The sequence below is a fragment of the Sardina pilchardus genome, chromosome 16 (genome assembly GCF_963854185.1).
Source record: "Sardina pilchardus chromosome 16, fSarPil1.1, whole genome shotgun sequence".
Lineage (NCBI taxonomy): Eukaryota > Metazoa > Chordata > Actinopteri > Clupeiformes > Clupeidae > Sardina > Sardina pilchardus.
The window spans coordinates 5,852,641-5,924,729 of record NC_085009.1 but is presented as its reverse complement, the minus strand read 5'-3'; the positions used below and the strand labels follow the sequence as shown (position 1 = coordinate 5,924,729).

The following is a 72,089-nucleotide window of genomic DNA, read 5'->3' as shown; positions in this document are numbered from 1 at the left end:
GCCCATTCTCAAAATATAAAGAACATTTTGAGGTTCACTTTTTCTTGGCCTAATGTAAAGTTGATTGCGTTTCCCAATTTGACTTTGACCTATAGTCACTTGAAAGTATCACAAAGTTGAGTATCCCAATGGTGTGATTGAGCCTCCTATTGTCTGTCTGTATTGTCTCTTTATAATGAATAGGATTACTGCAGAATGATGGTAGTGAAACATAATATTTATCACCATGGCAGTACTGGCCATCATGATATACTGTATCTTCAGATTATCATTACGTCTGTCAGAAGCATTACAAGTGATCTAAGATTTTAAAGTCTGTTATGGATAGTCATCTGCTTGATGGTGTGTGGTGTCAATGTAAATAACACAATAATATAACAGCTATAGTATAGCCGTAAATATAGTTTAACTATTGCATTTAAGATTCAATTTCAGTCAAGATTAATATGTGATAATGTGTTAAGAATACTATGGACAGTGACATTCTGGGAAATGTAATGTGTGGTCAGCCATTTCTTATTGTGAATATACTTCTTGCCATGATTACTTAATTGAAATGAGTGGCATATACAGTCATGGCTGAAAGTGTTGGCACCCCATGCAATGAATAATGTATCATGAATAAATAAATGTTCTTCCTTAAAAGGGGTCATACGTATTGGCACCCCTATGTTAACCCTATGTTCTCAACTCCCATAGAGGCAGGCAGATTTTTATTTTTAAAGGCCACTTATTTCATGGATCCAGGATACTATGCATCCTGATAAAGTTCCATTGGTCTTTAGAACTAAAATTGCCCCACATCATCACACACCCTTCACCATACCTAGAGATTGGCATGGTGTTTTGTTCAGTTTTGTTCAGTTAGCCTATTAGCCTGTTTGATGCTCATTGAGCTCAATGCAAATCAAACCAGCTAATAGGCCAACTGAATAAAACACCATGCCAATCTCTAGTTATGGTGAAGGGTGTGTGATGATGTGGGGCTATTTTAGTTCCAAAGGTCAAGAGAACTTTATCAGGATGCATAGTATCCTGGATCCATGAAATAAGTGGCCTTTAAAAATCTGCCTGCCCCTGTTAACCCTTTGTGTTAAATTTCCATAGGGTTACATAGGGGTGCCAATACATTTATTTATTTATGATACATTATTCATTCACATAGAACGTTGGTGTCCTTAAAGGTTGGATATGTTCTACTTTTATTACTTAAGGCATTAAGATCAATTTCCAAAAGATGATTTTATATTCCTCTTTTTAGTCAACTTTAACATGGGTGCCAACACTTTCAGCCATGACTGTATTTTACTCAAGTTGAAATTAGGTGTATACAGTAGTTTACTTGACTCCTTAAAGTTATCCCAACACAAACTACACACATAGAAATAACTCAGCTGAATGACTTATATACACTTAAGTTAACTTCCCGGGTTTTACAGTGCAGCCAAGCAGTGGTGCTCAGGTAGGCAGCCAACAGAAGGTACCCAGGGACCATGTCCATGTGCTGTCTGAGTCCTGGTCAGGGACATCGACACTGCCTGGTACTGCACTGACTTCCACTTTCCTCACATCCACATATCGTCAACTCCAAGCACCTGACCTGTACTCGCCAAGCTCCAAGCACCTGACCTCTGTGGTTAAAAGCTGGGGGGAAAGCATGCCATCCTTCATGTGCCTTCTTCTGTTGGCTGCCTATACCCGAGCACCACTGCTTGGATGGGGAAAAATGCCTTTGCCATACGACTATTACAAAGTTATTACTACTAACTAGTTACTAACCTCTAATCCTAAAGAACTGAGAGAGCAGTTATGTTTGGGTAGAATTGATAACTATAGTGATATGTCCATTAAACACAATTTGTCACAACCTGGTACATTAATGAAGTCAAATAGCACCATAGACCACCATCTACAGTTCTACATTTTCGCCATAACATTAAAGTATTACAACATGTGCAGCAGTGCACTGTCTCTCCCTACAAGCTTTAAACGTGGCTTGACTCATTCCCATAGATAGGGGTACTGATTGATAGAGGTTTTGGAATGCTATGTTATGTTTCCAATCTGATATTCACTTTGAAAACTGGTTCTCTTTAGGCGGAGATTGTTTTTTTCATGTTCTAGGTCTGTTGTCTCTTATACTGTACAATAAATGTTAATTCTGACACTTCAGCAGACATCCCACGAGTGTTAGCTTTCATTCCATACCATTTTTATCTATATGGTCCTTGTGGTTGTGGAGATATTCAACATTTATCGTTGGCATGTCATGTTGAGCAGGAAACCAAAAAATTGGCCTGAAATTGCTTGCACAAGTCAAAAAAAAAAAAATTTTGCTTGACAACCACCATAATATCTTACCTATGGGTGTCTTCTAACTAAAAAAATAGGTTGACCGCTTGTACCAAAACATGTCCGCAAAAGTCTTAACGGAAGCCCTTTTCAGAATTGGCCCCCTGACTATAACTTAAAAAAATCTACACAAGTAAAGAAATCAGAACTTTAAACCCCCAAGTAACGATTACCGGTGTAACGGTAAACAATGATTAAAAATGTTGACGATAACAATTACCGCTTTCATTTCAAATATCATAATTATCACGGTTGATTACCACGGTGTGGAAACTGTGTGTTTAATCTTTCCCAGCTTTACCCAAGGCTGCTTTTGACATAGGCCTGGTAGGCCACAATGAAACAAAACTAGCATTTACCAGGCATTTCCTGAAAAGGCATGTAGACTCTTCCCTGAAGAAAAGCGGCAGTCCTTCCAGGGCTATCCTTCTCCTATGTGCTGTGATATCTGCCACCTGCACATACTGTAGATGGAGATACAGAAAGAATGACAATATTTGACACAATTCCCAATTGTTGTTTAATTTAGCTATAGACTGCATCAGTTACAGGAAATTTCCCACGGGAAATTTGTTGGTTTAGGTTGAGATGGTCACTGTACTATCAGCAGGAAAAAGAACAAGAACACTTGGTACAACATATACTAAATAGCAGACCAACTGCTAAAGTATTACAAAGCCATTGTAATTTTTACTCTTAATTCATACATGATGCAGTTTACAGCCTATGCTTGTGGACAGCCGTGGCCTACTGGTTAGGGCTTCGAGCTTGTGACCGGAGGGTTGCGGTTCCATCCCCGACCAGTCCACGGCTGAAGTGCCCTTGAGCAAGGCACCTAACCCACCTCGCTGTGCTATGTGTGTTCACTAATTCGGTTAAATTGGGTCAAATACAGAGAACGAATTTCCCTCACGGGATCAAAAAAGGATATATACTTATATACTTCATGAGACTCAATTACAGCATACAGTTGTGGGTTCTGTTCTGTTTATGCCGATGAAACGGCAGTAAGTCTAGAGGGGAAAAATTGGGCATACACTGACTGCCAAATACCTGACTTGTGTTGAATGATGATGGCTCGGTGATGCAATATGGCATCTTTGCTTCCTCTGGAAAACATGCAGCATGTGTAGGGGAAGATGGATTCATTAAAATACTTAGGGAGTCCTAAGAGAGGATTGGAGGCCATTGCCCATTAGGAATGAGCTAAGATGCATTTGCAACAGGTTAAAACACATATGTGCTCTTCCAAATATGAAAGACACTTGTTATGAAGGTGTTGAATAAGTGTGAGACTGCACTAGTTCTTTTTTGGTGTCAACTTGTGTCAAATTGAGAGAAAACACTTGTTGAGCTATTTAAATTGTGCTGGTTTGATTTGCTTACTGAAAACATTGAAAGTATATGAATTTTGTAACATTTGCAGATAACCTGATCAAATGTTCCTGTTCTATTGCCTATGCACTTGACCATGACCAGATATTTCCTTTAAGCTTATAAACAATGTGCAAAAAATACATAGATAGACAAATAGATATACACAGACATGCAGAGAAATACATTAATACTTGCCTCATCATTGAGAAACAGAGCAGGCCATATTTGACTAATTTCTCTGATATGGGAATCAACCTCCACAACATCTTGATGGCAAAGAGAAAGGTGGACTGCATCACTCTAGGACTGAGACAAGAGGACAACTTATATTTCTGTAATCGAGTAAAAGTATAAACAACTGAAAGTATATCAATGTTGCATTCGGCTATTGCCACAAATGTAGCCCATCATCGGTCGGTCCTCTGTTCAAATAGCAAGTTCGACTGCAGAGCTGAACACTGTCCCAGATAGAAGTATTCCAAATGCTTCAAAAGGTAATCATCAACAAAGTTATCCCTCAAACAACATGTAACCTGCGTGCGGTCCAGTCCTGCACACTCCGTGCTTGATCCCGTCAACCACATAGTGGCAGTTGTCACTGACTAGCACGACCATATATGGCTCTATTGATGTCTAATAACGTTCAACACAGTTACCTTACGTTACCAGATGGTAGCTAGCATGTATAATATATTAGTACCATATGGAAACAACCTACCATTGACTTTGTTTAATTATAACCAATATACTATGGTTATTGCCTGTGCTTACATAAAGAAGCCATGAACATTAAAAAAGGTATTTATTTATCTACGTTGTAAAAGCAACCATATATCTTGTACAGTTTACATAACTTCTCATTAACTCATTCCAAACATCACTATACAAATTCAAATGTGTCTGAAAGAAGAACATTGTACGTAGGCCTATCATTATTTCATGGTCATTTTTTGACCTGGTTTAAACTCAACTTAGACTCTTTATGCAGGTGAGTAAAACATAAAACACTACCATTTAAAGCAGCCACAATGTGCTAATATGCTTAAGAAAATACTTGCATAATAGGTGACCAACAGTAAATATACCTTCCCATGAATATTTGACAATGTTCGCAATCGAGAACAAAATGTTTATTGCTTTCAACTAAGCTTACGTTGTGCTTAAGAACAACATAAGAACATTCATGTTTGGTTTCACACCATAGTGAATGGAGAGGAGAATATATTGTCTTTGGTGTGGTGTAATGAATCATGCAGCAATATTTTGGAGAAACATCCATCTTTTATGGATGAAATGACGTGTGAAGAAGAATATCCTTTATAGGACAATAAAGACTCTATATCTCCAAAAACACTCAGCAATCTTACAATGGTTTGTTATAACATCAGAAAATTAGACACACAGCCTTACAACTGGGTGGAATAATGTGTGCCATTAAAAAGGCAAGAGTCTAAAAAGACACCAAAGTTCACTCTGGCAGAAAGCCAGCATATTGTTAATGTTCGGGACAGGCTTGTGCAAAATACTAGCCTAGAAATCTAGACGCCCCTAGCAGCAGCAAATCTAATTGGCTGCCCGGGTCAGTCTAGGAACTCTAGCTTGGGAGCTGGGCATTGGCAGAATCACCAGACTAATCACATCGTGTACAGTCGATGGGCGGGCTTAACATAATAGACCTCTGAAGTTCGCCTACAAAAAAGCTGGCATCTTTAAAATTCGGTATCTGCCGATTTTTCCTATGTGAAAATAACATGGGAATTTTGAATTATCGCACCTGTTAAACTCTCGCGGGGACGATAAAGTCTTAAATGCAGACGTTTTCCTGAACACACTTTTGTCCTCTGCCTTCTTGTGCATACTGTGATCTCCGGTAGGCCTACGTGAAGTCAGCACACTTTCATTTTTGCTACCCCAGAGCTAACTTAATGGCAAGTTGCATCGCAAGTTAGCTCTGGGGTAGCAAAAATCAAAGTCTGCCGCCTTCGTGTACCGGAGATCACAGATTCCTATCGAAGGCAGAGGACAAAAGTGTGTTCAGGAAAACACCTGCATTTCCGATTTTGTCATCCCCGCGAGTTTAACAGGTGTGATAATTCCAAATCCCCATGTTAATTAACCATAGGACAAATCGTCAGATACCGTAACTCCTTATATGGGCAAAGATGGTAGCTTTTTTTGTGGGCAAACTTCAGAGGTCTATAGACCTCTGAAGTTCGCCTACAAAAAGGATCCAAAGCTGCCATCTTTGCCCATATAAGGAGATCCGGGAGTTAATTGAAGCTAACTGCCTATGGCAAGTTGCATTGTAAGTTAGCTCTGGGGTAGCAAAGATCAAACTGTGCCGTCTTCACCTACCGAAGATCACAGTATCCACTAGATGTCAGTGGACAAAACTGTGTAGCGAAAAACGTCTGCATTTCCAATGTCATCATCCCCGCGAGAGTTTAACAGGTGCGATAATTGAAAAAACCCATGTTATTTTCCTATAGAAAAAATCTCAAGATACCGGATCTCCTTATTTGGGCAAAGATGGTGGCTTTTTTGTAGGCGAACTTCAGAGGTCTATGGTGACTGACATGCGACCAGAAGTTGCAACGGTTACACATCATGCTACTTTAAAACAAGAAGATGATTCGTTTAGCGTTATCCTATTGCGTGGAGAAGGAATTTGAAAGACAACTGTTTATCCCACCCCTCCGATTGGGTCCTGCCTAGGGTTATCTTGATGTGGGTCTGGCTGGTCAGGCTTAGCCTGATTGCCATCGACTTTCAAGGCTCTGCGAGACTTTAGTCTGACTAAGAGCATGTGCTAAACAGTTTCTCCAAGCGCTTGGTTGACCCGCCTCCTTTAAGTGCCTCGATTTGTTACTGGTCAATGTCAGAAAGGGGTTTGCCGAGTTTAAATCAATAACAACTCTGCCTTGAACACGCCTCTACCCAGAGCCGTTGGAGCTGCTCAAAGTTGATTGGTTCTCGACCAGAGGGGGCAGTTACGCAGTTTTGCGGAATTCAGAAATCCTCCCCGATGAGCAGTTGGCCAGACCAAAGCCATCGATATCTCAAAGTTGCGACAGCCGTTGACTTCCATCTTAAAGCCAGATTAGAGCGGTCACGTGGTTAGTGGGTAGACTCAGTAGTTCCCTCGGTCCCTGGTTTACTACGGGATTGACAGCAGCGATCGCATTAATATTTACGGTAAATACTCGATGAAAATTACTGTAAACTGCATTTCCACATACATATATATTACTCAATGAAAATGCATTATTATGCACACGACTATAAGTCATGTAGAAAAGTCTTAATATAACACCTGAGATATTCATCCATTCTCAATGGAATAGTTCCCGGATGTGCCGCCATTGTTTGTACACGGGAGTCAATGGTAGTGTCGCAACTTTGAGATATCGATGGCTTTGGGCCAGACCAGCGACAGCAACGCCGAAGGTGTTAGGCTACGTCACTGGGAGGGCGTGCAAGGCTAGGTCAGGCTAGCACAATTCAGAATTGAATTGAGAATGACTTATAAATTCCAATTCAATTCTTGAGTTTGAATATGAATTGAGGTCAAAAACAGGATGTAGAATTACAATTCAAATTTAATACAGGAAGTAGAATTTAATTCAATGAAAGTCATGTACATAATTTAAGGAGTTTCCTGTTGGGCTTTTTCCAGTAGGACTAATAGCCTGTTTGATTTGCATTGAGCTCAATGAGCATCAAACAGGCTAATAGGCCTACTGGAAAAAGGACCATGCCAATCTCTAGCTATGGTGAAGGGTATGTGATGATGTGGTTTAATGTTTACTCATTTTTTTAATTATTTTTTGGTTATCAGTAGACAATGGCCCTTATTTATCAACAGAGCGTAGAAACCAGTGTATATATCTGAGCGCAGAAATCATCTTACGACGGGGCTCACGCGTGATTCATCAAACTTTCGTATCACTCCAATTCCAGCGTAAGAATAAACGTGTGTTGATAAATGTGGCGGCTGGAAACAAGGTGATATTTAAATATCACACCCCTGTATTATGCTCGTTTTAATGGCCTCGCCCCTAGAATTTGCGACATGAAGGTGCATTATATGTCCAAAAGAGATCATCATGATCTCGAGCCACAGTGACGTCCAGCTAAACCTTGTTAATTTTAACAGCTAGAAGCTGTCATGAAGGAAGGCGGAAAACTAGAGCGATTTAAGTGCAACAGACTTTATTTTCGCAGAGAGAACACATCATACATACATTCATTACAAAACCTTACGACACTGAAATTTGCCCTTTGAAAATAATTTAAAATATATAATTCATGAATGTTGCGTTTGCCAAAGAGAATATAATCATCTCCTATATGGCTATCCTAAGCCATAAAATGTGTCAATATAATATGCTACATTACAGCAAATAGGCTGCACATGTACAGGAAAGGTGTTATGTCCGAGATAGTCCATCAATTCAGCACGGTGCTATGCTGCCTGAAACTTGCGTACGCGAGTTCAGGCTAGATGTGAGATTTGAGCGTTTAGCACCGATCACGTTTACATTGATAAATGCTGTAGCCTACTTTGCGTGGAAACAAGCGTACGCTGGTTTTACGCCTGTTTTTGGTCGTACGCACGTTTCATAAATGAGGGCCATTGTTAGGCTAATTCACTATCTCAAGGCTCGTCATGGATATAACACGTTTTTTTTACAGTCTATGGTGTGTGTGTGTGTGTGTGTGTCGGTACGCAAGCTGAGTCAGTAGCCTATAAGTTAGCAACTTTGAGGTTGCAATGCAACTTCCCATTGCCAACCAACTAAGTTGCTAACAGGTTAGCAAATATGGTTTTGGGAAAAGGATTCAGACACTTTCAAGAACAACCAGACAGACGACATCTGGGTTGCCAACTCTCACGCTCCCGCCGTGACACTCACGATTTCAGCATCAATCTCACGCTCTCACGCAGACACAAGAAATGTCACGCCAAAATCCATTCTTCTTTTTCTTCAACCCGTTCATAATCAGTTGGTGACTAGACCACAGCAGATCATAGCCTATTGTAGACAGAAGACGAACTTAAGGCATGTATAGGCTATAGGCTCTTTAGATCAATAGCAGGTATAGGTATAATATCTGTCTACAACGTTCTCAGCGCAGAGAAATTATTTGCGGCGGGCGAAGTGCAAAATGCGCACCATTCTTTTCTGTCGGATTGCTCACGAAGTTCACACTGATATGAATGACACTTGACAGAGCGCAATCTTTCTGATGGCAGTTAATGCAATTAATGCAATTAATGAAGCCATTCAGTAGCCTATTCCAGTTTTTAAATTGCAATAGGCCTACATTTCTACTTGTTCTCCAACTTCAGGCAGTAGGCACTGACAGTAACAAAGTTATGTCCGCTTTGTTAACTTGACAGCGAGCGAAGATATTCTATTCTGTCAAAAGTAGGGCCACTGCTGATGAGCTATTCAACATTCTCAACAATTACCCTACTGTAGTCTACCTGGCAGAACATGACATCAAATGGGAAAGCTGTGAGGGACTCGGATGGCGCACATACGATAGCAGGTAAAAGAAATGGCCTGCAGACCGTGATAGAGGGGGTAGCGCCCGATGCGCAACGGACGGACTGTTTCATTCAGGGAAGCGCTCGCGTCAGGGCCTGACCTGACCTGACTGAAATTTTGAACGAGGTTGTGCTTCATTTAGCCTATAACACAATGGTAGCCTATAGTTGGCCCTATTTCTGTAATTTTGGAAATCATCTTTTTTGAAGCAAGGATTAACACCTTGTCAATGACAAAAACTGACGATATTGGTCATTGATTTAGATTTTTATTTTCTCTATTTCTGAACTGATATTTAGGCCTATCTGTAGCCTAACTGTTACCGAGGTATATTTAGCAAGTGACGTTATGTCAATAAATTTGACAATTTTGAGCTTGACCTAGGCTACTACTTTTTTAGAGTGATGATGATGGACAGGTGGGGGTCGAGAAAGCCCCCTTGATCAAAGTGGGGAATGAAAGAAAAAGTTTGAGAACCACTGCAGGCTATGTAGCGCCCCAAAATAATTAACTAGGCTACTGCTCTTCCACTTGTTTAGTTTTATTTTATTTTTTTTACTAGAAAACAAGCATTAGCATCCCAAATCAAATCAAGAGATATTAAAATTATTGACTGATTGTCAATATCAAAACAATTGTGACACATTAAAATTCTTATAATGTTTTTCACTGGCTATGGCTCCTAACTGATGCATGAGATATATAGACCTAAATTTATGTATGGATAGATAGATAGATAGCCTAGCCTACAGTACAGCCTTCTGTAAATAGCTATATTGTATTGGATGTGAGTTGTATCGGTCTACAACACCACTAAATGACATTGAGAAACCCATGCTGATATATTATATTCACCTGTGTAACAACCATGTTAGTATATGTTGTGGTCTAGGCGGCCCGTGTGTCTGGCAAGGGGCCTGCACTTAAAGATTGTGCTGATACCTTTTGCAACCCCCCCCTAACTTCACAAAATCTCACTCCAGCCAACCACCCAAAGTTGGCAACCCTGCATCTCTGCCTCCTCACCAAAGGCAGTTGAAAGTTGCTGCATCACTTGGTGAGGGAGGGCTGCTGATATTGAGACTTGAGGTGACCGTATCGGTCACCCCGATATCCCCGTCCCCAACAACACACGTGACTGTTTGTAGACCTTTTTTGTTTCCAGAAAAGGTACATGTTATGCTACCTTGGGGCTAAAGTTCGATCAAAGTACATGCCAAAATGTGAAGGCCACCTTAGAAAACAAAAATAGCCCCCAACCATTAGGCTATCCCTTTTTCTGACATTGGCTTTCAACTAATACAGATAGCCTAAGTAGACTATTCAACCAAAAACATTGATTGATGAATAACCAATTGATTGATTATGAGTAACATCTTGGTTAAAACCAGAATGTCTAATAAGGGACGGGCTCTGGTTAAAACAACCAATGCTGGCTTTACCAATGATATTAGTATTTGAACAATCTGTTTTTAGAGTGTAGAGTAATATCAGGGACAGAATATCAAAATATTCACTGAACGATGCATACTGTATTTTGTTTTTGGTTTGCAATGCCTTTGTACATTGGTTGGTCAAAAAAAAAAAAAAAAAATCCTATGAGTGAGGGCTGCCCACAAAAAACCTGCATGGGCCCAATGGTACAAAAGTTCCTCTGGGCCAGAATGGGCTAGCCCACACTGGGCCAGCAGGGGCTTTCTGGGGGCAATCAGCTAATTGTGGGCTGCCCAAAGAGAGCCCACAGAGAGCCCAAAGGTTTGGTCCTGACCTGGGCAAGCCCACGCTGGCCCTGCATGGGTTTGTATGGGTTTGGCCCTAGCCCACACTACCCGAAGAAATACCGCATGGGCCCCATATGGGCCCCGCAAGGGCGTGTTTGCTGGGAAGTTTTGTTTCATGTTTATTTCATAACATAAGACTTGAAATAGATAACGTGTTTTAGTGCTGCTTGGTTACGACTAGATTGTTAGCTTGGTAGCCTACGACTAGATTGTATGCTAGCTTGAAGTTGTGTGCGAGTTGATGAGACTTTGGTGAAGCTGTCGGGATCGGCATGTCAAACTGTCATTTGATTCCCTGCCCTCCAAGGTCTGGTTTAGGCCTACTGCCAGTCTACTGCCCTGCTAGTTTAGTCTCTTTGAGTTTTGTGGAAATTATTGGTGAAATCCGTGGCATGGCCATAATGTGAGCTGGCAATTAATGCCAATGCCAATGGCATTCTGAAATAGCCAACAAGCAGTGGCAATATTAGGGCAATACGTTTTGTGACTTCTATGTTTAATATCATGGGTGGTGTGCTGTGACATTTTCTGTTGAGACATTTGTCAGTGTGTACCGTGAAGGTTTGGCAAACACTGACTGTAGGATAGCCTAGCCCTGTAGTTCCACATGGGTGTGAGACCGTGTTGCACAACCATAGAGAAAAACGAAAGATGGATGAGGCTAACGAAGCGCGCTCGTTTAAATTGGCTTGGGAAGAGTTAGACTTGGGCTATTCTTTGAAGGTTGAGCAGATAGAAGCACTCAAGTCATTCGTTTTAAAGAAGAATGTATTTGCCCTTTTGCCGACCGGCTACGATTGGTCACAAATGCTGGCCTATTACGTGCAGAGGCAGTTTGAAAGACAACTGTTCTTCCCACCCACAGTCTTCAGCTCTGTGAATGGTCCGACCCCAGACTATACATTTCTGTATAGTTTGGCTTGCCAGGCTACTCCAACATTGGAAGTCAGAGTAAACATTGGTCATACTGTTATCCAGTTGTGTGCAGTGAGATTTTCGAATGCATGCTTGGTGCCGCCCCTCGAGTTGGCCCATTACATTATTCCTGGCCAGACCCTTAATCTCTCTAGATTATCAGGGTCTGGATTTTACAGGCTATGTAGGCGCATGCAACTGCAGGAAACTTGACAACACTTGCCAGAACACTGAAGAGGACTGCAAATAAGCTGTCCCTGTAACTTCTACATAGTTCAATGAATATCACCATGACCCATGGATCTTCCTGCTTTTTGATCTTATTTGATTAACAACTCAATAGATCTGATGATGTCCACATGCCTAAACTGCTAACCTGGTCTAGTACCACCAGCTGACTAAATAGGAAATGTCCCAGACATTGACACTTTGGTTAATTGGTCTGAAACTTTCTTAAATATTAGATACTATGATAAGGCTTGTACTGACATGCCTAAGTCACATGTCTGGTATAGCCCCCGCCCCTCCAAGCAGGTAGGCTGGAAGCAGATTTGTAGGATGACTACCAACTGTTATTGCATTGCACTGCATATCACAAAATGTATTTCACAAACTAAAAACTTGGAAGCGTATCATTGTACCCTACATGTTTGTGGTGAAATGCCACCAAGTGACTGCCATCAATGTAAAACATCACCCGACAAGAAGTGAGCAAGTGCTTCCAATGTAGAAAACAAAAACAAAGAGCACACACATGAGATATGTGCATTTGACAAACGCACATGTTGCTTTGTTAGATTTCAAAATGTCACAGGTTGTGCACCACAGGTGCTCGGGCCCGCCATCGCCGCTTGCGGCTATATTTAAAGTTTAAAGTAACTTTTTGTATTTGTTTGTACATTTTTATCCTCAAAACAAAATTAACAAAAGTAAATGCAGCCTTATAATACAGTATCAACAATAACAGTAATAATAATCATAATTGAGTAATTATTGAGAGCTAAAAACAACTATATTTGCAATATCTAAGCAGGTTCTTCACATTACTTCACAAATCTGAATATGGCATCCAATTGCCCATGTAGGAAAACCTACAAAAGCACATTCAATTCATATTTGTACCTTGTTTAGCCAAAAAGATATACTGAAAAATAGATTTCAGGCTGGAGGAGGCGGCCATTTTGAATCTCAATTTTGAGGCATTATGGGATATTTTTGAGCTTCATATACAGCAGATTTGGATTCAGCACCCTTTAATACCCTTAGAAAAGTTGTATAACATAAATAATCACAAAATGCCTTCGGGGTTCTGATTTTTTGAAAATTGACCCTGTCTATTGGCATTAGTCAAACATTCTAAATGGGAAGATTAATTATAATGGGTTTGAAATACGTACTTGATAGAGGACTACATAATTTTAATAATCTGACATTGTTTTCAATGTCAATAACCCTACAGTACAGCCAAAATTGATGGAAAAACTGCTGTAAAATGCTGTTACAAAGGAGTTAATAGGGAGTGAACTGGCTCTCCCTAAATGGGCTCTGCTTCAATGGAACAGTTGTTATAGTCAGGCAGCCATGGGGTCGGACCTGGTTTTGTCGGTTAAAGTTGTTTTTGCAGAATCTAGTAGACTAGGGGTACCTCTGTAAGATTTAAGGGGGTGCCCGGTGATATCCCTTGGGCAATTTTGTATATCAAGCCTTTCTTGTCCAATGTGTTGAATATAAGGCGGATATAGTACAGGTGAATGGGGTAAAAAAAATGAACAAGCAGATATCACTATAGCCCTTTTTCCATTAAAAAGTTAATTTGCTTTAAAAACGATGCGCATCAAAAGTTAGTGCGACACATGTGATGGAAAATGACTTCTATCGCTCTAACGTCGGTTTTGTCGTGATAAGTTAATTCGCTCGCCAGAGGTGGATTAAGTACGGGATAATGGACGACACGCCGTGCGGTTATGTAAGGGATAACGGCCGACGAGGTGACCGGTTCGATGGAAATAATGGCTAGGTGGAGGTCTAGAACTCCGGCGACGTGCGAACCGGTCGACCTCGAAGGCCGTTATCCCGCTTATCTCCCGTTTGTATTCATAACCTGTATATTTAGAACATAGTTCTATTCCACCGTTGCGTCCGTTAACATCGCTAAAACTGTCTTGACTGTGGGACTACTTTCCGCCACACATCAACTTTCTACTTTCAGGACAAAACTGCCGTTACTAGTTCTAAAATGGATGGTTGCTATGGCCAAAGGCCAGTCGTTAGTTCTAAATGGCTGGTTGCTACGGCCAAAAGCCAGTCGTTAGTTCTATCTCTCCCGTTGTCAAGCGGGCATATCCCAGGATTCTGATTAACTTTAACTTTGAAAGATCGCTATTTTTATAGCCTACATGGCATCCAACTAGCTACAATCCACCTCCGTCATATGCTACAATGTTACTATGGTTCTGCACGTCTGTATTTCAGCTTGAATATGTGGTAAATTTTCATGTACTGTAGGCCTCATGTGTTGCTGGGCAGGAGCAGAAGGATGATGACACACACACACACACACACACACACACACACACACACATACAGTACATACATACACACAAACACACACACACACACACACACAGCTGTGCGGTCATGTCCCGGTCATGAACCAGGCCCATTGTAGCCCCAGGGCTACTGTAGAGTAATTAAATCATTCAAGGGGCAGGCCAAGTGGCCTCATCCACGTATGATATAATTTTTATATTGATTGGAAGACAAGGGTCTCCTATTTACATAATGGGAAGACACTTGGGCAAGATTGGCCAGAAGTAAACAAAGGAGGTGTTGTGGGTACACTTAAAACCCCTCTCCCGAGGGGGGCCTCCTCAGAACGTGCGCACCTTCTCCCCAAGGCCTGGGTCGTGGACATCCCGCTGCAGAGGGCATCCATCATTCGTGACTCCTGCTCGGCAACACTTAGGCTCTGCTTGTTCAGAGTTGTGCCTTGGAGGACTCTGGGAATAAAGGCCACAAGCGGCTACTTCTCATCTCAGATCATTCTCCGCTGGTTTTGTTCAGAGTGCTAAGTTAGATTTAAAGTTAAGTTAAAGTCCGTGTTTTTTTTCCACGACAGATGCAACTTGACGGTTCATTTAAACTTCGCAACGAGTTTGGCGAATTAATATTCAAGTGTGATACGGGAACTACTTCAAAGGTAGCAGGTTATACGAAGTTAATGGCCACCCCAGCAGCCAATCAGAGAAGAGAATTCCATTGTTGAGGGAGATAATCAAAGTTAATGCACGTTCTAGACGGTGATACGGCCCGACGCGAAGCGGAGGGACGTTCCGTCTAGAAAAGTGCATTAACTTTGAATAACCGCACGGCGTGAAGTCCATTATCCCGCTTATTCCACTGTTGCAACTGCGTTGTGTTCGTTTCCGGTGCTAATTTAAATGTTTTAATCGCTAGAACTGTTTTGTTACTAGAACTACTTTTCCCAGACACATTTCAACTAATTTCTCAAACTGCGGTTACTAGTTCTAAATGGATGGTTGCTATGGCCAAAAGCCAGTCGTTAGTTCTAATCTCCCGTTGTCAAGCTGGCATATCCCAAGATTCTGATCAACGTTAACTTTGAAAGATTGCTATTTTTCTTAGCCTACTGCCACCGAACTAGCTAAATGACGGTGGGTTTCCACACAAGTTCAATTTCGCCTCGCGCCCATTGAAAATGAATAGGGAAGCGAAATTCGCTCCGGTAGGGCGAAATGAAGCGAATTCGCCTCATGGGGCGAATCAAAGTTGGCGATCTCCCAACTTTATGCAAATTTGAACCGCTCAGAGCAAATCAGAAGCCTGCGTTGTACACAGAGGCGGGAGTTACAAAAAAAATCAGAAAACAATGGCGGCAGCCCGGGGGTCGTAACTGGAAATATTAAATGTGAATTAAGGTTTCTCGACCACTTTTAATGGTTTATTTTGATACGGTTTATTGTTTATGTGCGACATAAATGTGTTCAGGACACACAGATCATTGTAGGTTAACGTAAGCTCTCTAACGGTAGAGTTAGCTTGTTAGCTAGTTGACCCATTATAACCTATTGAAAACACATAGCAGCTAAATCGCTAGCCCACTGAAATGAACTACTATCGTGTTTCTGTAACAACATGTCTTGTTGTCAACATAAAAACTTTAAAACGGATTGTTGTGTGTATGCCACTTGAACATAATTGGGCTAGATAAACCACTGGATATAATCTGAAGCACTAGACTGTCTCGCTAACTAACCACTAAGCTAACCTGTTGAGCTACTGTTGACCACCGTTTTCAACGAGTATCCTGCCTGTCACTCAACCGAAACGCTAGGTGTGCGACCACCCCCCTTGGGCGAAATTTTAACAGGCGTATTTCGCGTGGTGACATGCCCTGTGGAAACCCAGCGTGACACCTCTGTCATATGCTAAACGTTACTATGATCTGAACGTCTGTATTTTACAGCTTGTATGTAACGTGACAGTGCATTTAAACTTCACAACAAGTTTGGCGAATTAATATTCAAGCGTAATACGGTCAAAAACAATGGAACTACTTCATAGCCGTGCGTATATCTAAAGTTAGCCTATATCACGCCGCCATTTTGAATATTCGCTAGGTGTCGAGCTACTTCCGGTCAACACTGTCTTATGGAGAGTCCAATGTAATCGGAGCGATGTACAAGTTTACAAGGAATTTGCGGCATTTTCAAAAGATAAGTCTATCACAGGTGGAGGAAATTGTGGAACTCCACACGAAAACTAAGCGATCCAAACTGGACCGGGGATATTGTCCCATGTACAATTTATATATAATTATGAAGGCAAAGGTCAGTCGGCTAGCTAGACGGCTAATACCAGATAGCCAGATAGGCTACTAGATATAAGACACAACAGCTTGTAAATGCACTTCAATAAAGCAGCGTAACGAAACAAGTATCATGTACTTCTACTACACGTTCAATATTGGATTGTGGATATAAATCGTTCCATGAACAATCTGTATAGTTGTGAAGGTAATGTTGATGTCAGCTAGCTACATGGCTAACGTCAGATCAAAACCCATAGCTTGTATTGCACTTCAATAAAGCTGTGTAACAAAATTATTAAGTATTTTATGTGCATATCTTTGTATGGTCTTCAAAGTAGTAGGCCTGACGTTGTGAGATCATTGTGCTACCGATCTCTTAGAAAGATCGAGGAGCCGCAAACAAGGTGTTTTTAACATTGAATCTGTCAGGGGCAAAAGGAACAACGGCACCGAAATAACTATTGTTTACATACGCATCTCCATCAAAACGACTTGTCTAGAGCATGCATCAATAGCCTAATAGCTATAACAAACGCTATACTTACCCCGTGTTTCTTGTTAAACATCACTGAAGCCTAGTTGATTGATACACATTCCGTGCAACAATGTAAGACCTGGGCGACTTTGAGTATCTTGCAGTATTAATATGCACCTTCCTGTGTAGGCTAAACAGTAGTCTACAATAGGGAGCCTAACTTGCGAGTGTCCCTAAAAGGCAAGCTTACATAAAACGCCAAGCAGGTATATCATTTTTTAAGTGCCTTGTGTGCCTGTCTGTCCTTAATATGGTCATCATTTGTATGGTATCCAAAACATCTCCACATTGAAACACACCTAATTGGTAAATTGTTGCAACACTATGCAAGACAAATCTCTTATTTCTTTCACCAGAGTTTTAGTTGTTGTTCCACGAGTTCAGGTTCAGAGACTTTTGCTAATATGTTCCACTCACCCCACTACTACTGACACTAACTTCAGCCAGCAAGACCACGAAGGATATGCTATTTTGTGTGCTGCTGGTAGAGAATTTTGTGATCACATTGTTGCACAAGCCATGTGCTCAGGTAAACATAACTACACCAGTTGGTCATTTAAAAAAAACATTGGGAAGCTGCAAAGTGAGATCTACATTATACGGTATGCGCTACAAAGGTTAGTGTCAAAGTACCAACAAGACACATGTTTTATTGAAAAACGTGTGGACATTATAGAAATACAAAACATAGAAAAGTACACACAAAATGAACACAATGAACAAACTATAACCCAATTATCTATATATATGTGTGTATGTATGTACACTCTGAGCCACCTGTGAAGAGAGCAGGCTCAAAGCAAGTCATGAAGTCCTTGCTGCCAGGGGGAATAAGACCCGGCAGTGGTTGGCAGGGAGGATCCTCAAGGAAGCATGGCAAACCACAGCTATGAGGCAGGGGCTGGAGTACGTGGATCACTACGTGGATCTCTGGCAGGTCAAGGTTTCTTCTGTGGCTTTGTTGTGATCCATCTGGGAGCAAGGTTAGCTTGTGGTCACTAGCCTTCCCTTCCCTGGTGTGACAGTCACTGACACCAAGTCAGACATTTCCGAGGGGAGGACTTGGTGAGACGAATTACCTTCATTGATGTCCTGAAAGACAAATTAGACTTTTTTTTATCATTCCACATTCATGTACGTTTTTATCATTTCCACATTTATGAACATTTCTTCAATAATGTGTATGTGTGTGCATACATGCATGCATCTCTTGTTCAATTTGGTATTTTTCCATGTATTTTCTTGATTTTGGATTCAGTGATTATTTCTAGAAACTTCACATATTAGATTAGATTAGATTCAACTTTATTGTCGTTGCAAAAGTAAGTACAACGAAATGCAGTTTAGTATCAAACCAGTAGTGCAATCATTAAAAAGTGCTTATTTTCTTTATAGCAGTATACATATAGATAAAACACCAAATGCAGCTTGATTCATTATGTACATAAAGTGCATAGAGTAATCAGACAGTCCATATTAACAGAATTCTGTATAATAGTGCATTGATGAGGTGCATTTGATAAAGGGCAGTTATCATCGGTAGTCAGACCATCTCTAGTCCATGTGCAAGGGAGAGGGGGGCAGGGGCTACTGGTGGGTCTTGGTGTTGAGCAGTGTTATGGTGTTTCTGAGCCTGCTGGTGCAACTCCTAGGCTCCAGTAACGTTTCCCAGACGGGCGGTTGGAGAACAGTCCATGACTGGGATGTGTGTGGTCCCTGATGATTTTGTGTGCACGTTGCAGACACCGTGAGTGATGAAGATCAGTGATGGTTGGGAGTGATGTGTCAATGATTTTGTGGGAGTGTATGGGTGTGTGTATGCATAAGAGCAGGGAAGTAGAAATACTCACATGTCAACACAAGCACCTCCAGTTCCTTTATCCTCGTGTGAGCTTGCATCCAATGCACCTGATGCAAACACATAAACAAGTAGAGAAAAACTGTAAGCAACAATGCTAATTAATGAGGACAGTAAATTATGAGTGCTGTGTCACATACCACCACAAGAATATGTGTTTCAGTAAATATGTATTAACTATATGTGTATGGAATAATCTCTCGCTTTAAGCCTACCTTACAGATAGACTTTGACACGATTTGGGAAAAGATTGTTGAAAGATTGTAGTCTTTTAACGTATGCCCCTCATTCAAACTACTCAAAAGACTACAATCTTTCAAGAATCTTTCCCAAATCTTGTTAAAGTCTGTCAGTGTAAGGTAGGCTTTAGTTTTAAAAACACACTAACACAATATGCTGTCTAAACCGAGCTAACATTTCTAGCTATTCATGGGTCTCATCAGGTCTCTTTCCACAGGTGTATCAAATCAACCTAGATTATGAGTGCTGCGTTAGTGCACCTGTCGAAAGTGACCTAATGAAACCCATGAATATCTTTGCTTTGTTACTTAGGGCAATTTATTGGCTCTGTACACTAGATAGAGACAAAGTCCCGATGTCAAAAAGCAATTGTATTAACGTGTAACGTTAGCAGGCACCGAAATCCTGCCCTCCTCCGTGCACACACAGGCTGGTGTTTTCAGAAAAAAAGCTGGAAGCTAAAATCGACCTGAAACCGAGCAAACTGGCACACAGCAGTCGCCCACGGTTTTAAGAAGCTCAAAACACAGTTGCATGCATTGTATTTCTTACGTTTTGGTATGATTGAAGTGCTCATTAGTCGGTGCTTTTCTGACAGCTATGACAACGAAGAGATGGCAAGAAACACGTTCGCCAACCATAAGACAAACACGGAAGTTCGTCTATATCTAGTGCACAGAGCCAATAAAAACCTCCAAACAAACATAATATATTTGCAAATGTACATCTGGCTATTTATCTCCTTGCCAATTCATTTAACGCTACTCAATGGGGATAAAAACTTACCGGGACGGTCGTTCGTTAGTTCGTTGTCCGAAGCAAAGCTAGCTAAGCTAGCAACAGCAACATCTTCCTTTCCACACGGTTGGACTTCTCAAACAACCACAGTCCCTCGTTGTCGTCGTGAAAACAGACGTCCTGGCTTGGGATGTGTCAGAGACCGTTGAACAAACACAAGGCACTGTCTTATTTAACTCTACATGGCTTTTCTTAAAGCGCTAACGTTAGAAGCTAGCTATTCCGAACAGGTCGCTAATACGAAAATGCTATGCTACTGTAGCATTTAATATGAGAAGGGGAGATTTGTTATGAGTTACCATGGTGATGACTGGTGTGATTGAGGTTCCGGTGTGAGAGTGCGTGTGTGGGGTTGTTGTTAGTTGTGGTGAGCCGCCATTAAACGGAGAGCTTGTTGTCTCCTCCAAAAGAAGTATCGTATCAGTGTATGTTCTTAAGTGAGCCTTACCTCGGACGCTACATTGGTGACAGCGGTGTTTAAAAGGACTCGTGTTTTTCTTTCGAACTTTTTCCGGATTAATCGGAACACTGACAGATATTTTGTCATGGACAGCTTCAGCTACAGAACTTACCGCGACCACCGCGACTGGGATGAGGATGCAGTTAAGTTCAGTGCATCGCAACGCGCTGACACTGACGTGCTCAGTAGCAATATGAAGATTGAACTCCCCCCTCCCTTCAAGGGCGACGGCACGAAGTCGTTTGCAACATGGAGCAAGCAGTTTGAAGCAGCCGTGCGGGCGCACACAAGGGGAGGTACGGGAACACGCTATTTTGCTACTCTTACTACACTGCTACCAACTAGATTGGACGGGGCTGCATTTATTCTGTGGGACAGTTTACCATCTGATGTTCAAGGTGACTATGAGAGTGCAAAAGAAAGGCTATTGGATGCCTTTGGACAGAAACAATTTATTCTGTATTTCCAGACATGTCTGAATGCTCGCCCCAGGAATGCAAATGAAAGTTTAGAGGTGTATGCAGCCGAAATCTCAAGACTGGTGCTGGAGGCGTTTCCAGAGTATGATAAAGTTGCAAAAGATGGGGAAAAATTCCGCCGTTTTCTTGCAGGCCTTGACCCGGCCTTACAGACTAAGTGTCACGAGATGGGGGCCAGTAATTTAGAGGAGGCCATGGCAATTGCAGCACGCTGTGAGCGGGCAAGGCAGGCTCTGTGTGTGAATGCACAGGTTCCCCAAATGACCCCTCTGCATACCAATGTTTCAGCTTTGGATTCTGTTGACCGCAATTCTACAATGTCAGCCGGACTCCTGAGTGCGGTCGAACGTCTGTCTTTGAAAGTGGACAATCTACAGACGGAGTTGCGGGACATTAAAGGCAGTAGCCGCAGGGCAGGATACGACAGACCAGACACTTACCGTGCCAGGGGCAATGATCAACGTAGTCTCTCTCCATATCGATCATCACGCGGAGGCTGCAGGTGTGACTGTGGGGAGTATGGCTGCCGTTCAGCGGCTGCTGATTTCAATTCGAGGGGGCGTTCTCCACAGCGTTGGGGCAATTCACAGGCCCAGCCCTGGTCATCTCAGGAGAGGTTGGATGCTCGGACGACAGCAGCTGGACCCTGGACCTCTCGTGACACGGAGGGGAATTCCAGACGGGGGGTTAGGTTTCTGTCCCCGGGGCGCCGCTCTCCCTCCCCTGCACATACAAGACGAGAACAGGAAAACTGCTAGTGACTGGCGTCGTGGCCCAGACGCCAGTTTTGCCTGTGGAGGGCCATCGCCGCAATCCTGTTGACATGTCTGCTACTTTCCCTTGTAATAGCCAGACTTGTGGCGACCCTGTTAAGCACACGTCATATGTTAGAGGACTCATTGAGGGTTACGAGGTCACAGTTCTAATGGACACAGGTTCCAGTGTGTCACTGATCACAGACAGTTTCAGAATGTCTATCCCCTCACTTCGCAGACGTGTTTTGAATAAGCAGTACATACTAGCTAGGGCTGTCAATGGGCAACTATTAGACACACTGGGGACTCTGTCGCTGTCTATACATATGGGTAACGAGTGCTGGGAACAAGTGGTACATGTTGTACGTGACGCCACACAGAATGTGTTGCTGGGCTGGGACTTTTTGTGTCACCATCATGCCATTCTAGATATAGCCCAGGGCTCAATTCAGTTGAGAAACATTATCATTCCCCTGATGCGTACCAGTGACTTTGTCCCTGATTGTTGCAATGTTTCTGTTTCCACTGTTGTTACTGTACCTCCTCTCAGTGAGATGATTGTGGCAGTGCACTTAGAGACATCAGACAATACAGGGGCCCCTGTGTGCTCATATGTGGGCTACCTGGAACCTGAAATACGAGATAATAAGCAGCTGGTGATGGCCCGTACTGTTGCCCAGGTCAGTAATTGTAGGACTGTGGCCCGGCTGCTCAACCCCACCGAACAGACATTGACACTCCATCCGGGATCACACCTTGGCCTGTGCTATCATGTCAATGAAAGTGACCTTGCCACTCCAGTGGACGTGCGACAGTGCAGTGCAGCGGCTCCCTTTTTGCCTGATTTGTCTGATTCGCCTCTCACACCACAACAGAGGCAGAAGTTGGAGTCTTTGTTGCAGGAGCGCCAGGAGGTGTTCCGACCGGGACGCACACAACAAATAGCACGTGGCCCTATCAAGCACTACATCCGCACTGGCGACCATCCACCAGTTAAACAACGTGCCTACCGCACAGCTCCTGAGAAAAGGCGGGAAATTGACAGGCAGGTGCAGATTCTCTTGGAGGATGGGGTGATAGAGGAGAGCTGTAGTCCCTGGTCATCTCCTATAATTCTCGTGAAGAAAAAGAACAATTCATGGAGGTTTTGCGTGGATTATAGGAGGCTTAACTCTGTCACCATCAAAGACTCCCACCCTCTGCCGCGCATCGACGATACCTTGGATGCGTTGTCGGGAGCTACATGGTTTAGTACGCTTGATTTTTCGGACGGCTACTGGCAGGTGGAGGTAGCAGAAGAAGATCGTGAAAAGACGGCTTTCACAACGGGCCGTGGATTATACCAGTTCTGTTCCATGCCCATGGGTCTTACCAACGCTCCCGCTACGTTCCAGCGTTTTATGGAGCTGGTGTTGAAAGGCCTCCCCTGGAACATCTGCATGGTTTATTTGGACGATATACTTCTATACAGCCGCTCTTTTTGTGACCATCTCGCACACCTGGATGAGGTCCTTAAGAGGATAGAGGGAGCTGGACTGAGGCTGAACGCAAGGAAGTGCCACCTGGCCCGGGATCATGTTGTGTTCCTTGGCCATGTGATCTCACATGAAGGGCTACGCCCTGATCCACGCAACATCAAAAAGGTGCAGTCATGGCCTGTCCCACGGTCAGCAACGGAGGTACGTGCATTTCTTGGACTGAGCTCATACTACAGGAGGTTCATCCAGGGCTTTGCACAACGAGCTGCCCCACTTAACCATTTGATGGGCAAAGACGTGCCTTTTCAGTGGACGCCAGAGTGCCAGGCTTCATTTGACTTTTTGCGCGATGCCCTTTGCTCGGAACCAGTGATGGCTCATCCAGACTTTTCGCTGCCATTCGCATTATATACAGATGCATCCCAGGTGGCAGTGGGTGCTGTATTGGCTCAGAAGTCAGATGATGTTGAGAGAGTGGTGGGCTTTGCTAGTCACTCCCTCACAGCAGCAGAGCGGAAATGGTCTACCTTTGATAGAGAAATGTGGGCCATTGTGTGGGCTGTGCGTCACTTCAGACATTACCTGGGGCTTCAGTCGTTCACAATTGTAACTGACCATAGGCCCCTGCTTGGACTACGACGTCTCTCCCTGGCTAATGACAGAACAGGACGACGCACCAGGTGGGCCCTGGAACTTGACCCTTATGACTGGGAGATAGTTCATAAAGAGGGTTCACGACATGCGAATGCAGACGCCCTGTCTCGCCGACGGTCCTCGGATGATGACATTGATGCTGCCAGTCAGGCCCCTCCCATGAACATACATGTTGCAACGCAAACTGATGTTGCCAGCAGTGTTCCTGCTGTGTGTATAGTAGACACTCCTCTTCAGGTTCCTGTCAGTCCATTGGCAGGTGAGCAGCCTTCCCAGCCAGAGTCTGACACTGAACCAGACCACCGTATGCTGTACTCCTTGTCTCAGGATGGCACCTCAATCGAAGACATGCAGAGAAATGACACTGATATCAGCGTGGTGATGTCATGGGTGGAGAGTGGCCAAAGACCCCTGAGGTGGAAGGTGAAAAAGGCCCCTCTGACAGTGAGGCGGTTGTGGAGTGAGTTCCCAGCTCTTACCTTGGTTGATGGACTGCTATGCCGCATGCTGGAGCAACCTGGGGTTGGGCAGATAGCACAAACAGTCATTCCAGCTGCACTGGTCCCAGAGCTCCTGAGGCAGCTGCATGGAGGCCCACTTGTGGGTCATCTGGCCTTTGAAAAGGTCCTGGCACGAGCACGGCGTATGTGTTTTTGGCCTAGCATGCACCGTGACATACGGAAGTGGTGTGAGGAGTGCTATGCATGCCAGAGGAGGAAGTCACCTGTTCCTAAATACCAGGCACCTTTGATGAGCTCGCAGGCAGTAAGACCTTTCCAGCGGGTGGCTGCGGACATTTTAGAGCTGCCTGTGACATCACGGGGAAACAGATATGTGCTGGCTGTAGAAGACTATTATACCAAATATGTCAACTTGTATGCCATCCCTGACCAGACAGCACTGACAGTGGCCTCTTGTCTGTTTAATGAATATGTTATGGAACATGGAGTAATGGAGACATTGCATACAGATATGGGGAGGCAGTTTGAGTCTGAGCTAGTCAGGAACATGTGTCAGCTACTGGGCATAAAAAAGACTCGCACTACGCCATACAACCCTCGCTCAGATGGCATGGTCGAAAGACTGAATCGAACTGTAATTGACCAGTTGGCAAAGACCCTTCTCTCCTGTGAAGGGGAGTGGGACTCTTTTCTGAAACAGGTCGCTTTTGCCTACAACACTAGTGTGCATGCCAGCACAGGGTTCACCCCTTTCTTCCTCACCCATGGCAGAGAAGCGAGGATCCCAGCTGATGTGCTCCTTGGTCCTCCGACAGGGACAGGCTGGGGAAATGCTTGCCCAGCGAGTTTTGCTGCCTCCCTCAGGGCAGGATTGGAAACTGCTTTCAAGAGAGCCACAGACAATGCGACTGTGGCACAGGAGCGTCAGAAGGCCCACTATGATGTTCACATGAGACACCGTCCATATGACGTTGGAGACCTTGTGTGGCTACACGACCCTACAGAGAGCCGTCTCAAGTTGGCTCCTCATTGGAAGGGGCCCTACAGAGTGCAGGGACGTTTGGATGTCTCGGGTGAAGTTGGTGTCACCTACGAACTGGCAAGTCCATTAGAGGGTAACTCTCCCCGTGTGAGGGCTCATTATAACCGACTGCGCCCATACACCTTACCGTGGCCTGTCTCTCCCAGGGGCCTACCTGTGGCTGCTGGCCCCCCAGCATCTCCTGTGGATGACCTGGAGAGCACCAGCACAGCCCTCCCGGAGCATGTGGAAGATCTGGATCCTGACCAACCTGCTGTGAGTGGCGGGTTTTCATCGCCTGCTGATGAGAGGACCTCAAGAGCTGGAAGAGTTCTCCAACTCCCGCAGCGACTAAGGGACTTCGTCATGGACTGACATCACGACGGGACACACATGCACGTTCTCTCTCTCTCTCTCTCTCTCTCTCTCTCTCTCTCTCTCTCTCTCTCTCTCTCTCTCTCTCTCTCTCTCTCTCTCTCTCTCTCTCTCTCAACCCACCCTCTTGCTTGTTCTGTTACACAATACTCAGGGCAGAATGTTTTGATCTGTTTTATTGTAGCTTTAAGGGGCGGGGCAAGTTCAGTGTGATGTGTAGTGATGTGTAACTGCTTTGGAGTTATTATATCGTGGATGTGAGTTTATGACAGGATGTGTGTTTTTTTTTTCTCACTCTGTCTTTCTTCGATTTTGTTCTTTCTTAAGAAACGAGGACGTTCCTTTTTGATGGGGGGGAAGAATGTAGCATTTAATATGAGAAGGGGAGATTTGTTATGAGTTACCATGGTGATGACTGGTGTGATTGAGGTTCCGGTGTGAGAGTGCGTGTGTGGGGTTGTTGTTAGTTGTGGTGAGCCGCCATTAAACGGAGAGCTTGTTGTCTCCTCCAAAAGAAGTATCGTATCAGTGTATGTTCTTAAGTGAGCCTTACCTCGGACGCTACACTACAAACAACTGTGACATTATAGACGTTAAATAGTGTTCCCTCCTCCCTCTTCGTGGCTTGAATCCATTTTCTTCGACGGCCCACATCAAGGAGAAATGTACGAAAGCAAAAAGCGGGATGTTTTTGTTTGATACCGGTTCACAGAGTTTTATTACACCACCTCTAGCTTCTCTGCTCCCCCGTGGTCATTCACTATGAACGGCTATTACCCTGACCGGAAGTTTAGTTCCAGGGACCGGAAAGGAAAGCCGAAAGACGCCATTTTAGCGTGAGATAGGCTACATTAGCTCAACCGAGCAGTGGAATAAGGAGAGTTAAATCGATATAAATGTGATGGAAAAGGTTTGTAGCGATATAAGTTACTGTGACGCCTGCTCAGAATGTTCACAAAGTCTGCGCTAAAATCTGAATTCTATCTCGCGCATTCAAAGACCACACAATGGTGTACCATTTGCTACCTTTGATAAATTCGCTAGAAGTGTTCAATTCGCTACAACTGTTGATGGAAAACCATCTAGCGCAGTAGAAATATGCGCATTAGCCTATCTCACGCTAAAATGGCGTCTTTCGGCTTTCCTTTCCGGTCCCTGGAACTAAACTTCCGGTCAGGGTAATCGCCGTTCATAGTGAATGACCACGGGGGAGCAGAGAAGCTAGAGGTGGTGTAATAAAACTCTGTGAACCGGTATCAAACAGAAACATCCCGCTTTTAGCTTTCGTACATTTCTCCTTGATGTGGGCCGTCGAAGAAAATGGATTCAAGCCACGAAGAGGGAGGAGGGAACACTATTTAACGTCTATAATGTCACTTGTTTGTAGCATAGCATTTTCGTATTAGCGACCTGTTCGGAATAGCTAGCTTCTAACGTTAGCGCTTTAAGTAAAGCCATGTAGAGTTAAATAAGACAGTGCCTTGTGTTTGTTCAACGGTCTCTGACACAACCCAAGCCAGGACGTCTGTTTTCACGACGACAACGAGGGACTGGGGTTGTTTGAGAAGTCCAACCGTGTGGAAAGGAAGATGTTGCTGTTGCTAGCTTAGCTAGCTTTGCTTCGGACAACGAACTAACGAACGACCGTCCCGGTAAGTTTTTATCCCCATTGAGTAGCGTTAAATGAATTGGCAAGGAGATAAATAGCCAGATGTACATTTGCAAATATATTATGTTTGTTTGGAGGTTTTTATTGGCTCTGTGCACTAGATATAGACGAACTTCCGTGTTTGTCTTATGGTTGGCGAACGTGTTTCTTGCCGTCTCTTCGTTGTCATAGCTGTCAGAAAAGCACTGACTAATGAGCACTTCAATCATACCAAAACGTAAGAAATACAATGCATGCAACTGTGTTTTGAGCTTCTTAAAACCGTGGGCGACTGCTGTGTGCCAGTTTGCTCGGTTTCAGGTCGATTTTAGCTTCCAGCTTTTTTTCTGAAAACACCAGCCTGTGTGTGCACGGAGGAGGGCAGGATTTCGGTGCCTGCTAACGTTACACGTTAATACAATTGCTTTTTGACATCGGGACTTTGTCTCTATCTAGTGTACAGAGCCAATAAATTGCCCTAAGTAACAAAGCAAAGATATAGAGAGCCGAAGTCCCGCCCCTTCCGTTTGCCTCCATGGGACCTATCTTTGGATTTTTTTTTAATGGCAGTCAATGGAGAAATATAAATTATTTTCTGGTCCCGATTGTCTTGTGCCTTGAATTACCCATATGATGTTTGTCAATTTTAATGACAATTTTTCATGTAAAGACATTTGAAAAGTATGTTGTAACTAGTGAATTACAACATTGTGAAAGATCGTGTTTCCAACGACTACAAACACATCAGTCGCGTTAGTGACGTTAGACCAATTCACAGCCACGGGCGCCAGCAACAGGTCTTATTTGAGCTTCCCCCTTGCCGATGAAAATATCATGAGTCAGAGGATTAAACACACCAGATAAGTTGTATTTCATTCATAGACTGTACAAACACTGCTGTTAAGTGACTTAGCTGGCAGCAAGATGTAACCGTTAACTAGCATAGTAGCTAGCTAACTAGCCAGCCTCTCGTTTGCTAGTTGGTGACGTGCATCGCTTGAGACAAGAGATGTAGTCCACTGAACGGATTCGCACAAAACTTACATAACTTTTAAAGTCTAACGAAAAACAGAACTTTATTAATGTGGAAAATTATCTTTTAAATTCCCACACATCATATGTGAAATGCACGGTCCAACTCGAACGGGACCAAAAAATAATTGTTATCTCTCCATTGACTCCCATGCATTAAAAATCGAAAAATAGGTCCCATAGACCGGAAGTAGAAGGGCGGGACTTCGGCTCTCTATTCATGGGTTTCATTAGGTCACTTTCGACAGGTGCACTAACGCAGCACTCATAATCTAGGTTGATTTGATACACCTGTGGAAAGAGACCTGATGAGACCCATGAATAGCTAGAAATGTTAGCTCGGTTTAGACAGCATATTGTGTTAGTGTGTTTTTAAAACTAAAGCCTACCTTACACTGACAGACTTTAACAAGATTTGGGAAAGATTCTTGAAAGATTGTAGTCTTTTGAGTAGTTTGAATGAGGGTGTGACAGAGCGCACCGCGTCTGTCACGCAAGCGGGCGCATTCCCGCCAGTAAGAACAATGGGAACGGAGTTTGCGCTTGAAACAGACATTACATACAGTACACTCATACAGGAGACAAAGAAATTAAATGTTCAAATGCATATGTTGGAAAGGAAGGAATAACTATGTATTGTGCCATGGTATGATGTGAAGAAATAGCGAATAGGCTGTGCGCTAAACATGGCTTTATTTCAGTAGCGGGGGATGCAAGGCATAATGTCGGGACAGTGGTGGCGGGTTTCGTGCGCGCAGAATTTATATCTTAAATGAAACCGCGGTGACTGTACCAATGTTTGTCTGTGTATGGTGTATTGTGTATTGTGTGTTCACCTTACCTGATGGCGACCTGTCTTCCGGGGTGCTGGGGTGCAACAAGAATGTCGGAGGTGAGACCGATTTAAAGGGACGGGGCGCGCTCCCATAAGGGAAGCGCTCATAGAGACAGGGGTGTTTCAGTTGTTTTGTTTTATTCGTGATTTTGGGGGACTGTAGTAATGTATTGATGATTGCACATGAATGTTATAAAGTAATGTGTTGTGCGCATATAGTGTGTAGCCTAAGAGAATATGGGGTTGCGCTGATTGATTGTTTGTTCTGTTTGGTTGGCGCCAATGGAATATAATGGTATGGAGCGTTTCAGTCTGGGATGGCCTCTGTCGTGAGAGGGTACATTGTGTTATGTATGGTGCGTGAAGGGCCTAGCTATTGGGCATTGTCCCATGTTTTGTTTTTCGTTTGATCAGTGTTTTTTTGTTTATGTTGAATGTCTAACCTACCGGTAGCCTAATAAAAAAGGAAGTTATCTTCTACTTTTGCATCTCGACCTGAGTCTATACATCCGACGGACACATTACTACATTTGGTGGCAGCGGAAAAAACAACAAGTGTCTAAGACCAGGCGGAGATGTCAAAGTAAAATGGGTCCAAAAGCACACAAAAAGAAAGACGACGGGACCGAGGCGAAAAGCGCTGATGACCAGACGCAGGACGAGGGGGAAACACTGGACAATCTTCAAGCAATGTTTATGCAATTTATGCAGCAACAAAAGCAACAAGAAGAACGCTATGTTCGAGAACAAGCAAGACAAGAACAGCGATGGAAGAATATGTCGCAACAATTTGCCCTCCTGCAAGGCGAAGTCCAGCGAGAAAGACAGGAGAGAGGAAGAGGACTCTCCACGTCGGCGCCAGTATCCAGAGCCCCAAGTCCAGCTCGAGGTACGCCGATCTGGGATGGAGGGCCAGGGACCGGGAGTGCAGCAGCAGCAGCAGCGACAGCGGCAGCGGCGGCAGCAGCAGCGACGGCAGGTCGGACAGCGGCACCTACTCCAGCAGCAGCGGCAGGTCCAGTGGCAACATCTACTACAGCAGCAACAGGGGTCCAAGCAGCGGCAGCGGTGACGGCTCCAGCAGCAATAGGGGTCCAAGCAGCGGCAGCGGTGACGGCTCCAGCAGCAACAGGGGGCCAAGCAGCGGCAGCGGTGACGGCTCCAGCAGCAACAGGGGGCCAAGCAGCGGCAGCGGTGACGGCTCCAGCAGCAACAGAGCAGGATCGGCAGTTCACCAAATGGAAGGGTCCAAAAATGCAACGCCTCACGGGGGACGAGGATATTGAGCACTTTCTGGCTACTTTTGAACGAATTGCAGCCATCAGTCAGTGCCCAAAGGCTGAATGGGCATTAAACCTGGTACCGTTGCTTACGGGGAAGGCGAGAACAGCTTACTTGGCTATGGATATTACAGATTCATGGGACTATGACAAAGTCAAACAAGCTATCTTGGAGAAATACGAAATACATTCAGATACATACAGACACCAGTTTCGTAACTCTCCAGTACTGCCTGGTGAATCGCCCAGGGAGCTGTTCACTAGGCTGAAGGAGCTGTTCAACAAGTGGGTGTGTCCTCAGGCACACTCAAAAGAGGAGATCGGAGACATGCTCGTCCTGGAGCAGTTCCTCCGGATGGTCAACAGTGAGGTCTGCCTATGGATCAAAGAACATAACCCCAGGTCGACCAGAGAAGCCGTGCTTTTAGCAGAGGACTTCATTACAGCACGGCGGGGACAGAAACCATACCAGCTGGGGTGGGTAAGAGAGCCTAATGTTCAAAGATCAGTCAGAAATGAGGGTGGGCAGGAGGTCTCAACAAAAAGTGTTAAACTAAATACTGATGATGCTAAATGTTATTATTGCGGACAGATAGGACACATTAAACCTAACTGCCCCAGTAGAAAGACTAAGCAAACCCATATGTTATGTGCCTCAGCAGAGGGAAGGTGGGGACTCTGTTGGGTGGGAATCCATGACCATGGTTAAAGTGAATGGTAAGCAGCTAGAAGCACTGATTGATACAGGCAGCAGCCAAAGCCTGATTAGTGGTAAGTGGCTAGCACAAGAGAAGGTTCACACAGACAAGAACTTGGTCATACGTTGTATCCATGGTGATGAAGTAGCGTACCCCACAGCAGAGGTTTACCTGGAAGTGGAGGGAGTGTCTTACCTAGTCACAGTTGGAGTAGCTGATAACTTACCCTACCAGGTGGTGCTAGGGAAAGATATTCCTGGGTTAGCCTCCTTAGTTGAGACAGAGAAAAGCTGTAACATGGCAATAACACGGGCACAAAGTAAGGCAGGGGCTACGGCTAGTTCATGGGAGTCATTACCTTTTCCTGGGGGCTCACGTCCAAAACCCAAGAGTCAAAGGAGGAGAGAGAAGTTCCAGGGAACACAGCTAAAAGAAAGTGATCCACAGCCTACTTTAAGTGCAGAGTTTGATAGGGCCATACCAACTGATATCAGACAGTTACAGAGGGAAGACACCTCAGTCCAGCCTTTGTTTAAAGACCTGGTGGAGGATGACAAGGGTGATGCACTAGGGCCCAAGTTCAAGCTCGAGGGGGGCATTCTGTATCGCCATGGGGAAGAGGGAGAACAGTTAGTACTTCCCAAAAACTTGCGTCAGTTGGTCATGGAGCTAGGTCACTCAAGTGGATGGGGTGGGCACCTAGGCCAGAACAAGACCTGGGAAAGAATAGTGGATAGGTTCCACTGGCCCAACATGTACACTGACATAGTGAACTTTTGCAAAACTTGCCCACAATGCCAGGAGACTGCACCCAACAAGAAAAGAGATCGAGCACCATTAGTGTCTATGCCAGTGATAGATGTCCCATTTAGCAGGGTGGCTATGGACATTGTCGGGCCACTAGAGCGTAGCCGCAAAGGCAACAGGTACATCCTAGTGATCATGGACTACGCAACAAGATACCCTGAGGCGTTCCCACTGAGGGATGTGCGGGCTAGACAAGTGGCCAATGCATTCCTCCAGTTAGTGTCCAGGGTGGGCATACCCAAGGAGGTTCTTACAGACCAAGGGACAAACTTTACATCGAAGCTGATGAAGCAGGTGTATCAGTATCTGGGTATAAAAGGCCTGAAAACAACACCATATCACCCCCAGACAGACGGCTTAGTTGAGCGGTTTAATAAGACTCTTAAAAGCATGCTCAGGAAGTTTGTCACAGAGACTGGCTCGGATTGGGATGAGTGGCTGCCCTACCTCCTCTTTTCATATAGGGAGGTTCCTCAGGCTTCTACAGGCTTCTCACCTTTTGAGCTGCTCTATGGGAGAAAAGTGAGGGGGCCATTGGATGTTCTCAAAGAAGCCTGGGAGGGTGAGCAGCCAGAGCAGAGAATGAACATTTTGTCCTATGTCCTGAGAATGCGAGACAGGATGCAGCAGCTGACAGAGCTGGTAAAGGAGAACATGCAGGCAGCGCAGACCAAGCAAAAGAGGTGGTACGACGCTGTAGCGACGGACAGGGCCTTTAAACCAGGGCAAAAGGTGCTACTGTTGCTACCTACCTCAGAGAGCAGCCTGTTAGCCAAGTGGCAGGGGCCTTATGAGGTCCTTAGCCGAGTAGGAAAGGTCACGTACATGATCGCCACCCCCGGGAAAAAGAAAAAGAACCAAATCTTCCACATCAACATGCTCAGGGAGTGGCAGGCCAGGGAGCATCCTGTGGGGCAGCAGCTGTTTGCCAGGGCAGTGGGGGAAGAAGAGGAAGTGGAGGAACAATATTTTCCAGTGGCGCAGACCAAGGGGGCAGGGGTCGAGCTGTCCCACCTCTCCAAGGCACAGCAGGAGGAGCTGAGGGCCTGTATTCCAGCAGGAGTGTTCAGTGAGGCCCCAGGCCAGACTAGTCTGGTGGAGCATCAGATTCAGGTGAAGTCACCAGGGCCAGTGAGGCTCCCATGTTACCGCATGCCGGCTCAACTTCTGCCTAAGATCAAACAAGAAATTGAGGATATGCGGGAGATGGGTGTCATAGAGCCATCCACCAGCGAATGGTCCAGTCCTATTGTCCTTGTCCCCAAGAAAGATGGAACACTGAGGTTCTGTATGGATTTCAGAAAACTGAACTCAATCTCTTCGTTCGACCCTTACCCAATGCCTAGGGTGGACGACTTGATCGACCACCTAGGCAATGCCAAGTTCCTGTCAACCCTGGATCTGAGCAAGGGGTACTGGCAGGTGCCATTGGCGGAGGGCTCAAAGCAATTCACAGCCTTCCGGACACCTTTTGGATTTTACCAGTTTGCTTATATGCCTTTTGGCCTACAGGGGGCAGCAGCAACATTTCAACGTCTTATGGACCAGGTGCTGGACGGGGCCAGGGACTACGCATCAGCATACATTGATGATGTGGTGATCCACAGCCAGTCCTGGGAACAGCACCTGGTTCATGTGCGGGATGTGATGGGGCGGCTGAAAAGAGCAGGCCTGACTGTCAATCCCCAAAAGTGTGCCTTAGCCCAGGCAGAGGTGCACTATCTGGGCTACATCATCGGAGGGGGGACTGTCAAGCCGCAAGTGGGGAAGGTCAGTGCTATCCTGGAGACACCTGTGCCAACCACCAAGCGCCAAGTCCGGGCCTTTCTGGGCATGGTGGGGTGGTATAGGCGCTTCATACCACAGTTCTCCAGCAGGGCAGCAGCACTGATCGACCTTACACGGAAGTCCAGCCCTAATCGTGTGCAGTGGTCAGAGCACTGTGCTATGGCCTTTGATGATCTACGGGGTTGTTTAACCAAAAGTCCAATTTTGCAGAGTCCAGACTTTTCACAGCCCTTTCTGGTGCAGACTGATGCATCAGGGGTGGGGCTGGGAGCCGTCCTGTTGCAGGGAGAGCCGGGGGAGCAGAAACCGGTGGTCTTCCTCAGCAGGAAGTTATTTCCCAGAGAGCAAAGGTACTCAACGTTTGAAAAAGAGTGCCTGGCCATCAAATGGGCGTTGGACTCATTGAAGTACTATCTTGTTGGAAAGGACTTTACACTGGAGACGGACCATCGGGCCCTTCAGTGGCTCGATCGGATGAAGGACACAAACTCACGGGTAACGCGGTGGTACCTGTCCCTACAGCCGTACAGATTTGTTGTGCGGTACAGGGCCGGGGTCGAGAATGTGACTGCAGACTACCTGTCAAGGGTCTTCGGGGACGAAGACTCTTGAGGGGGGGGTTATGTGACAGAGCGCACCGCGTCTGTCACGCAAGCGGGCGCATTCCCGCCAGTAAGAACAATGGGAACGGAGTTTGCGCTTGAAACAGACATTACATACAGTACACTCATACAGGAGACAAAGAAATTAAATGTTCAAATGCATATGTTGGAAAGGAAGGAATAACTATGTATTGTGCCATGGTATGATGTGAAGAAATAGCGAATAGGCTGTGCGCTAAACATGGCTTTATTTCAGTAGCGGGGGATGCAAGGCATAATGTCGGGACAGTGGTGGCGGGTTTCGTGCGCGCAGAATTTATATCTTAAATGAAACCGCGGTGACTGTACCAATGTTTGTCTGTGTATGGTGTATTGTGTATTGTGTGTTCACCTTACCTGATGGCGACCTGTCTTCCGGGGTGCTGGGGTGCAACAAGAATGTCGGAGGTGAGACCGATTTAAAGGGACGGGGCGCGCTCCCATAAGGGAAGCGCTCATAGAGACAGGGGTGTTTCAGTTGTTTTGTTTTATTCGTGATTTTGGGGGACTGTAGTAATGTATTGATGATTGCACATGAATGTTATAAAGTAATGTGTTGTGCGCATATAGTGTGTAGCCTAAGAGAATATGGGGTTGCGCTGATTGATTGTTTGTTCTGTTTGGTTGGCGCCAATGGAATATAATGGTATGGAGCGTTTCAGTCTGGGATGGCCTCTGTCGTGAGAGGGTACATTGTGTTATGTATGGTGCGTGAAGGGCCTAGCTATTGGGCATTGTCCCATGTTTTGTTTTTCGTTTGATCAGTGTTTTTTTGTTTATGTTGAATGTCTAACCTACCGGTAGCCTAATAAAAAAGGAAGTTATCTTCTACTTTTGCATCTCGACCTGAGTCTATACATCCGACGGACACATTACTACAGAGGGGCATACGTTAAAAGACTACAATCTTTCAACAATCTTTCCCAAATCGTGTCAAAGTCTGTCTGTAAGGTAGGCTTAAAGCGAGAGATTATTCCATACACATATAGTTAATACATATTTACTGAAACACATATTCTTGTGGTGGTATGTGACACAGCACTCATAATTTACTGTCCTCATTAATTAGCATTGTTGCTTACAGTTTTTCTCTACTTGTTTATGTGTTTGCATCAGGTGCATTGGATGCAAGCTCACACGAGGATAAAGGAACTGGAGGTGCTTGTGTTGACATGTGAGTATTTCTACTTCCCTGCTCTTATGCATACACACACCCATACACTCCCACAAAATCATTGACACATCACTCCCAACCATCACTGATCTTCATCACTCACAGTGTCTGCAACGTGCACACAAAATCATCAGGGACCACACACATCCCAGTCATGGACTGTTCTCCAACCGCCCGTCTGGGAAACGTTACAGGAGCCTAGGAGTTGCACCAGCAGGCTCAGAAACACCATAACACTGCTCAACACCAAGACCCACCACTAGCCCCTGCCCCCCTTTCCCTTGCACATGGACTAGAGATGGTCTGACTACCGATGATAACTGCCCTTTATCAAATGCACCTCATCAATGCACTATTATACAGAATTCTGTTAATATGGACTGTCTGATTACTCTATGCACTTTATGTACATAATGAATCAAGCTGCATTTGTTGTTTTATCTATATGTATACTGCTATAAAGAAAATAAGCACTTTTTAATGATTGCACTACTGGTTTGATACTAAACTGCATTTCGTTGTACTTACTTTTGCAACGACAATAAAGTTGAATCTAATCTAATCTAATCTAATATGTGAAGTTTCTAGAAATAATCACTGAATCCAAAATCAAGAAAATACATGGAAAAATACCAAATTGAACAAGAGATGCATGCATGTATGCACACACATACACATTATTGAAGAAATGTTCATAAATGTGGAAATGATAAAAACGTACATGAATGTGGAATGATAAAAAAAAAGTCTAATTTGTCTTTCAGGACATCAATTAAGGTAATTCGTCTCACCAAGTCCTCCCCTCGGAAATGTCTGACTTGGTGTCAGTGACTGTCACACCAGGGAAGGGAAGGCTAGTGACCACAAGCTAACCTTGCTCCCAGATGGATCACAACAAAGCCACAGAAGAAACCTTGACCTGCCAGAGATCCACGTAGTGATCCACGTACTCCAGCCCCTGCCTCATAGCTGTGGTTTGCCATGCTTCCTTGAGGATCCTCCCTGCCAACCACTGCCGGGTCTTATTCCCCCTGGCAGCAAGGACTTCATGACTTGCTTTGAGCCTGCTCTCTTCACAGGTGGCTCAGAGTGTACATACATACACACATATATATATAGATAATTGGGTTATAGTTTGTTCATTGTGTTAATTTTGTGTGTACTTTTCTATGTTTTGTATTTCTATAATGTCCACACGTTTTTCAATAAAACATGTGTCTTGTTGGTACTTTGACACTAACCTTTGTAGCGCATACCGTATAATGTAGATCTCACTTTGCAGCTTCCCAATGTTTTTTTTTAAATGACCAACTGGTGTAGTTATGTTTACCTGAGCACATGGCTTGTGCAACAATGTGATCACAAAATTCTCTACCAGCAGCACACAAAATAGCATATCCTTCGTGGTCTTGCTGGCCGAAGTTAGTGTCAGTAGTAGTGGGGTGAGTGGAACATATTAGCAAAAGTCTCTGAACCTGAACTCGTGGAACAACAACTAAAACTCTGGTGAAAGAAATAAGAGATTTGTCTTGCATAGCGTTGCAACAATTTACCAATTAGGTGTGTTTCAATGTGGAGATGTTTTGGATACCATACAAATGATGACCATATTAAGGACAGACAGGCACACAAGGCACTTAAAAAATGATATACCTGCTTGGCGTTTTATGTAAGCTTGCCTTTTAGGGACACAAGTTAGGCTCCCTATTGTAGACTACTGTTTAGCCTACACAGGAAGGTGCATATTAATACTGCAAGATACTCAAAGTCGCCCAGGTCTTACATTGTTGCACGGAATATGTAATCAACTAGGCTTCAGTGATATTTAACAAGAAACACGGGGTAAGTATAGCGTTTGTTATAGCTATTAGGCTATTGATGCATGCTCTAGACAAGTCGTTTTGATGGAGGTGCGTATGTAAACAATAGTTATTTCGGTGCCGTTGTTCCTTTTGCCCCTGATAGATTCAATGTTTAAAACACCTTGTTTGCGGCTCCTCGATCTTTCTAAGAGATCGGTAGCACAATGATCTCACAACGTCAGGCCTACTACTTTGAAGACCATACAAAGATATGCACATAAAATACTTAATAATGTTGTTACACAGCTTTATTGAAGTGCAATACAAGCCATGGGTTTTGATCTGACGTTAGCCATGTAGCTAGCTGACATCAACATTACCTTCACAACTATACAGATTGTTCATGGAACGATTTATATCCACAATCCAATATTGAACGTGTAGTAGAAGTACATGATACTTGTTTCGTTACGTGGCTGCTTTATTGAAGTGCATTTACAAGCTGTTGTGTCTTATATCTAGTAGCCTATCTGGCTATCTGGTATTAGCCGTCTAGCTAGCCGACTGACCTTTGCCTTCATAATTATATATAAATTGTACATGGGACAATTTATATCCCCGGTCCAGTTTGGATCGCTTAGTTTTCGTGTGGAGTTCCACAATTTCCTCCACCTGTGATAGACTTATCTTTTGAAAATGCCGCAAATTCCTTGTAAACTTATACATCGCTCCGATTACATTGGACTCTCCATAAGACAGTGTTGACCGGAAGTAGCACGACACCTAGCGAATATTCAAAATGGCGGCGTGATATAGGCTAATTAACAGGGCTCTTGTGACATCATTTTGATTCGCTAGAGTTGTTCTTTTGAATGGAAAACCGTTTTAGCACTTCTTGTGTAAAATTACATCGACTTATGAGTTAATTTGCTTGAAGATCTTATGGAAAAAGGGCTAATGAAACTTCACCAGTTGATTACTTAGATCAATATGAAAAATAAATGTATTACAAGTTTTCTGAAATGTTTGAATATGCAAATGCAATTAGGTATGATGTCATTAAATATGTGCTGATTTGCATAAAAAGATCAAATCTGAACATTGGATAAAGCCAATTTCAATTTGTTTCTTTTTATTTTGTTGACATAAGAGATTAAAAGTATTTTGGAGAGGGAATTATGGATATCTTGTTTAGTTACTCAGTAGACTAAATCAGAAAATGTTCGCCATATTTTTTGGAATAAAATGTCATGTAAATCAGGCTAAAAATAATATATTTACATTACAAACCCCTCTGTAAAAATCTTCTAAACATGGTTAGGTTGGTGTATGTAGATGCTTGTGAGGTGGAGATTTGGTCCCCACCCCCTCTTGCAAATCGGGTTCCAGTGGCTAATCATGAAGTATCTTGCTCCGCCCTTAATGATCTTTGACTGGGAAAATTTTGTGAAAGTCTACTCTACGTCACGGTGACAGGAGTTTATAGGCGTTGTCGAGTATTCTAAACAGTTTAATCTGAGCAAACTGAGGCATTTCCTAACATCAACATCAGAGCGAAGTTTAGTCTAGGCTATACACATCGCCGCCATGGCGCTGTCCTTCGTCGAACGATTGCAAGTGTGGGTCGGTCGCGCGTTCATGGCCGTCTTATATGCTATATTTTGGTTGCTTAGTCCAAGACCGATCGCTGGTGCACCTACCAAAGTTCCTCCAGTCACCAACCCGATGCTGAAGTTGTCTGCTACGCAACTTGCAAAGAAAATTCGTCGGAGAGAGGTTTGCACATTTTTTGTTACTTTTTCCTGTACAGAACGTTAAGCTGCAGTGACAGTGACATATATAACTAACTTTTTTTTTACTATGTGCCTGCTACTCTGCACAAATTGTGGACAATTGCATGTGTGATTGATGACATCGCGCGCGCGCACACACAAACACCACACACAGACTCACTCTCTCACGCACTCCCTCTCTCTCTCATGTAATAGGCAGGCCTAACTCGACAAAATGTTGTAACTGCCGTATTATGTAGGCCTAATAACCTTCTTTAACACACTAATAGGCTAGCCTACATTTCACCTCGTTTTGCAAATGGCAACCGCAATAGCCTAATTTCTGTAAGTTTCTTATATTGCGTTCAAACAGTTTATTAGGCTACTAAATGCGGCAGATTATTACAGAATGACGTGAAAATGTATTACAGTTTGTCGAGATGAAAAACATGCGTTGTTACACCGTTACACGTAAACAAGCAGATTAGTTGGCCTAATCAATCACTGTCTATTTTGCATTTCATTAAGCTAGCTCCTCCTTTCTAAGCTTAGAAGGGAGGAGGTACAGTGCGCAAGATAGACATCTAAGGAATGCCAACAGGGCAATTCAATGCATGTGTGTGTTTGGGTTTTTTTTGCTGAAAAACATTGAAAAGTGTGAGAAGCAAATAGTGTGTGCACCTACTACAGCCTACTACAGATGATACACAAATTATTTATTTTGTGTATGCAGTTGTCAAGTGTTGATGTGGTCCAGGCTTACATAGACCGCATCCAGGAGGTTAACCCCCTTCTCAATGCCATGGTCAAGGACAGGTAATCCCCATTCTTTTGTACTGTGTGTGTGTGTGTGTGTGTGTGTGTGTGTGTGTGTGTGTGTTGCAGCATGTATGACAGTGGCACAGATTTATCACAACAACATAACTTAACATCCACAGCAAAGGTAGCCAACTCTATCAGCTGTTCTACCCACAAACATTAGAGCATCATTAGAGCATCTTTCTCTCTCTTTCAGTTCAATCAAACAAGCTTTATTCTCAAAGCTTTATTCTCATGCTTTATTCTCTTCTTGAAGCAGTGTTGTGGTGAGTCCTCCACTAGCCCCTTTCAACTCCTCTCTCCATATAGATATTACATTGACCAAATGTTTTAGAATAAAAGCAGGGGCGCAGATGGGGGTGGGGACGAGGGGGGATGTGTCCCCCTCAGATTGTGATTGACCTCGATCTGTCCCCCCCACTTGCAGGGCAAAAAAAAATAACACATCCGTTCTTCTCTGTTACATTGCTCCGCGAGTATTAGTTACAGCAAGATGAGACCTTTATTGCACGAAAGAGCAGAACGGGGGCTTTCCAGTGATACTAGACACTTGTCTGTACAATCAAGTAAGAACATTTTTAAAAATCATGAAATTAACCCTACGAGCCAGACGGACGCAAAGTGCGTAAAAAAACACACCCATTCTACTTTGTTACATTGCTCCGCGATTATTAGTCACAGCATATTGCACGAAAGAGCAGAACCGGGGCTTTTCAACTAGACTAGACACTTGTCTGTACGATCAAGTATGAAAATAAAATAAAATCATGAAGTTAAATCAAAGTATATCGTCTATATTGCTCTGCATTCACCCACGCTTCCAGAACTCTCGCTTGAATTACTCGCGGACCCGGCATCGCACAGACATGACACGCATACCAAATGAAAGAGGAGAATCCGAGCTTTCCATTGATACCACATACATCGATCCTTTTGTATTATAAAAACAGAAGAAGTGACAAACAAATAATAATGTCATATAGCTTCGGCTACCATTAGCCTACTCTCGTTTGATTTACTCGTGTAAATCAGAAAGATAGCCTATGGCACGCATATCAGATGAAAGAGGAGAGCTAGAGCTATCCACAGATACCAAATACAATATTCTAGGCCATAAAACAGACAAAGTGACAGCAAAATAATAAGTTCATGTAGCTCCACTTACCCCATGTTTTTGTGTGGCATAATAGCCTATGTTCATAATCCAACGTTATCATGTGTTTCTCTATGGCAAGTCACATTCATAATACGGTTTTGAGATCCTAGCAAACTCCTGTGTGGTATCCAATTCAAGACTCGTATTGCATCCAAATTTGTTTGACAAATAAACACTTTTTTGCCTTTACTTTGTTCATTGCAATGCAGTAAAAATATTATAGAGAATCATCATCTGTGCACGTCATGTGTGCTACCACGCAAACAAGTCAGGTCAGATCAGCTAGTGTCACAAATATGGAGCGCAAAAAGTGTCAAAAAGTCATTTTTCATCACTAAAAAAAAATTGCCATTTATTTCTGTAAGGCACACACCACATATTTTTGTAAATTGCTTAGCCCCAAAATATCCCTCCACCATGGTTCTTATATTGCCATTTCCAGGGCAGTCAGACCTACACAAACATGAAAGCCATGACAAGCAGCTTGCTGTGGTGAGATACACATCAAAATGTAAGAATTTGTATAGTATGCTTTTTGAAATGTTAAAAATCAAATCAATGCAAGTATTAATGCATGATGTTGTATATGTGTATTGTATGTTGTATGTTGTATATTGTATATTGTATATGTGTTGGCCTAAATTGTGTTGTGCATGTGCACTGACAATGTGGAATAAGTGGGAGTGTTCTTTTCATTTTAAAATGTAATATATATATATTTGTTTATCATTTCATTTTAATGTTATTATTGCGTTGGGGGGGGGGGGGGGGGGGGGGTTACAGCTGTCACCCCCAGTTCAAAAATACTATCTGCGCCCCTGAATAAAAGAATAAAGATATGGGCACACCTGCACAAAGCACATCAAAACATATTGTGAGTCATCCACTACTGACAACTCCTGAAACCGTCCACATGAGATAACTAACAGCTGGGCTATCAGCGGGCTACTGCACACCACTAAATGGCTATTTTTTACATGTGACTGGAGACACAGATAAGCACCCTCTCTCTCTCTCTCTCTCAAATTCAAATTCAAATGAGCTTTATTGGCATGACTTACAGTAGAAGAGTAGTGTTGCCAAAGCCATCATACAGTGCAAACAGATGCAATATCTGTTTTGAAGGTAACACACAAGCATCAAAAGCAAAATGAAATACATTTATAATAATTAAAAATGTATGGTCTTAAATTCAAATATCTATTCAGAAATACGTTAAACATATGTATCTAGATTATCTTTGGTTCTCTCCCTTTCCCTCCCTCTCAGGTTCTCTGCTGCCCTGCTGGAGGCTGCTCAGGCAGACAGACTGATAGAGGAAGAGACTGAAGGAGGAGAGGAGGCTCTGGCTGAACGACTTCCATTCCTCGGGGTCCCACTCTCTGTGAAGGAGTCTTTCGCCGTGCAGGGTACAAGCACACACACACACACACACACACCCAAGCACACCCAAGCCAGAGCCATAGAAAGAGAGAGTTGTGACACTCTTTGATGTTGCCGCCACGATCAAAAGTTCCAAAAAAACCTGTGCTGAATGGCTGAATCGCAGGAGGGTGGGATGTACTTCTGATGCTGTAAGGTGTAATCAATTAACTCATTGACTACTGACCAAGAGATTGGCTGTAAACAGTTCCAAAAGCCCCATAACGAGGAAATAGCCTGGAAAAAGCGCTGCCATTTTTTCCTATGGAGGTCTATGGGAGTGTCGCCACTCTGTTTTATCTACCGCTCTGACCCAAGCACACCCTAACTCAGCCACACTCACACAAGCACAAAGTGCTCAGTAAATCGATCACTGTCTATCTTGCAGTGTACATAGTCACAGGGCTAGTCACTGTTTACCTTGCAGTACACTGTACCTCCTCTCTTAGGAATGCCAAAGGTGTTGACCAGACAAGCACAAAGTGCTCAGTAAATCAATCACTGTCTATCTTGCAGTGTACTGTACAAGGCTAGTCACAGGGCTAGTCACTTTGTTTGCTCAAACCCATTGAAAAACATGAGAAGTGTATGTAGAGTGCACACAACTGGGCAAAAGAAAAACGGAGCCTTTAGTATCATATTAGTCACTGTTTACCTTGCAGTACACTACCTCCTCCACCCTTTCTCTCTTAGGAATGCCACACGCCGCTGGCATGGTCTCCAGGGCAAAGGTGGTGGCCAGTGCGGATGCGCCAGTTGTGACAAACCTGAAGCGGGCAGGGGCCATTCCCATGGGGGTCACCAACACCCCGGAGCTTTGCATGTGGATTGAGAGCCACAATCGCCTTTACGGACTCACCAGAAACCCCTACAGCCTGGACCGCACAGCTGGAGGGAGCACAGGTGAGTGTGTGTGCATAGGCAGAAAACACACCAATATGTAGTGTGACCACCACATAAGCTATAGTGTTTGTATGTTGATGCTATTTCATGTAGAAATGGTCTCCTTTCGTTAGTTAGGGTACCTGCAGCTGCAGAAAACTCACATAGCCTCTCCTGGTCCCACTCTCATTCTCACACACATACCATGGCGACTTCCCTCCGTAGCCTAGGATACTTGAATCAGAACAATCCAAGATTGTTGCAGCACAGAATGACAGTTCAGCTCTGTGTTCACTAAAAGGTTAACAGCATTATCAACACCAGAGCGCAACTAATGTTCAACAGGCTACTTATGTAATGAACTTATTACAACGACGTCAATCACAGAGATAAAATTCAGCAGTCAGCAACTGGGTTTCAACTTGCGGTCGTGGTTAACATTAGGCTACCAATTGACATGAGATGTTATATGCGCTGTATACTGACATTATGGTGACACACAATGCAAATCATTCATGTAAGCAATAAGTCCTGAGAGGCCAATGGGGCGTATTGGCAGGGCTGTACGCTTAGCTTTTTCACTAGGAGCATAGGTGCTCCTAAATGAAAACATTTAGGAGCACTATGAAATTTAATTGAAAACCTTATTGCCTTAAGCAGGATACAGATCATTCACAGCAGTGGCAATCCTAGTCTCTGCTCAAACCCTCCATACACACAGAAAATGGCTTGTCTGGTTTCTATTTCATATTTTGAATTCAGAATTTGTAATTCATTTTGTTAACAATTCATAGCATTATAGGATCTGCAGAATTACTTATAGCTATAAATTCCGCCTTAATAGCAGATGTAGCCTACACTGAATCATGGTTAAATAGGCTACATCATTTAGACAACAGAATCAGTATACCATTTTTGTTTCATAGAAGTCTACCAGGCCTATGTCAAATGCAGGCTCGGGTGAAGCTGGGAGGAATTAACGCACGGTTTCTACACCGTGTTAAGCCTATCAACCGTGATAATAATAATATTTGAAATAAACACGGTAATTGTTATAGTCAACAGTTTTATCATGGTTTGCCGTTTCTTAAGGCACCCAGTGTCTGAGGATTTAGCACAATTGCCATCTTTGTAATGAGCTTTCTACACCAGCTTCAACATATCAGTGCCTATGCGAGTCATTTAATAATTACTGCCAGCTGGTTAGGCAAAGTCTATATGCATGTTATGCAGTCCTCTGTGACAAAGAGCATCAAGATGGAGATCTGTGCTTTGTCTCCATGTGATCTGGGAAAGAAGTCGGAAAATGAATGTCATAAAGGAACATTATTCAAGAAAAAAGGGGGTTTCTAAAATTCAGTGCATATGCAGAAAAAGTGTTACTTCAGCTGAGATCAGGTGTTAAAATTCATGAAGATGACCATGTGTGTTTCCATCACATGAAAGTATTCGTAACAAGTTATGAGGGCTCACAATACTAATGTGTGGATTCAAGAGACATTCATAAAAAGAATGGAACTTTTAAGTATCTTTTTAAAATCCCTCATCTCAACTGAAGTAAAGCTTTTTTATGTAAAAGCTTTGGCATTTTTAGTGTACACAATTTTCCAGATCCAAAACTACTGCAGTAATGACCTGAAACAAGCATTTTGTTTTATTTATCATGTTGTTAGATTTCCAAAAATATAGGCTATAGTTTTACTAATCCCCAAGAAAATAGTACGGACAAATTTGTCTGGACACAGTAAACTGCACTAGACAAAAGAAGTGAGACAGAAGGGAGAACATGTCATGGTAATAGGAGTGTGCTACACCCAGTATTTTGTCTATACTCTACAGCAATATTTTAACTTGAAAGACATTTCCTGAAGGATTTACCAGTGCATGCAAACTGGTTGCTAGTGTAATTGAGGCAATTGCTATCGTGGACAGAGACAGAGCGAGACTGATGTATTCCGTTCACCAAGCATACTGTATGCTGCAACAATTAACTTTGACTACAATCAATTGGTACTGACTATTTCTCTGTCTCTCAGGAGGGGAGGGTAGTCTGCTGAGCGGAGGGGGCTCTGTGATTGGAGTGGGCTCAGACATCGGCGGCAGCATCCGTCTACCCTCCTACTTCAATGGCATCTTTGGCCACAAGGGCACCCCATGTGCGTATTTCTATGTTCTTAGTCATCCTATAATATGCTTATGCTGTGTTCATCAATACTCAGTACATACTGTTACTCTGTGTGTGTGTGTGTGTGTGTTTTTCTCCACACAGACATTGTGAATAATAACGGCCAGCATCCCCTTTTCTCTGGGCGGCAGGAGGACTACGTGAGCACCGGACCCATGTGCCGCTACGCTGAAGACCTGCTGCCCATGTTTAAGATCATGGCAGGACCCAATGCTCACAAGTACACACACACACAAAATGTACAGAACATTCAACAGAAATGATTTACCCTTTACCTCCCGATCTCAACAGGTGTGTGTGTGTGTGTGTGTGTGTGTGTGTGTGTGTGTGTGTGTGTTCTTGTATGTTTCTGTGTTCTCAGGCTTTCCTTATCTGAACCTGTGGATTTGAAGAAGCTGCGTTTCTACTCTGTTCCTCATGACGGAGGATCTCCGTACACTTCTCCTGTGGACAAACAGCTCATACAAGCTCAGAGACAGGTCAAAGACATACATACACACATGTAGGCTGGTTAAACCCTGCCTGATCTGCCGGCGATTTAGATTTCGCCCTGCAGCTCAGGCTGGAAACCTGCACATCTATCTCTCCAACTTCCTGTCCACATCTTCTGGGTTCAATCACAAACTAGCTTATCCAAAAGATGCACTCGGACCCGGTTGTTCTGATTGGTTGAAGAACTATCTAACCGTACAGAGTCATTTTAATGCCCATTGATCATGCCTCTCGTGCAGTAGAAATAAAGTGCAGACTCCCCAGACTAATGTTCAAGACTGAGCTTAGTATGGTGATAGCCAGACTAACACACATGCACTCACACAAACAAACTCACACAATCACGCATGTGGAAAAAAAGCCCTCGACGCTGACCGATTTTTCTTTCCCACAGCACTCAAAATTGAATAGGGGGAAACCTTGTAACCACGTAACACGTGCTGAGAACGCTGACTGAAGCGCTCAAAAAGGAGGTTGAGGGCGCAGTCAGCGCAAAAAACGTGATTGGTGGACACAGGGCACTATAGACTCAAACTCAAAACAGCTGTTACTGTCGTTTACACCTGTCAAATGCAGCAATGCTTAAATTATACTTACTGCATATTTATTATAAGCATTATATTCAACTGGAATGTTTTTTTTTCTATTCCTATTCTTAAAGAGGCCTACCTGTGGGCATGTAACACCTCTTTAAAGGGTTTCCCAACGCTGCTGCTTCAGATTTGTCTAGTGATTATCACGATTTTGAAAACACTCCCTCCCCTTCCGCTATATAGCCAAGATGGCGTCCGTTGAGGGCAAAAATTGTCCATCGTTCCACACTCAGCTTTTCGACCATTAATGAGTGCGCTATCCAGGGACTTGGAGTGCCCTTCGTGTCGTTGGAATTTTCAGTGTGAACGCCCTCACACACTCAAATTAGGTATTGTAAGTGCAGAAGTACGTGATTTGAGACACAGTGTCAGTAATGTGGCACCTACCATTGGCTTGTCTGAAAATGGGGGCGGAAGTGAGCACATATTGAGCCATTTTTTGGAAGAAACTAACCCTTTAAACCCTGATCCCAACCAGTGTGTGTGTGTCTGTGTTAATATCATGGAGGTATTATATACAGTGGGTTCAGTAAGTATTCGCACCCATGCTAAAGTTGACTAAAAAGAGGAATATAAAATCATCTTTTGAGAATTGATTGTAATCCATTCATTAAAGAAATAAGTAAAAATCAAACCGCTAAGGACACTTTTATTTGTGATTGAAGAATGTATCGTAAATAGATAAATGTTCTTCCTTAAATACAGGGGGCATAAGTATTTGACCCCTATGTTAAATTCCCATAGGAGCAGGAGGATTTTTTGTATGTTTTTATTTTTAAAGGCCAGCTATTTCATGGATCCAGGATATTATGCATCCTGATAAAGTTTCCTTGGCCTTTGGAATTAAAATAGCCCCACATCATCACATACCCTTCACCATAGCTAGAGATTGGCATGGTGCTTTTTCCAGTAGGCCTATTAGCCTGTTTGATTTGCTTTGATTTGAATAGGCTAACTGGAAAAAGCACCATGCCAATCTCTAGCTATGGTGAAGGGTATGTGATGATGTGGGGCTATTTTAATTCCAAAGGCCAAGGGAACTTTTAATTAAGGCATTACAATCAATTCTCAAAAGATGATTTTATATTCCTCTTTTTAGTCAACTTTAGCATGGGTGCAAATACTTACTGAACCCACTGTATAACTGGAGAGAGTGACTAAGTCCCGCCCTCCATTCAAATGAATGGCGGAGGCTAGGCTAGTAAATCCGGCCAATTCATAGTCAACGCCATATTGAACACTGGAGCTCTGATCCAGCGCCAGTCGGCTCTGACCATGCGCAAAATTCCAAAGCTGGAAATGACGCATGGACCTACATTGACATTCTGTAAAAAGAGAGTCATCATCCAGTTCAGAGGGTGGCGATAATGCACATAATTGATTGCCGCGTAACAAGAAGAAGTGAAAGTTGCTCGGGAACGCACACCTGAGTCGAAGTGGAGTCCCGCACTGAGTAACGATTGGCTGTAGTAGTGTTAATTTCGTCAGACGAGACGAGACTAAATATGTTCGTCAACAACCTTTTTTTTCCGAGACTAAGACGAGACGATGACGAGACTGAACCAATGTCCTGAAACGCTGACTAAGACTATAATAAAATGCATTACTGTTGACTAAAAAAGACGAGACTAAAATGTTTTGCATGATTGAAAAACTAAGATAAAATCTCTCTTCGTTCTCGTCTACAAAATGAGAAGATAGAATATCTATGCTACCTGTTAAGCATTCAAAATAGTCCAAATGAATTAATGGGCAGCAGCTTTCCTGTAGGCTAGCTACGCGCTGTTGCTGTAACCCTGTGGCTGCGACGACTCATACTACAAGTCAACCCCGAGAGGAGGAAGAGATCCAAAGCCTGGCTCCATTTCACTAAACGTGATGGAAAATTCTGCCGTCTGCAACCAGTGTAGTATATATATTGCTATCGTGTAAGGGTAGTAATACCAGCAATATATTAAAACATTTGTCCACGAAGCATGGGATTAAGCTCCAAGAGTGTCATGTGTTCGACAGCCTACGGAGGGTTGCAAACGTTGCCCGGTCTAGGGCTCCAGAGCATATGCGCCCAAGTGTGCCTGAAAATAATTCTAGGTCGCACTGGTGCACCTGACGCTGCTCGGGTGAAAGCATATGTTTCCTTCACAAGTTTTAATTGTAGACTATGCGTGCAACTTTGCCAAACTGTATAGAAGTAACCCCCTTGGTCCGCTCTCTCTCCCTCTCCCTCTCCCTCTCTCGTGCGCGCCCGCCCCTCCTCGACATGCACATTCACAATCGTGAAAACAATGACGCATAGAAGACAACTAGCTACATTATAGTTAATTTCGGTTAGCATCATAGCGTAGGCTACTGCACAAATTTGATTCAAACTCTTGCATTCAAGTTGACTGATGATCATCTCAATGTTTTCCAACAGACTCAAAAGGGCCTGTCCCAAGGAGAAAAAGTATTAGCCTACCTTGCAACTTAAACACATGTGGGGAAACTGAACAGTCCAACCAGTAGACTATAATAAGTTAGCCAACTATGCTACTTTGTTTACAATTTGAGGCTTCAAGCCGACAGCTGAATTAAAGAGGCAGAGTTGTAATATGAATAGTCATGAATGTCATGAATATCAGAAATGTCAGTAGTATAGAATAGAATATATAAAGAATTATATTATATTATATATATATACTGTAGGCTATATATACATCTTTATAATTCTTTATAAAGAATATGTATTCCTTATTGTATTTTAAATAAAGACAAGCTTTTTTTTATGCCTTATTGTTAAAAAATCATTCACACTATATGAAAGGAGAGCGATAAAAGGTGACCTTTTGGCGTTAAAGGCGAAGCAATGAAAAATGTGGGTGCACCTAAATTTTTTGGGAATTGATAAGAGAATTGATAAGGAATTGGATTGATGGGCAGAATCGATAATGCCATCGATATTGATAAAAACGTATCAATACCCATCCCTATATGTGACTGCGTTTAGGCGCATAGTGCCATCTAGTGTAGTGGAGTAAAACATTCGTAGGCCTACTTTGGGTCTGCTCTGGACATTATTGGGGGAAAATTGAGATGTGTGAAACACATAGCTGAAACACTATTTGACTGAAATAGTAGCCTATTCAAAAGTATCTTGTTATATAAAAAAGATTAAAATGTTTTGACTATAAAACTTGACTAAGATACCTTGAGTTTTCTTTTGACTAAAACGAGACTAAAATTATGAGACTTTTAGTCGACTCAAACTAGACTGACAAAAATTATATTTGAATGACTAAATATGACTAAGACTAAAAAGAAGATTTCGTCACAAGACTAAGACTATGACTAAATAAAAAATAGGTGACAAAATTAACACTAGGCTGTAGCAGCCGGATAGGTACCCATTCACCAACACGTACGTACGTGCATGAGAGCTCGTGCCCAACACGGATTTTCGTGCACAGAGCTGGTTCTAAATGCTCCATGCAGCGCCATACTTGCAAATGGCGTATTCTAACATGCCGAAGCTAATCTACACAGTCTTGACCCCCTGGTTAATATAGGTTGTGGAGCGCCTGGAAGCAGACCTCGGGGTCAAAGTTCAGGAGTTGCGTCTGCCAGAGCTCAAGTATGCTGCTGCTATCTATATGACCCTCATGGGCCTACCTGACAAAGATGGAAAGGTAGGCGAGAGTCTAAGGTCATTAGTTGTGCAGTGAGTTTGCTCATAATTATGTACAACAGCTATAGCCCAAAGTGAGTGTGTTTTTGGTATTGACTGAGTGTTATCTTCAGCCTGTAAAGACCATGTCCGAGCATATGGGGGAAGAGGGGTCACCTATTTATCCTCCATTGGAGCTTCTCAAGTGGATGCTGGGAAGATCCTCACATACTATGGCAGCAATAGGTAATGACACACAACCATGCACATACGCACGCACGCGCACACACACATATAAACACACACACACACACACACACACACCTGCCTGAAGTGTGCAAAGTAAGAAGTAAACCGTAAACCCCACATCATCTGCAGACTCAATCTGTAACTTGTTTTAAAATTGTTAAAATTGTTTTTCTCTCATATGTGCAGTCAGTGCACCATTGTACATATATTTGACTTAGCATACATTCATACAAAAAATATCACACCACTTCTCCTGTATAGCACTCATAGATGTCTTTTTGATGTGCTTTTTGTCAAGAAGTCACATTTTTGTGTCTAAATTGTATCATTGTCAGACATGACCAACATACACATTCTAAAGCAAACACTATTGCTTGTAATAACGCATGTATGTGTGCGTGTGTTTGTTTGTCTAAGGCTTGGCTATGAAAGAGGTTACTGGCTCTAGCAAGCCGTCACCGTTCATTCTGCAGCAGAAGGAGGCGCTAGAGAAGCGTCTGGAGGAGATGCTGCACTCTGACGGGGTGTTGCTGTTCCCTCCTAATCCCTGGGTGGCCCCCAAGCACCACCACCAACTCTTCAGACCATTCAACCTTGCCTACACTGGTAACTAACACTTTGTCCCATACTTTTGCTGTATGTTGTCTGATATTTGATGTACTTTTAACCCTTTATATTATGTAAATACTGACCTTAAAATGTTTCCTTTCCCACCACCTCTCTGCTGCAGGCATTTTCAATGTCCTGGGTTTGCCGATTACCCTGTGTCCTCTTGGGCTGAGCCAAGAGGGGCTGCCGCTGGGCGTGCAGGTGATTTCCTGGAAACTGCAGGACCGTCTGACACTGGCCACCGCCTTGTACCTGGAGAAGGCGTTTGGGGGGTGGAGAGACCCAGGGGAATCCTGAGTGGGGCCACCAGGGGGCGCCCCAGCTCGACAACCACAGTAACCTTCATAGCCTATAGTGTGCTGGTTCAGGAGTGAATATGTGTGGTTTTATTCAGTAAAATGAGATACTCACCTTTTTAATGTTTCTATGATTAACCACACAAATAAAATAATACTTCCATAAGAACACTTATGACCAGGCAGAACCATTTCCCTCTTCTTTTACAAAATGTGTTTTCATTTGTGTCTCTGTAATAGTCATTATAAATAGCCTACCTTGATTGTTCCCTTTCTTGTCAGACAGAATTTAAGAGTGTGTCATGCGTCACCAATTTTGATGAAACTGTCAGTTTAAAAACTCAAAAAGCCAAACTAGTACACAATTGGGTTAGTTAAGACATCCTCTTTTTTTAACTTTCCCATGCTGCCTCCTTAACCCTCTGGAGTCTAATGGTGCATTCCATTTAGTGTTGGCAGTCTCGTACGTTTACCCGCCCGACATGTGAGAATTAGCCCTTTTCACGTGATGTCAGACGAAGCGTTGCTGGGTATCCTCCGGCATGTCCAGCCGCCAAATACTACAGAAGAAGAAGAAGTATTCATGGGTTTCATCAGGTCCCTTTCCACAGGTGTATACAATCAAGCACCTTGATTATCAATGCAGACTGCATGGTGCTTGATTGTATACACCTGTGGAAAGGGACCACGGCACAAACTCGGGCGGGTGACTTACGATACAAATGGATCGCAGGGTAAATCCCCCCCTGGGGATTTGAAAAACTGTTCCAAACTCTTGCTGTTTGTTGTCTGATATTTTATGTACTTTTAACCTTTTATATTACTAGTGCAGTGCCCACAAACAATGTTTTCCAAGAAACGTGTTGCCAAATGACGTTGATGCAGGTAGATCATGATTGTGATGATGTAGAGAATCAAGCCCGTGCAGTTAGTAGAGCTTTTTACTGTCTTTGCAAAGTAGAAAAAGTGAAGGGGAAAGGCGTTTGAGTTGCAGTTAATGGCAATATTAGACACATTAGGCCTACATACCCGTGGATTTTTGCTGTTGTTGGGAAATGATGGCCTAAAGCTAACCGTGGCCTAAAAGCTGACCATGGCGATGCCAGTGCTATGAACTCGGAAGTGATGTTTGAATGAATGTTATTTGCCATAGCCAATGTCCAGATAGAGTCAAGAACGGCTGTTTTAAATGCAAATTTTAACAGAATGTTACCAACGTGTGTGTCGGCATTGCAAGATCAGCAACCTGAGGGGTATTTCACAAAAGCAGAATTAAGACATCCAAGATAATCGATAAAGCCAGGTTTGACATAGCGTTCTCTAGTCATCCTTGCTAAACTCGTTTCACTAACGCCAATCCAGGATGAACAGGAGCTTCTATGTCAAGCCAGGTGTAAGTTATTCGGGATGTGTGCGCGTTCTCGTTTCTCCCCCAAATAACTCACGGTTGGAATAAAAAAGACGCAGAAAATAGCGTCTTGCACACAAAGTTAACAACCGCTTTTGATATAGACAACAACGAGGTAAAGTTTTACTTTTTTGGATGGGGAATCATGATTATTTCTGTTACATAGCGGGAGTAGGTGTGGCAGACCAACTGAATGCAAATTTACGTATGTACCCACGTGTGAGAGCTTCCTTGTCTCGGCACGCAACGTCATTAAGAAAGCACTTGCCTCCGCAAAGATGCACAAAGTATGACTACATATATACTTTATTCTGTCTTTAAACCAAATTAGTTGAAAACACCTTCGAAATATGTCCCCTCCACTTCCAATCAACTACTACAGTAGGCTAGGCTATTCATCAAACGTCAGTCAAAAAAGATGCAAACAACGATTTTGTAATTAATTATAAGGCCACCATAATTTAAATGATATCTAAATGGTATTGGGCAGACATTCTGTTGTGTTTTGCGAGTAAATGCAAGTAGCAAATATAAATGGAATACAGCTCTTTCAAAAATCGCATGCAGGTCTGATTTGAATGACAGCTAGCTGAACCAATCAGATAATGTAATTACCATTAGAATTAACTTATCTTGGCTGTTAGCCCAAGTACATCTCGCTGCAGCCCGCGGGAAGGCGGGGCTTGACGTCAAGCCACGCCCACATCCAAGACAGCCATTTTGTTTTTGATTACGTCACGGTTGACGGTTGTCATGGTTACTGCCATTCACTTCCATTGCTTTTTAAACTAGCGTCCGCTAGCTTATTAGCTCGGTTCACAGACTAATTAAATTATTCATTCCGTGTCCTGTGGAATGATTCATTGGTATCATGCATGATTTTAGACAGAAATACTGTAATCACAATTATGTTTGTATGTTGTTATTGCTTATTAAGAGCGAAAGTTTATTTAGTGACGTCGCACTTATGCAGACCGGAACTGTCCCGTTTTGTTCCCATAGTAACGTATTGCGTTGCAGGATCTTGATTGTAATGAAGGATCTAGACATGTTCTATGCTTTGATGATGGAAAAATGGCAGCTAACGGTGGAGTTTTTTTCGACAAGCCTGGCTTATTTATGTTTACCCAAGTTGACAAGCGCCATTGTGGTGAGAACTTTGGAGACACATTCGTCAACGAAAGACAACAAACTGGACAAGGGATATACATTCTTCCACGAAGCATTTATCCACATTTACCAAGGTAAGTAAAGACGGACATTGCTATAACATTAAGACTGCGTGTGCAAACTCTGTTAACTTTAGCAGCTAACTATAAAGTAAGTCATGGTAAATTGTAGGTGTTGTGAATTTGTGATGGAGTTCAACACGTGGAATTGTGTGTTTGTTTAATTGGGATGACATGAGATAACATAACAATTAGCAATTTGCAGAAGCTGTAGCTAGCCTAGATATGTGTAATGTTACTGACAATTGTGTTTTGACAGCGTTAACGTTACGAAGTGAAGTTGTGTATTTCTGTGAGATAGCACATAATGTTTTCTTGTTGCATGCGGATATAGTATTAAATATCCTCCAGGGACAGGTTGTAACGAGAGGTAGATGCTTCGGGTCAATGTGAAAGAGCGAGAAGCCCCACAAACTGGAGGTTTGACTAGACAGAATGCCGGTTAGTTCAAAAGTGCCTCCTCTCGCTGCGTTTGCGGCACTTTCTTCACTTACTTCTTCTTTACTGAAACGTAGGGTGACCAGACGTCCAGAACAGAATTTGTTTTACCTTAGCAGTGGACATACAGGACACTGCTGTGTTCCGGTAAAATCTCTAGCCTACTCGTCATATACAGATATGATGGAATAACACGTCTATGCATTCTGTACACAACTCGGCACACCCATCACAATCTGGTCACCTTACTGAAAGTTACACTGTCGTGTTATTATGAACATAGATGATAGATGTAATAGCATAAGTATGACTTGAGTGTTTAACCTGTTGAATTTGTTATTGTGTCTACCACCAGAGCAGAGGATGTCCTCTCTGTCTTCAAGCCACGCTTGGTGACATGTCTGTTCCAAAGACACCGCCACCACTTTTTTGACAACCTGACACGCATGACACACACTTACAGTACCATGGTCTTCCCTCTTTCCCCCCTTTTTCTCTCTTCCCTTCTCTACCACTTTCTCATCCTACCACACTTTGACTTGTACTTGTAATGTAGACATTACATTCTCCAATACCAGTACTGATAGATACAATTGATAAAATATATAAAATGTAAATGTATTTAAGCACTAATGTCTTAACTTTTCTTTTGGGTGACCAATAATCTTGTGTGTCTTGCTCTTTTGTGTAGGACCACTGCCAGATCCAAAATGTGATGGTATCTGGAAGGCAATTAACAGGTACATAAGGTGGTTTAATGTGTTGCACACACAAAAAAAAATCATTTTGAACAAAAATTGTTTTAATTGTTTTAACACTATAAATATTATCTACCCCTTTTGCAGTTTGAACCTTGAAGCAAAGTCATTGGCTACACAAAAAGTATAACAACATTAAAAAAATGATATGTAGTTATATTACAACTTGGAAAAAAGTCAAACTAATAAATAAAGTGGCTAACAAGTTACTCTTTCAAATGCAGATTAAGTTGAATGGGCTGCTTCAGGTGAGAGGTGTGAAAATCCTAGGATTTTCTTTTATTGTTTTTACAAAATGCCATCAAAACGTTTTCCTTTAAAACATATATTTGAAAACTAAGAGATTCAAGGTTTTCAACTCTTCCCCGACAGCCCATAGAGAAATCAGTACGTAGGTGCTGATGACATAACTGAACAGTTCTACCCTTTCTCTGTAATGTGTCAAGGGGAGTCTAAGCCAATCACACAAACTGGATTCTTTTACATATATTTCCACACGCTGGTCCAATGACGGGCCATAACTGTCTACGTTGATCTTGCACGCCATAGGCTGAGAGTCCACGTACGTGAAATTGATACCTGTGATGTCCCTGACCAAAACAGTAATTTGCATATGCCTTCCCCCAGGTGTTTTGGACCAGGAAGTCCAAGGATTTGACAGCGCACATGGCCTCTGACATCATCAAAACCAGCCAAAAAGGTGACTTGTGACCTCTCGGTGAAGAGTTAATGGTACAGATATTGTATTATTGTGTTGTCACTCATCCATAGTTGGTTTTTGATAATAACAACTAGTTTTTATAGCTGCGATGGCCCATCACAATTCATAGTTGCACCAAGCATAACCCCCCATCACACAAAAGTCCCCTCCTGACATGCATTTGTATGGCTTTGTCATGTAAATCAACAGACACTCCACAACTCATTGTGACTGTAGCACTGACCAATTTTATTCAGTACCAACCACAGCAAACTTGCAAGCATCCAAGAACAATGCAGAACACAGTAAACAGCTGATGACAAGGTGCATGAAGTAGGACAACAGTGTGCAGTGCAAAGAAACACAAAAGGTGCCGCGTTACAGGGCACTCACAGAGGACCATGAAGTGCATGACATAGTGGAGCCATACAGAGTTAAAGGCCACTTGTAATACCAGAACACACATTCTGATGAACGTTAACTTTGAAAGATCGCTCTTTTTCTTAGCATACTGCCACCCAACTAGCCAAAAGCCACCTTCATCATATGCAAAAAGTTACTAAGTTCAGAACGTCTATATTTTACAGCTTGGACGCAACTTGACAGTTCATTTAAACTTCACAACGAGTTTGGCGAATTAATATTCAAGTGTGATACGGTCCAAAAAATGGAACTACTTGAAAGCTGTGCGTATATCGAAAGTTAATGCACACCCTTATAGAACTCAGGAAAATGGGGAATTCAACCAAGTAGTGGAATAACAGCTTTTGCGGTGCAAGGTATTGTAAAGCAATACATAATGGCACAGTTTACAGAGCAGTTTACAGAAGTGTCATATTTAAGGGCATTTAAGACCACACCTGAGAACAGCCCCTGTTAAATTGCATGAAATGGGGCAACAGTGCAGAGAAGAAAGGGCACTTGTAACACCAGAACACAGAGAACTGCCCCAGTTAAAGTGCAGAGAACAACATGTGTCATGTTAAAGGGCACTTGTAAGACCAGGACACAGAGAACAGCCCCTGTTAAAGTGCATGAAATAGGGCAACAGTGCAGAGAACAACATGTGTCATGTTAAAGGGCATTTGTAAGACCAGAACACAGAGAACAACACACAGAACAGTAAAACATGAACACAAGAACTATATACACTATTTACAATGGCCCCTCAGAAAGTGCATGACCAGTGCAGAGAACAAAAGGTGCAATTGCAAGGCACAGAACAACAAACAAAGAACGTGCGATAGTAAACACAAGAACTATGTACACTATTTACAAGGGGCCGGGTAGGGGGAGAGGCGCTGTGCCCCAGCGTCCTTACCTCAGTGGGGAGTGGGGGGGGCGGAAGGGGGGTGAGAGGGAGTGGGGGGAAGGGGGGTTGAGAGGCGCTGTGCCCCAGCGTCCTTACCTCAGTGGGGAGTGGGGGGGGGGTGAGAGGCGCTGTGCCCCAGCGTCCTTACCTCAGTGGGGGGGGGGCGGAAGGGGGGTGAGAGGGAGTGGGGGGAAGGGGGGTTGAGAGGCGCTGTGCCCCAGCGTCCTTACCTCAGTGGGGAGTGGGGGGGGGGTGAGAGGCGCTGTGCCCCAGCGTCCTTACCTCAGTGGGGAGTGGGGGGGGTTGAGAGGCGCTGTGCCCCAGCGTCCTTACCTCAGTGGGGAGTGGGGGGGGTTGAGAGGCGCTGTGCCCCAGCGTCCTTACCTCAGTGGGGAGTGGGGGGGGTTGAGAGGCGCTGTGCCCCAGCGTCCTTACCTCAGTGGGGAGTGGGTGGGGGGGGGGGGGCTGGTGAGAGGCGCTGTGCCCCAGCGTCCTTAACTCAGTGGGGGGGGGGGGGGGGCAGGGGGGAGAGGCGCTATGTGGGGGGACTGTGCACCCCGCATCCGGCGTTCACATGGAGCTTCATGGTGTCTCTGCAAAGGACCATGAATATTTCCATGTCCTCGATGCTTTCGAACATAAATGTGAATGGTTCTCTGGAATCCCACTCCTCCATCTCCATCAACACCCTCAGTGCATTCTGTTGATCCTCATTGGTCATGCTCAGAAATGATGGAACCTGCACCCGCCCCGTGAACAGTCCAGGGCTGTTCCTCACCACATGTTCTGCCGAGTACATGTCTTTTATGACAGCAGGCAGCTCTTCCACCTCTACCTGCTCCTCCTTTTGTAAATAAAAAAATACCTTAAGTTAGAAGTACCCTATAGCAAAAGATGGTTATGTCATTTTCATACACGAGTAACACCACAACATCGACAAGGTACTTATTACAAATTTGAGACTTTTCAATTACACGTCAAGATTTTTCTGTGTTGTTCTTAATGTCAAGTCAGTTTATTTACATAGCTAATAATAGTAGTAATAATAATAATAACAAAAACAGTAATATGCTAAATAAAGAAAACTAAGTAATGTAAGTTTTGATAAGACTGACTGCATCAAGGTTCTTACTCACAACGACCTCAATGTCCTCCTGGCGTCTCCTCTTCAGCCGCAACACAGGGGAGTACCTTCCACCGAGGAGGACCTGGCACTCCGCTGTCCAGTGGGCAAACACCTGGCCGTGGCTTGAAATGAAAATGTAAAATTAAAACAAAGGCCTACATAGTACAATTTAATCGGATAGGGTGAGAGGCAAGCAACAAGTAGTCAAGGCACTGCTGTGGGCATCTGCCCATCAGCTGTTCAACTCCTCTGAACAGAGCCATACCGCCAAATGTCATTCGTAATATATTAATTTCCTTAAAAAATGGTATTGTCTGTGTTGTTATTGACTTAGTGGACCTGACAGAACTACTTATACCTGTCAAGGGAGTCATTCTCCAGTAAGAGGAGACACCACCATCTCCTCAGTGCTTGCATGTCATGCTGAAATGTAAACATGTTTGCTTCAGTAAACAACACAAAAAATCCATGCCATAATAATTTCATAATACAAATACTTACAACCGAGTAGTCAAACTCAGCATCCAACGTCACGTACAAGGTGGCCTGTACCCAAAACATATTACAAGGTTTACAGCTTCAGAGGTATCCATGGTGTTTTACATAAAGCTTCATGACAAAGACAATGCAGCAAATGTACATTTAATCTACCCAAATGCTTGAACTAGCATCACAGAGTAAGACCCACCATTAACATGAAGATGCCACAGTCAATGCCAAACTGCTGGTTAGGGAAGCCCTGAATCAAAACAGGCAAGCATTAATGACTTGAACACACTCACTCACACATGTGAAGTGCGATGCACATAACTATAGAAATACCTGCAAGTCTTTGCCGGTTATTTCCTCCCAAGCGCCTGCATGAATATTTTGAGCAAAAGCCCTAGAAATTTCACAGGGACACTAGTAAAATGTATGACAATGTTGAAGAGACAGAAATGGAAAGGTAACCACATAGTAAAGTTTAGGGTCAGAGGAACGCATGACCACATACAGTACTTTAGATTAAAAGGTCAAAGGAATGTGACCAAAGAAAAATGGACAAAAAAGGACAGGGTCATATGAACACGACCAAATGAAACTTACAAAAAGGTCAAAAGAACGTGACCAAATGCAATGGACAGGTCAGATGAACAAGAGTCCAAGTTCTTATAAAGATAGATATATGTATATAGAACCTCAATAGTGAAATGAACTGTTGGCCACTAAATCCTGACTCGCTCTTTGCATAAAGAGAATCCAGGAATAGGATGCGTTTCAGAGCCGGCTTGATGACCTGAAGAGGAGCACCTTAGTTTTTAGTGAAGTTAGTGCCTGTGTCATCTTGAGATACTGTACAGCTGATCGTCGTTCGTAGTGGACGCACATGTGTCCATGGAGCTAAGGTGCAACTTCCAAATAATTGTGAAGGAAATGACAATGTGCAAATAATAGGACACATGATTTCAATGTCACACACTTCCTTCAATACAACAGAGTGTAATTTACAAATGTCATGGCAAAAAAACACTGAAGACATACAGTATACTCACACAGAGCTGATAGTGACCAGGTGTCCACAGAGGGATGAAAATGGCATCCATTTTATGGGCATGGCTCTTACAGAGGAGAATCACAATGACAATGTTGATATCAAAGGTCTCGATTCCAGCGTAGTATCATACATCCAATATATAACGCCCATACTTACAGGTATACTTGCCATAGGGTTCATGCTGATAGGTGGCAGCCAGGTCGGGAAGACGTACAGATCCACAATGTGAATGTTCTTTCCCTGATCAAGCATTGAAACACAACCTTGAATTAATTTGAAATGTACTTTATACACTTACAATGACAATGTACCTCAACACTTAGTGGATATTTAGTTTGATAGACAGTTCTGCAAAGCATATGGCACCTTGGATACCGCAATCCTCCTGATTACGTCAAAGCAGGCATTCCCAATCTATAAAAAGAGTTGATTATTACATGCGGACACCTGGTTATTAATTTCACTGCTCCATGTGGCAAAAGCAACTTACGGTTGACTCCATCAGCTGAGGCAGGCCTAGTGTCTGGAAATCAGACCGAGTCAGACAGGTGTTATTGGTGCGTACTACGAGTTCATGGCCTGGTCTGTTGGTGTCCAAAACATAGCGCAGCTGCAAAACACAAAGTACTATTTAGTCAAAACTTCGAAGACCATTTAAAAGTTTTTTTTTTTTGACAATCAACAGTTACAGTACCACTTGTTCTTGGTCACGGTGCAACTCAAAGGACCAGCACGACCTCTTGGCCTCTATTGAGCCTACACTTGTCACATCCGCACAGTGAGACCCACACGGCATCCCTGTTGTTCATAAAATTGTAGAATAATGAAGGACAAAAGAAATACCTATTAGCTATTAATGTATCGACACACAACATGGTACAACATCCATGATTCATACGGGAAACAAATAGTTACTGCTTCAACAACAATAAAACATAGATGTACCTGGTCCATGGGTGTCTTCAAGTGTGGACGTACCCACATCGGTCAGATCTTCTTCTGGTCTTGGGCCTTGATCTGTTGACACATTATGTGGGAGCCATTAACTAGTTTATGTTGTTCTGGTGGTGGTCTACACTAGGTGGCAGTATGGTGTTAGTTAGGTCAGAGGTCACGGTGGCACAAGCGTGCCAGGTAACCTAATCACTGGTGTAGCAGTTGCTTATTATGCTAGGGTGGCGGAGAGACGATACGTTTTTTTTTTTTTGGTACTCAAGGATATTGCGCATTAGACTTTTTGATGAAGGCCCCATATTATTCACATGTTAACAGCAATTTTTGTGTGAATTTAAATACATACCCAACACTGCTTGGCCATAACAATTGACAGTTATGTCCTGGCCCAGTGTCTTCTTTAAGTTCTCCATGGTTTCAGCATTTTTGTTGTTGTTATAGTGCTGCAAAATGTTTCTCATTAAGAAGACATGAGAGGATGGGGTCATCATATTTAGGAAATGGTTGTTCTTCCTCATCCCAGCGAAAAGCTGTTCAGCACACTGGCTGTTGACCCAGCCACAGATCTGTGGCACCAGCTCAACTTTTCTCAAGACATCTCTACTGTCTTTTGTATTGTCTTCATGGAAGCGATCGTAGAGAGCGTAGTGATCCGATGACCCAGTTAGAGGGTGCCCATCATTGTCTGGAATTTTTTTTTTGGTTTCTAACCATGGCAAATTCACTTTCAATTCCCCAGAGGCGGCCCGTGAAATATTGCTGTCGTTGACTTCAGTCAACCTGCCACCATGTGGGCGGAAAATCTCTGGCACTCTGTTGTTGGCATGAGATGCCAGACCACGGGCAAAATCATACAGGGCAATATTTGGAAAATGTTTGAATGACAGCAGCATATCGGTGTAGTCGCGTGGACTTTCAGCTCTGATATTGAATTTCACGGCATACACCACGGCACATGGGCAGGTTACCACTGCCCATCCACCTATAAGGACAAACCAAAAAGACAGGTAGAGAGAGAGAGAGTGAGAGAGAGAACATAACCTTGTTAGATGCCCTGATGGATTTGCCTTTACTGCTGTCCACAGACCAATTGTACTACTTGCAGTACAACTTCGAAACACTTGGTTGCAAGACAGGTTCAGTTACCTGAAGCTCCCCAGATTTGAGAGAACACCTTGTCATAACTTTGTCTGTTTTGCATCTGTTGTTGTAGTCTACTAACGATGTCCATTCGTGACCCCCGGGGGTCCACACCACACTGCCCACACAAGCCACGCAGATCGTCCATCTGTAAAACACAATGTAAACATGCACACACACACACACACACACACACACACACACACACACACACACACACACACACACAAACACACAGTATGGGAGCAGAGAATCAGCACTTGGTAAATTTCATTATGGATTGTTATTAACTGGCCGCATTAGGCGTGGAACTCTGTACAAGCCTTTGGTGGTGTGATGTGGTGTGTGTTTAGAATATAATGTGTGTAATGCAGACTGTAATATCATGTGGGTTGTAGGAGTATGGGTGGGGGGTGGTTTGGGTGGCAGTATGTGAAGCCAGGGACAGAATTACACCCGTTAGTTTTAATACCTTGACTTTGAGAAGCTCGTCAGTAAGTCTGTCCTCTGTGACATTCAACTCCAGCTCTTCTGTAGGACTATGTGGGGTATGCAACTTTTTGAACTCTGTATTGAGTACTACATTGCCACTCCTTGTGTGGGGCCCTATCCAAGGTGCCCAATTGTGGTAGTTAGGACGTACTGTGAAAGGGTTTTCCTTATTACCTATGATTTTGGGAGTTACAGGAGAACATAGCAGACACAATCTATGAATGTCAATGGGGGAAACATGTAGGATTTAATTTGTAAAGGAGAGTTACCAACCCTGCCATTGTGCAAAAGCAACATTAATGCCACGGTATTGGCACATGACCAAATAAATAAACATTTCTTTTTCAGGAATAGTCCATGTACTCACTGGGGACCAACCCACGGGAAATCACTTCCATTGCCACCTTCTCCCAGAAATCTTCCGCATCGACCTTGCCATCAAAATTTGCTGGTGGTTCCTCAATACTGCTCACTTTGAAGGAAATTACAGTCATGCCATACTCTTTGCAAGTCGAATATGTGGTCAGAGTCACACACACACACACACACACACACATGCACACACGCACACAGATACACACATACACTTACCAGGCATGCTGAATACACCTTTTTTGTGCAGGTCCATCACCACGGTCACAGGATGGTATCCGCATGACACACACGCAAATGTGTAATTGTGGTCACACAGCGCTTCAAATGTCAAGTAAGCCTGCAGAACCCTTTGACCTGATGGGTAGCGTTTGCCAGCCGTTTTTTCCAGTGCCTCTACAACGCTCCCAACAGCCTGGTGAGTCTGCAAAATCAACATTGACATTATGCTTTTGAAATTCAACAGATCTGTCAGTGAAGTTAGTGAGTGAATGATTGTCCTACCTGAAGAGCGTTTCTGAGGAAGACACAAAGGTGCAGTGACAATAGTGTGACGTCGTCAAAATTGTGGACACCATCAGACCACTCCTGGTATCTGTATACCATGCCACATGTATTGCACCATTTGCTGTACACTGAAATTCCTGTTCAAGGTTGATTTAATGGAAGTGGTGGATTAAACGTGAACCTATGCGGCTTTAAAAGTAAAACTAAGTAAAAAAAAGAAGGACCTACCCTCTATGACATCCGTCATGGTTAAAATCTTCGCTTTAGATGTTATAAGCGCTGGCTCACTCAGCAGCTGATGGTCTGGACATTGTCTGCAAAATTTTTCTGGTGGTATTAAGGCAGACGGGAATGAGCTGGTGTGAACAGCATCACGGGGAAGGACTGCAGGGATCTTCTTGTTGATATAGATGTCCTTCACCATGTCAACAAGAAGATCGCCTGTTGGTGGATACTGTGCCCCTTCCTCCTGTGCTGCACAGTCCATGTCTGGACTGCAGGGCATGGTTCCCTCTTCTGCCTCAAGACATTTGGTTTTGCAGAAAAGATCCTTGTCTGTTTCAAACAAATGCCACTTCGCAACATATTTATGTAAGCATGACTGTCGGGGCTTTGCACATGGACAGTGCCAGGTAATTTTCTTTGTGTCAAAGCTGACCATGACCCGACCAAGCCTGCTGTAATACGCCACCGTTGGCTCAAACACCGATATGTATTTTTTTGCAGGTGGACCGGAGGTGGTTACAACACAGGAGAGTGGAGTCCCCACCTCAACGGCTGCCCTCTGCCGTTCCAGACACCTGTCTCTCTTGTCCTGCCCAAACCACTTCTCGACTACCATCAGCTGGAGGACTTCTTCGGAGAGAGCAGGATACCTCACTGTTGCCGGAGGGCAATAAGACAGGGACTGAATGTGAGGACATTCAAATGTTCTTAAATTTGATCTCTCTGCACAGTCCATGCTAATTTTGCAGTTATCCATTTCACATTGGGTGTTTTGGTTTTGCCCCCAAGTCCTCTTAATCACGTGGATTGGTGTGCTGGGGGTGGCAAAAGATTTTGCAACTGCAAATACACCGCTTTCAAAATCAATACACTGACAGTTCAGGTGGTATTGGGCGTTGATGTCTGGTTTTACCAGGGCGTGGCGTCTCTGAAGATGTAGCCTTAGATTTCTTCTGTTTAAAGTTAGATCACAGTGTGGACACACAACTGACTCTTTATTCTTCCGGATGAGTGGTGGAGGAGGTGGCACTACAGAGGCAGGTGCAGGGGCAGGAAACGCTGTGACAGAGGCAGGAGCAGAGGCAGCAAACGCCGTGACCGATGCAGGTGCAGGAAACGCCGTGACCGATGCAGGAGCAGCAAACGCCGTGACAGAGGCAGAGGCAGGAAACGCCGTGACAGAGGCAGAGGCAGGAAACGCCGTGACAGAGGCAGAGGCAGGAAACGCCGTGATAGAGGCAGGTGCAGGAAACGCCGTGACAGAGGCAGGTGCAGGAAACGCCGTGACAGAGGCAGGTGCAGGAAACGCCGTGACAGAGGCAGAGGCAGCAAACGCCGTGACAGAGGCAGAGGCAGCAAACGCCGGGACAGAGGCAGGTGCACAGGGTGGTGACTGGTGACTGCTGATATGTTGTTGAAACTGGTCCTTTCTTACAATTGTAGCACTGCAGTGAAGGCAATGAAAATGTGCAGATGTCCTGCAAGACCTGCTGCATTTGCAGATAAGAAACCCTGTAAAACATTAAGATTGTCACTAAATCTGAAAAATCTGAAAAATCCAGGAATGTCATGGAATTACCACTAGCCCTATATGTATGGGATAACGGAGTGTGAATAAATAAACAAAATAAATCATTCATTATTCTTTACATATGCATCTGGGACTGGTGCTCAACATCAAGCATATTGTCCATTCCAACAAACCCTACCGTTGTGTTTCACTGCCAGCTGCACATGATTTTCAATGTGTATTCTTATTTTGTACAAGACATTGGTGGTATAGTAGCAACATGGACAGATATAGGATCCTCCCTCAAGGAATTTTCCTGGGTCTGGGAGGCCCTCAAAATGGGTTGAGTGCTGGAGGAATTGGGATTAGATTAGATTCAACTTTATTGTTATTGTGCAGAGTAAAAGCTTACAAAGAACGAAATGCAGTTTGCGTCTAACCAGAACTGCAAAAAAGCAGAAAAGTGCTATGTGATATACCAAGTATATACAGGTGGTTCATAGACATGACAGGGCAGTGTAGACAGTACTATACAGTTGGTTTACAGAAGGTGTGATGGTTTAGAGTACCATGAAATAAATATGAAAGTGTGCAGTGTATTAGCAGTTACGTTTTGAGAGCAAAATGAATATGGCTACGCAACATGCACAATGTATGAAAAGAGCAAGGCTCCCTGAGCACTGCTGTTGAGCAAACAGCTCACTGCGCCGGGTTAGTGTGCGCTTCACCTCACTGTGTGCTGTGCGTGTTTTGCTACTTCACAGATTGGGATAAATGCAGAGAACAAATTTCCCTCACAGGATCAAAAGAGTATATATAGTTATACTTACTTACTTATAAGATAGACTATCTGCACAACAAATATCTGTGATTCATATTTAGGCTATCAAACAATGAAGACCTACACAAATACCCATTTAATTTGTAATCTTCCCAACATTTTTTTTTCAGTAAAGCAAAATGCATTGCCACTTGAATCAGAATCAGTTTTATTGTCCAAATATGCTTACATATACAAGGAATTTGACTTCAGCAGGTGTTAAAACTGTCTATACATTTAACAACTACACATGTAGTAGTGGAATATATATATATATATATATATATATATAGTAAACATTCAAACAGTAGCAATAAAGACACATACTGTACAATATAGACAATAATATAGATGTATGGACAATGACATATTGTATAATATCCAAAATAGAATACACATATTAGTGTAGTATCAAGACAAATGCACATGGAGTGGAAGTGCACGATGTATATGGGATGATAAGTATTTAATGTGAGGGATAAGGACAATGGACAAGCCATAGACATTAATTGAGCCTTTCTCCTTCAAGGACAAAATCAACTAACTAATAGTTGTATGCAGGGCTGATGGGACAGGAAATTACCTGTTCCTGAAATTATCAAATACATTCAAAGACAATATAGAGAATAGCCTTTCTTGACATCATACATGGCCAAGCTCAAGCCTGAATTCAGGTACCACGCCTGAACTCCATCAGGCCTGTGTATGTAGAGAGAATTAAAAGCAAAAGAATGTGATCTCAGATACTTCAAGTCATTGTACATATATATATATATCATTGTCTATCATCATTTGCTCAATGACGACTAGTTATGGCAACATTAATATTGTGAAAAGGGGTCAACAATGTACAGCAAATAGTATAACATTAACATAGGTTGGACAAAACCATTATGTAAAGCCTAGCTTGCTTAATATAAAATACACATGTAAGTACACATGTATTTGGTCAGTCTTTTTCTCAAAGTAAGTAAAAAGTAGGCCAAGATATTTGGCCTACAAATGAACTGTTTGTGTGTGTGGTGTGTAAGCACAATTGCTGCTTCTTGGCTATGTTGCCTGGATTTTGTAACCATCCTTCACAGTGATCAAAGTCCTAGAGGGAGGTTAGGGACAGGGAGATCTCCTCTGGCATCTCCACACCTGGTTCAGCGACTGCTATTCGGACCACACTCATGTTCATGGAAATGCTGGTTCAGCTGATGCTTCATGTTCTCCATTGATGTCTGCATGTGGAGGTCAGCAACTACAAAAACAACATTTTGAATTTAGAGATATGATAAGAATATTGTTGAAATATGACAGCAAACAGAGCAGAATAGTCAGGTTATTTCCCACAGGCATTGAACAAATATTTCATCTCAACCTTGGTAAACACTGACACCTACTGTCTGAAATGTGTACAATGTAGTGTGTAGTTGTTTTAAATAAAAATCGTCTTTCTTCTTAAAATAGTTAAAATGTGAGTTAGAAATGAATGAAGCTCACGCATAATTTTATTTATTACTATATTGAAGAACATCAAACCATGCTGTGCCTTACATTGCGTTAGTTATATTTTGAAGTGTATCTTAGCCTACTAGGAAATGCTAGTGGACAGGGGTGTGAAGTTGTCAAGAACAAGGGTCATGTGTGACCCGGAACCACTTGTCAACGTCAAGTGAAGCTGTGTTTAACATGTTGGTAAATAAGTTATTGGAGGATAATAGCACAGCATTGTATTGTTGTGTTTTTTTAATATCAGTATTGTATATCATCTTTCTTTGTTTAACACGAGTGTCAGCTCTTACAAGTAGAAAGAAAAAAGAAAAATTGCTAAGAAGTATATCAGAGCCCGTATATCCGGACTTCACCCGGAAGTAATTCCTTTATTATTGATATAAAAAAAAAAAAGACAGCACGACAGGACTTAACGTTGCACATGCACGGACTGTTACATGTTCGTGAGCGTGGTCAGAGTAGGCTACTGTCTGTCCACGTCTTTTATCAGACATTCTCTGATGTGGCTAATACCTTGTGTTTTAGATAATACACCTATTGCGGTAATAGGTCGTTGTGTTGATGTTGTATAAAATAAAGTCAGACTTTATGGCTCTGTTTTTGGACGTAGGAAGTAGCCTAATGCTCATTCATTTGTTATTGTTGCAAAGCGCTACTAGCTAGCTATTAGGAATGAGAATGTGTCGTCACAGCCGTGAGCTGAGCTCCTCCAAACGGAGCTCCTCCCCTGGTTGGAAGGGTGGTCCTGATACCGGGCGGCAAAGAATTGTTTAAGGTCGTGTGTTGTTAACCCGGTAGGTTCTTATTCCGCACAACTTGACAATGATTGGAAATCACTGCTGTGTGAAGAACTGCCCCCGTACCTCTTCTTTGTTTTCCCACTTAAGAACTTAGCTAGATAAGTGCCTTGCACCATTCGTACACTAAACGCGATCATACGGTAGAGTTTTGTTTACAAGTGGCAACCGTTGCTAAGAGGAAAAGTCATGCCTTCAGGCACTCCCGGTTATCTTAACTTTGAAACGCTTTTCTTTCTTGGAATTTGCCGTTTTTACTAGATAATGCTGCCATTTCCATGGACTTTAGATATTTAAGAAATGAAACGTGTTCTACTCTACGACGTGCGCCGAATGCTGGCAGGAACCCTTCGGTCTAGCAGCTATGCGAGTTTTCAGAGGACTGAGCTACCGAAAACAATAGCAGCAAGCTAAAATTAGCAATAAATGTTTGGCTCATATATCGTGAGTACACATAATAAAGGCTGATATTTCAAACGAGCTGTCTAAAACTGGTAAATGTGTTTATATTTAGGCCCGACTTTACACTGTAACGTTTTTAAGACAGGTGCGGGGTTGTCTTAAAGTTGCGAGGAAAATTAAGCCTACATTTAAGATCTTTGTTTTCAAGAATACCATTTGTTCTTAAGTCTTTATTCATGAATATCAAATCTTCTTAAATTTGCTCTTAAGACAAAAGATAAGAAGAAAGCACCACTTAGGAAGTATTTTTGTCTTAAAAAGGCTTCGTGAATCCGGCCCCTCGAGGCTTGTAGATCCTGCACCCAACCACAGCAGAAAGTCTCTAACGTTTCTAACGACTTGTGGCTTTTGAACTCTTGCATAGTGTAGTAACTTTGGATGCTGGAGAGCTTCTCCAAATATCGCTGCTTTGCGCTTGGTATAAGCTTGTCCTTGTACGGTCCTTGTAGACAAGAATCTAGACCACAGTTTTGATGAGTCTCTAAACGCGACTCTTCGGAAGGCGTTGCCCCTGGCAACCAATGATACACCCTTCCAAGATGGAGGATAGGCTCAGCCCCCTCCCAAATTGTCACGTGCTCGCTCATTCCTAATAGCGGTCACCAGTGCTGTAGCACATTATTTTCCGATTATGACATTCTATACATTATCCCTTACATAACACAACTGTTGCAGTAATGGGTTCATGTTGTGTTGATATATAAAATACAGTCAGACCTTGGATATGGCACTGACGTCCACACGTGCTAATGTTGTTGGACGTAGGGAGTAGCCTAATGCTAATTCATTTGTTATTGTTGCAAAACGCTAGTAGCTAGCAGCGGGCGCTAGTAGCTAGCGGTCACCATTGCTGTAGCACATCATTGCACAGTATATGTTTGTGTGTGGTTCATGTCATGTATAGCTTTAGATAACACAAATGTTGCAGTAATGGGTTCATGTTGTTTAAGAACTTCATAATACACTGCAGACGTCCGAACTAGTTCGTGTAGGTGTAGGTTATTTGGACGTAATCCCTAGACTTTTCCTATGAAGAGGGTACACTACGTGTACTGTAGAGTAACATTTAGAAACATTATTTACAAGTATGCTAGAAAGACGTAGGCCTATAAGCCTATAAAGTTTTAAACCATCAGATAGGCTACTGTGCATGCATAGCAAGACAACAGTCACTTTATTAGGAAATGTATGTTTTATTTTGTGTACATACCATCCACAAACACAAATGTTGAATACATTTATGCAGCCTTGTCAGTCAATATAGAACATATGTTTTAATCCTAGAGCTCACACCAATGAAATTATTTCTCTCTCTATTGTAAAAAAAAAACATTGATTGAAATAAGCATGATGCTTATGTTGTATCAGAGACACTCGGTTGTATGTATCCCCTAGAATTTCAGCTAACTGTAATCTAGCTCTTACCTTTCAACAGAAGCCATCCACTTTCTCTCTGATCACCGGATCCACCGCTCTGTCGATGACGAATTGACGGACTGTCACAGCCAGACGTGGTGCAGGTCTTCTGCGCGAATCTGGCTATTTCGAAAACGGATCTGGCACATATGTACTGTCTGGGTGTAGGCCTACTGTGTACAAAACAATCGGATTTGTTTGTTTAAGACATCATCAAAAAATAATTTGTAAATGTTTACTACCCGCGAAATCGTGAGCCTTGCGCTCCTCTTGTGAGGTGATAGAATGTTCGAAAAGCACACGATTTCGCGGGCAGTATAACATTTATAAATTAGCATTGGACGATATAACATTAAAACAACAAAGTTAATCAAGTCTAATCTAATATAAAACGTATTTGAATCTGTAATTAATAAGAAGTTTCAAATCAAATCGTCCTACAGCCCTGCCTTCCCGAAGGCTGCAGCGATCAAATGCACCTCCATACAGAGCCTGCCGCCGGCGGACGGGGACAATGACGAGCTGGTTTTAACCATACACTGTAAAAAGGTTTTAACAGAATAAATATGGATAAAAATAAATACGGATATTCGGTATGAACCATATAGACAGGACCGCTTTCTTTAAAACGATGATAACGTGTGGAGGTGTAAGAAAGTAGGCTATAGCCTACAATGTAGTGCTAGGCTACGAGCCTCAGTAGCCTACTGCTATAAAGATCAATCTTTTTTTTTTTTTTTTTTTACAAACACAATTTTCAACCAATTCACAATTAATTAAAATTAAACTTCTTTATTCTATAATATGTGTTACTTACCGACATATTTGAGTCTTCAACTCTTCTGCAGAGAGATAGGTATATCTTCTACTACTTCAAATAGCGTAATCCAGGAATTTGATTTGACCTCTATGAATTTGACAAGTGCCTGCGAGTGACGTAATCAAAAACAAAATGGCTGTCTTGGATGTGGGCGTGGCTTGACGTCAAGCCCCGCCTTCCCGCGGACTGCAGCGAGATGCTTCTCTGTTAGCCTGGTCGGGAGCAGGCTAGCTTCAGAGAATAAATTCCCATGGCAACTTATGTAGCATCTCTTTTGTGAAACCGAGTCGAGGGTAAGTACAACCCCTGGCAAAAAATATGGAATCACCAGTCTTGGAGGATGTTAATCCAGTTGTTTAATTTTTTAGAAAAAAGCCAGATCACAGACATGACACAAAACTAATTTCATTTGAAATGGCAACTTTCTGGCTTTAGGAAACATTAAAGGAAATCAAGAAAAAAAAAAATGAATCAGTAACAGTTGCTTGTTTTAGACCAGCCAGAGGGGGAAAAAATATGGAATCAGTCAATTCCAAGGAAAAAATTATGGAATCATGAAAAACAAATTGACAAAAGAACACTTCAACACACCACTAGTACTTTGTTGCACCACCTCTGGCTTTTATAACAGCTTACAGTCTCTGAGGCATGGACTTAATGAGTGACAATCAGTACTCTTCATCAATCTGGCTCCAACTTTCTCTGATTCCAGTTGCCAGATCAGTTTTGCAGGTTGAAGCCTTGGGATGCACCATTTTCTTTAATTCTACTACAGATTTTCAATTGAATTGAGATCCAGACTATTTGCAGGCCATGACATT

General features: G+C 43.1%; 2 protein-coding genes and 3 long non-coding RNA genes across 5 annotated transcripts in view; 3 read left to right on the top strand and 2 right to left on the bottom strand.

Annotated features, from left to right (window-relative positions):
• The window catches only part of LOC134060408 (uncharacterized), a 9,395-nt gene extending 5,755 nt beyond the window's left edge, over positions 1-3,640 (bottom strand). The window contains exons 1-2 of the long non-coding RNA XR_009935183.1: positions 3,406-3,640; positions 2,712-2,816 (exon numbers count right to left, since the gene is read on the bottom strand). This is a non-coding gene — a long non-coding RNA (uncharacterized LOC134060408). The remainder of the gene's footprint in view (positions 1-2,711; positions 2,817-3,405) is intronic.
• A 14,254-nt stretch (positions 3,641-17,894) lies between these two features.
• Positions 17,895-20,328, bottom strand: LOC134060177 (uncharacterized). Its single transcript, XR_009935137.1, has 3 exons — positions 20,231-20,328; positions 19,197-19,254; positions 17,895-18,438 (listed from the first exon to the last, which is right to left on the bottom strand). It is a non-coding gene; the product is annotated as an uncharacterized LOC134060177 (long non-coding RNA).
• A 6,994-nt stretch (positions 20,329-27,322) lies between these two features.
• Positions 27,323-36,940, top strand: LOC134060251 (uncharacterized). Its single transcript, XR_009935150.1, has 3 exons — positions 27,323-27,577; positions 35,771-35,828; positions 36,593-36,940. It is a non-coding gene; the product is annotated as an uncharacterized LOC134060251 (long non-coding RNA).
• A 2,131-nt stretch (positions 36,941-39,071) lies between these two features.
• LOC134060304 (fatty-acid amide hydrolase 2-A-like) lies at positions 39,072-51,926 on the top strand. The gene is made up of 11 exons (XM_062516962.1): positions 39,072-39,406; positions 40,136-40,218; positions 42,647-42,786; positions 43,493-43,702; positions 45,718-45,837; positions 45,951-46,086; positions 46,228-46,345; positions 50,497-50,616; positions 50,729-50,840; positions 51,261-51,449; positions 51,574-51,926. Exons 1-11 carry the CDS (start codon positions 39,218-39,220, stop codon positions 51,747-51,749), a joined length of 1,593 nt encoding a protein of 530 aa, XP_062372946.1. The 5' UTR covers positions 39,072-39,217; the 3' UTR covers positions 51,750-51,926.
• Positions 51,927-55,728: 3,802 nt separating this feature from the next.
• LOC134060318 (uncharacterized) lies at positions 55,729-65,457 on the top strand. The gene is made up of 5 exons (XM_062516984.1): positions 55,729-55,829; positions 56,209-56,281; positions 63,188-63,361; positions 63,462-63,629; positions 64,445-65,457. Exons 1-5 carry the CDS (start codon positions 55,800-55,802, stop codon positions 64,615-64,617), a joined length of 618 nt encoding a protein of 205 aa, XP_062372968.1. The 5' UTR covers positions 55,729-55,799; the 3' UTR covers positions 64,618-65,457.
• Positions 65,458-72,089: the final 6,632 nt, after the last annotated feature.

Coding starts and splice junctions, on each gene's coding strand:
- LOC134060304 (XM_062516962.1), top strand. CDS start 39,218: ATGGCGCTGTCCTTCGTCGAACGATTGCAAGTGTGGGTCGGTCGCGCG. Junction 39,407..40,135: donor AGAAAATTCGTCGGAGAGAG/GTTTGCACATTT, acceptor TTGTGTATGCAG/TTGTCAAGTGTTGATGTGGT. Junction 46,346..50,496: donor TCATACAAGCTCAGAGACAG/GTCAAAGACATA, acceptor TGGTTAATATAG/GTTGTGGAGCGCCTGGAAGC.
- LOC134060318 (XM_062516984.1), top strand. CDS start 55,800: ATGCAGATTAAGTTGAATGGGCTGCTTCAG. Junction 55,830..56,208: donor AGTTGAATGGGCTGCTTCAG/GTGAGAGGTGTG, acceptor GCCTTCCCCCAG/GTGTTTTGGACCAGGAAGTC. Junction 56,282..63,187: donor CATCAAAACCAGCCAAAAAG/GTGACTTGTGAC, acceptor TTTCTTTTTCAG/GAATAGTCCATGTACTCACT.